This window comes from Muscardinus avellanarius, assembly GCF_963383645.1.
Source record: "Muscardinus avellanarius genome assembly, chromosome: 3".
Classification (NCBI taxonomy): domain Eukaryota; kingdom Metazoa; phylum Chordata; class Mammalia; order Rodentia; family Gliridae; genus Muscardinus; species Muscardinus avellanarius.
Genome location: NC_137788.1, coordinates 110,245,632 through 110,313,224, shown reverse-complemented (window position 1 = coordinate 110,313,224; position 67,593 = coordinate 110,245,632). Strand labels below are relative to the sequence as shown.

The 67,593-nt window shown below is 56.5% G+C and overlaps 8 protein-coding genes across 14 annotated transcripts; 5 read left to right on the top strand and 3 right to left on the bottom strand.

The window, feature by feature from the left end:
• Positions 1-15,921: 15,921 nt before the first annotated feature.
• Positions 15,922-17,677, top strand: KLHDC9 (kelch domain containing 9; the record flags this gene model as incomplete). The annotated part of the gene is made up of 4 exons (XM_080691531.1): positions 15,922-16,421; positions 16,716-16,875; positions 16,959-17,157; positions 17,511-17,677. 4 exons carry the CDS (start codon positions 15,922-15,924, stop codon positions 17,675-17,677), a joined length of 1,026 nt encoding a protein of 341 aa, XP_080547657.1.
• Positions 17,678-18,079: 402 nt separating this feature from the next.
• PFDN2 (prefoldin subunit 2) lies at positions 18,080-24,602 on the bottom strand (the record flags this gene model as incomplete). The annotated part of the gene is made up of 4 exons (XM_080693345.1): positions 18,080-18,253; positions 19,088-19,211; positions 19,301-19,389; positions 24,528-24,602. 4 exons carry the CDS (start codon positions 24,600-24,602, stop codon positions 18,080-18,082), a joined length of 462 nt encoding a protein of 153 aa, XP_080549471.1.
• A 742-nt stretch (positions 24,603-25,344) lies between these two features.
• Positions 25,345-27,329, top strand: NIT1 (nitrilase 1; the record flags this gene model as incomplete). Its single annotated transcript, XM_080691530.1, has 6 exons — positions 25,345-25,406; positions 25,620-25,871; positions 25,972-26,075; positions 26,260-26,393; positions 26,504-26,629; positions 27,054-27,329. The coding sequence occupies exons 2-6, from the start codon at positions 25,630-25,632 to the stop codon at positions 27,327-27,329; spliced, it is 882 nt and encodes a 293-aa protein (XP_080547656.1). The 5' UTR covers positions 25,345-25,406; positions 25,620-25,629.
• A 1,227-nt stretch (positions 27,330-28,556) lies between these two features.
• On the bottom strand, positions 28,557-30,787 carry DEDD (death effector domain containing; the record flags this gene model as incomplete). 3 transcript variants are annotated; one of them, XM_080692142.1, is made up of 4 exons in its annotated part: positions 28,557-28,933; positions 29,576-29,794; positions 30,273-30,380; positions 30,463-30,787. In XM_080692142.1, 4 exons carry the CDS (start codon positions 30,785-30,787, stop codon positions 28,557-28,559), a joined length of 1,029 nt encoding a protein of 342 aa, XP_080548268.1. The 3 variants fall into 3 exon arrangements, with proteins under 3 accessions (XP_080548268.1, XP_080548269.1, XP_080548270.1); XM_080692143.1 differs by having other exon boundaries at positions 29,648-29,794; XM_080692144.1 differs by lacking the exon at positions 30,273-30,380 and having other exon boundaries at positions 29,648-29,794.
• A 15,208-nt stretch (positions 30,788-45,995) lies between these two features.
• Positions 45,996-49,690, top strand: UFC1 (ubiquitin-fold modifier conjugating enzyme 1; the record flags this gene model as incomplete). Its single annotated transcript, XM_080690531.1, has 6 exons — positions 45,996-46,118; positions 48,323-48,390; positions 48,618-48,681; positions 49,033-49,109; positions 49,318-49,408; positions 49,610-49,690. 6 exons carry the CDS (start codon positions 45,996-45,998, stop codon positions 49,688-49,690), a joined length of 504 nt encoding a protein of 167 aa, XP_080546657.1.
• A 2,085-nt stretch (positions 49,691-51,775) lies between these two features.
• USP21 (ubiquitin specific peptidase 21) lies at positions 51,776-56,420 on the top strand (the record flags this gene model as incomplete). Its single annotated transcript, XM_080691014.1, has 12 exons — positions 51,776-52,375; positions 53,097-53,156; positions 53,259-53,379; positions 53,569-53,680; positions 53,866-54,021; positions 54,379-54,443; positions 54,650-54,753; positions 55,098-55,184; positions 55,642-55,720; positions 55,905-56,018; positions 56,096-56,210; positions 56,330-56,420. The coding sequence occupies 12 exons, from the start codon at positions 51,776-51,778 to the stop codon at positions 56,418-56,420; spliced, it is 1,704 nt and encodes a 567-aa protein (XP_080547140.1).
• Positions 56,421-58,124: 1,704 nt separating this feature from the next.
• PPOX (protoporphyrinogen oxidase) lies at positions 58,125-61,781 on the top strand (the record flags this gene model as incomplete). 5 transcript variants are annotated; one of them, XM_080692482.1, is made up of 12 exons in its annotated part: positions 58,125-58,211; positions 58,329-58,463; positions 58,824-58,939; positions 59,087-59,219; positions 59,377-59,521; positions 59,613-59,803; positions 60,439-60,499; positions 60,625-60,743; positions 60,823-60,933; positions 61,037-61,183; positions 61,519-61,561; positions 61,639-61,781. In XM_080692482.1, the coding sequence occupies 12 exons, from the start codon at positions 58,125-58,127 to the stop codon at positions 61,779-61,781; spliced, it is 1,431 nt and encodes a 476-aa protein (XP_080548608.1). The 5 variants fall into 5 exon arrangements, with proteins under 5 accessions (XP_080548608.1, XP_080548607.1, XP_080548610.1 ...); XM_080692481.1 differs by having other exon boundaries at positions 58,788-58,939; XM_080692484.1 differs by lacking the exon at positions 60,823-60,933.
• A 624-nt stretch (positions 61,782-62,405) lies between these two features.
• On the bottom strand, positions 62,406-66,920 carry B4GALT3 (beta-1,4-galactosyltransferase 3; the record flags this gene model as incomplete). Its single annotated transcript, XM_080693131.1, has 6 exons — positions 62,406-62,679; positions 62,778-62,882; positions 64,156-64,278; positions 64,374-64,564; positions 65,480-65,715; positions 66,659-66,920. 6 exons carry the CDS (start codon positions 66,918-66,920, stop codon positions 62,406-62,408), a joined length of 1,191 nt encoding a protein of 396 aa, XP_080549257.1.
• Positions 66,921-67,593: the final 673 nt, after the last annotated feature.

Below are 67,593 nucleotides of genomic sequence, written 5' to 3'. Positions count from 1 at the left end.
GGATGGAACCCAGGGGCATTTGACCTCTGAGCTAAACCCCCAGCCCTACTTTTTATTCTTTATTTGGAAACAGGGTCTCACTGAGTTGCAGAGGGCCCCACTAAGTAGCTGAGGCTGTCCTCGAACCTCGATCCTCCTGTCTCAGCCTCCCGAAGGCTGGGATTGCAAGCGTGCACCACCACGCCCGGCTTCACTCTTATGTTCTGAGGGGGAGGATGGAGCCTTGCACATGCAAGCGCTTACCACTGAGCTGCACCCCCAAGTCTTACTCATCTCCCAAAACTGACCTCAAGTGCCACATCCCCGGGATGCCCCTCGGCTCCTCACGCCCTAAATTAATCTCTCGCTCCCCTATCCCTCCTCATCCCTGCTGGTCCCTTTATTATAGCCTGTGCGCTCATAATTTGTGCCCGTCTTATCTCCCCGACTAAATTGTAAGCTTTGGTTAGGGAAACACCGGCCGAGGCCGGCTGTGTGCCAGCAGTTCAGGAACTGTGTCCAGTGGAGGGGCAGGGTGGGCGCTGCAGTCTGTGGCCACCTTGAAAGCCAGGCTGGTTCTATAACCTTGTCTGGGTCATCCACGCTTGGGCAGTTCCCAGTGCCTGATGGGAAAGAGTGTATTTGTTTTGTTTTTTGTTTTTGTTTGTGTGTTTTTGCAGTACCGGCTTTCTACCTCCAAGCTACATCTTCAGCCCTATTTTATTTTTTATTCGGAAACAGGGTCTCGCTAAGTTGCTGAGAGCCTCACTCAGTAGCTGAGGCTGGCTTCGAACCTCCGCGATCCTCCTGTCTCAGCCTCCCAAGCATGGGGGTGACAGGCGTGCGCCACCACGCCCGGCTCCGAGAGCGTTTTTAAGGGACGCCTTTCTGAATATACACGGTCATGTATACTCACAGGGAAGCTGGAGGGCTCCTGGGTGCAGAGGCAGGCCGGCCCCCAGCTTCCAGCCCACTTCAACCCGCCTCTGCTCTACGACCCCATTTGACCCCATTTCTGGCTCTAGGTCCCAGCTGTGAGCAATGCCCTCCGTAGTTGAGTCCGACGGACGCAAGGGCCCGGCTGGATGCCAGCACTCCCCAGTTTCTCTCCACCTCTGCCTTGGCAAACCCCTTCCCCTCTTCAGGGCTCAGGTGCCCGGGGAAGAGCCCCACCCCGATGCTGCTTTGAGATCCAGGAGGCAGGGGCGGGGTAGGGCCAGGGGGAGTGGGAGGGGAGCACCCTGTGTTATAATTATAATTATCGCACCTTGGATCCTATCACATGCTTGCAGAGAGCTCCTCTCCTTCCCACGGATTCGCCCCTCCAGGTACAGGACACCACGGCAGAGACTGAGGCCTGATGGGAAGCAGCCCACCACCATCTGGGCATCCAGGCTCCTACAGCCTCTGCATTTGCCACAAAACCTCAGTGCTATGAGATGGGCGTCTCAGTGTCTGACCGGGATCAGCCACTCACCCCTAACTCTGGCTGCAGGAAACATGGGTGATTGAGGTTTCCAGGGGTGGCGCCCAGGTCCTGGGCATCCCTGGGCCTTCCAGGGCATAGCCAGCGGCTGGTCCCCTTGGAGCAGGGCTATGGCTGCCTTGGCCTGCCAGGAAGCAGCCGATGGTTCTAACACACATCCAAGTCCCTGTGTCCTCAAAGTCTCACAGGGCCCTGAGGGCTCTCCTGACTTTTTTTTTTTTTTTTTTTTTTGTAGTACCAAGGATGGAATCCAGGGGAGTTGTACCTCCAACCTACACCCCTAGCCCTATTTTTTAGTCATTTTATTTTATTTTATTTTATTTTGGTGGTACTGGGGTTCCTGGAAGCCCTTCTACCTCCGGGCTACACTCCCAGACCTATTTTATATATTTTTTTATTTGGAAACAGGGTCTCTTAGCCAGCGAGGCTGGCTCCGAACCTGCGTGATCTTCCTGTCTCCACCTCCCAAGCGCGGGGATTACAAGCGTGGGCCACCATGCCTGGTCTAATTAATTAATTTATGTTTGCTGTTCTTTTTTTTAAGGGTTTTTTTTTTTTTTTTTTTTTTTTAAACCGGGGGTCGAGCCCAGAGCACCACACCTGCAAAGCAGGCGCTTTGCCACTGAACTACATCCTGGCCCCATTTTTGTGGTTCTGAGGATTGAACCCAGGGGCCTTCTATCTCTGGGCTACACCCCCAGAACTTTTTTTTTTAAGTACTGGGGGTGGAACCCAGGGGCATTCTACCTCCAAGCGACATCCCCGGCCCTATCTTTTATTCTTTATTTTTGCAACAGGGTCTCACTGAGTTGCAAAGGGCCTCACTCAGTAGCTGAGGCTGGCTGAGGACCTGAGATTGTCCTGTCTCAGCCTCTCAAGTGCTGGATTACAAGCATGCACCACCACGCCCGGCTTCTCCTGATTTTTTAGAGCCCAAGGAGCATGGCTCCAGGGCAGGGGCTGGAAGAAAAGACTGCCTGTGGAGGGTTTTGGAGGTTAGCCCTGGTGCCCAGCTCAGTCCTTTCTTATCCATGGACTTCCCATTCCCCTCCGCCTCCGGCCTGCCTTCCTCCCACCCACATTCCAGCCCTGAGAATGGGAAGAATTCTAGCGCGGTGACATCTGCAGCGCATGTATTTTCTGTATGCCTCCACGCGCACTCACACAACATTCAGCGTGCACCACTCGGTGTCCGGCTCAGGAAAGGTGACGGAAGCCAGGCGTGGTGGCTCCTGCCTGGAATCCCAGGGCCTGAGAGGCTGAGACAGGAGGATCGCAGGTTCAAAGCCAGCCTCAGCCATTTTAACAAGACTCTGTTTCAGAATGAAAAGAAAGGCCCGGGCGTGGTGGCGCATCTTGTAATCCCAGCCAGCATTTGGGAAGCTGAGGCAGGAAGATCTGGGTTTGCGAACAGCCTCAGCTACTTAGTGAGGCCCTCTGCAACTCAGTGAGACCCTGTTTCAAAATAAAGAATAAAAAATAGGGCTGGGGGTGTAGCTTGGAGGTAGAATGCCCCTGATTTCCATCCCCAGTACTGGAAAATAAATAAATAAGTAAATAAATAAATAGGACTGGGATGGAGGTGGGGAGTAGCTTAAAGATAGAATGTCCCTGAGTTCCATCTCCAATTAAAAGAAAAAAACATTGATGGAGACACATAATACACACACCTCTCTTCAGAAGACCAGGACATGAGCTAGGCATGGTGGCCCACACCTGTGATCCCAGTGCTTGGGAGGCTGAGGCAGGAAGATGGCAGGTTCAAGGCCAGCCTCAGCTTTCTTTCTTTTTCATTTTTTTCTTTTTTCTTTTCCTTTTTTTTTTTTTTTTTTTTTGCGGTACTGAGGATTGAACCCAGGAGCATTCTACTCTGAGCTACACCAGACCCATCTTTTTTTTTTTTTTTTTTTTTTTTTTTAAACAGGGTCTCACTAAGTTGCAGAGAGCCTCACTAAGTAGCTGAGGCTGGCCTTGAACCTGCCATCCTCCTGCCTCAGCCTCCCAAGTACTGGGATTACAAGCATGCACCACCATGCCTGGCTGAGACTCTTTTTCAAAATAAAAATAACATAGGACTGGGGATGTAGCTCAGAGGTAGAATGCCCTGAGTTCAATCCCCAGCAACACACACACACACACACACACACACACACACACACACACACACACGACCCAGACATGAACAACCGCACCGGGCCGCCGCGCCCGCTCCCCACGTGTCCGTGTGCAGGGCGAGCACACACGGGGTTGTCTCGAGCGCACAACCAAGGCTCGTCCGCCTGTGTCCGGCGTCCGTTCGGCCCGCCTCTGTCCCCAAGGCAGGCTGCACACCTCAGCCAAACCGGTTGGAGAGGGTTGTGCGGAAATTTCTGTTTGTGTCAGTGGGACCTGAGCTGAGTCAGGGAGGAGCCGCGGGGTGGGGAGAGCTCAGTGAGAGTGAGGGGTGGGAGTGGGTGGGAGGGCGCGGCGGGCATGTGGGCCGGAGCTGCGGTGGATGGAGTCAGTGGAGCCAGGAGCGCCCTCGACGGTCATTTCCTGTTTGTCTGCACTGAGATCCAGGTCAGAGAAGAGTTGGGAGCCGGGGCCGCTGGAGTTTTGGGAAGAAGAGGGGGACTAAGCCAGAATGCATCTGGGTAGCCAGGCACGGGGGTACTCACCTGTTGTCTCGGTGCAGAGGGGGCCGAGGCAGGAGAACTGCAGGTTTGAGGCCAGCGTGCAGAAACTTAGTGCGGCCCTGTTTCAAAATAAAATATAAAAAATAGGGCTGGGGTGCAGCAGCTCAGAGGTAAGACACCCCTAGGCTCAATCCTTAGTATAAACAAACAAACAAACAAACCAAAAAGCAGGACGTGGTGGCGCACGCTTGTAATCCCCAGGCTTGGGAGGCGGAGACAGGAGGATCACACAGGTTCGAAGCCAGCCTCAGCTACTCAGTGAGGCTCTCGGCAACCTAGTGAGACCCTGTTTCCAAATAAAATAGAAAATAGGTCTGGGAGTGCAGCCCAGAGGCAGAAAAGTCCCTGAATTTTATCCCCAGCACCACACAATAAATAAATAAATAAATAAATAAATAAATAAATAAATAAGCTGGGCATGGTGGCGCACACTTATAATCCCAGCATTTAGGAGGCTAAGATAGGACGATAGCGGTTTGCAGACAGCCTCAGCTACTTAGTGAGGCCCTCTGCAACTCAGTGAGACCCTGTTTCAAAATAAAGAATAAAAAATAGGGCTGGGGGTGTAGTTTGGAGGTAGAATGACCCGGGTTCCATCCCCAGTACCACAAAATAAATGAATAAATAAATAAATAGACTAAAAGTGCCTGGTCTCAGGATCACGGTTTGAGGATAGCCTCAGCTACTTAGACCCAAACTAGATCCAAAACTTAGACCCTGTTTCAAAATAAAGAATAATAATTTTAAAAAAATTAGCTGCTGTGTAGCTCGGAGGTAGAATAACCCTGAGTTCAATCCCTAGCATCACCACCAAAGAAAAAAGAGAGAGATAAAAAAGAAAAGAAAAAGAAGGCAAAGACATAGGACTGTGGCTGTGATAAAATGTTTGCGATCATTCCTGCTCAGCTCCGTCTTTGTCTCCGTGCAGCAAGCAGGGAGGCCGTCCCTCTGCCCTGTTCTTGGCTTCTGCAGTTTGTATAGAAAGGCGGTGGGCACTCTTTGATGTGGTAAAAGATCACTGATGCAGTGGAGAGAGATCCCATCCCATCCCTGGGGCTGAGCTATGCAGAGAGCAGCTACAGATTTCCTCCTGCTCCTCCTCCTCCTCCCTTCCCTTCTCTTCCTCCCCCTCCCTCCTCCTCCTCCTCCCCTCCCTCCTCCTCCTCCCCTCCCTCCTCCTCCTCCCCTCCTTCTTCCTCCTCCCCTCCCTCCTCCCCCCTCCCTCTTCCTCTCCCTCTTCCTCCTCTTCTCTGTCCTCTTCCTCTTCCTCCTTTTTCTCCTCCTCCTCTCCCTCCTCCTCTTCCTCCTCTTCTTCCTCCCCCTCCTCCTTCTCCTCTTCCTTCTCCTTCTCCTCTTCCTCCTCTTCCTTCTCCTCTTCCTCCTCCTCCTCTCCCTCCTCCTCCTTTCTCATCCTCCTCCCTGAGATCCCACCCATGGGAGGGTGTAGACAGACACATTCCACCTGCAGGGACTCTGGTAGCTTTTCCTCCCCTGAAAACCCCTTCCCTCCCTCTAACCAGAGCTTTGCCGTTTGCAATGTGTAGACGGTGTCATTGGGGCATTCTACCTAAAGGCTGCTGTGTGTACGCTGTGTCCGTCTTTATGTTGACATTTCTTTTTGTGGAACCAGGGATTGAACCCGGGGCGTTCTACCTTGGAGCTGCACCCCCAGCCCTTTTTATTTTGAAGCAGGGTCTCACCAAGTCGTCATGTCCTGGTCCTGAACCCGCAATCCTCCCATCTTGGCCTCCTAGGTACTGGGATGCAGGCGCGCCACCATTCCCGGCCATGCTTGGATCCTTATCTGTCTGCTGACCCAGCCCCATCCTCAAAGGAGCTCAGGGGGCTGTTCCCCAAGGGCTCTAAAGCCAGGTGAGCCAGCCCGGGGGGAGAGGGGCTAAAGACAAGGCCCATTTGAGTCCTGGCACTCAAAAGGCCAGTTGTGTGCAGAGGCCCTCCCCCTCATCTTCCTTAATTTCTATAAACACACACCCACAAAATCAGGGGCCAAGCCGGGCGAGGAGGCGCATGCTGGTCATCCCAGCATGCGGGAGGCTGAGGCAGGAGGATTGCAGGTTTGTGGACAGCCTCAGCTACTTAGTGAGGCCCTCCACAACTCAATGAGACCCTGTTTCAAAATAAAGAATAAAAAATAGGGCTGGGGGTGCAGCCTGAAGGTTGAATGCACCTGGGTTCCATCCCCAGACCTGCAAAAAAAGAAAAAAGAAAAAATCAGGGCCCAGAGCATGGGTTAAGACACAAACAGCTTTATTATCTGGCCATGTGTCTCTGAAGGGGTGGCTCATCCCAGAGGCTTTTGGGGTAGGAGCTGGCTGGGACAGGCCTCGTGTGGGACAGGCCTCGTGTGGTCAGTCGTCCTCAGGACAACAGCAGCCGAAGATGCAGAAGCCGAGTTTAGGAGGGCCTGGGAATTGGGGAAGAGCTGGATTCTATGAGGCCCTCGGGCAGTGCTTCCCCACGCTCTGTCTCCACATCTCATGGCAAAGAGAGCCGGGCTGCTCCTAGAAGTGTCCAGGCCGGGGCCGTGGAGGCAGCCCCCAGAGGCGGCCGGCCTGCAGCTGAGTCCGCACCGCCAGGGACATCTGCAGGCCACACCGGCTCTCGGGAGCCTCTCTCCTCCCTCTTGGATGCCGAGTGGGGTCCCTCTATGAGCCAGACAGAGATGGCCACTTCCTGGCCTAAGCACCCGCCACAGAGAAACTCTGCTTGCCCAGAATAGAGTTAGGAAAAAAAAAAAAAAAGAAAAAAATATATATATATTCTCTCAGTACTGGAGATGGGTGCTTAGGCAGAGTCCCAGAGTCCCGGGAGAAAGAAGGTAGGCGTCACAGGAGAGTGCTGCGTGGGGTGAGGGGGACGGAGCTGGGACTTGGGATTCTTGGCATTTGAGGGCTGATTTCCTTTTCGAGTTTGTTGGCATAAGCCCTCTCTGGGTCAGAGGAATGGCCATCTCTCCATCTCCTGAGCCCCACCACTTCGTCCTTCCCCCTCCCGGGACCCCAAAGTCAGACCTGCAGCGCCGCCCTGTTCTCCCAGCAGGCGCCCAGTGCTCAGCAGACAGGTGGAGCCGCGGAGGTGGGAGGCCGGCCATAGAGGGGCCCTGGTCCCAGGCAGCCTGGACTCCATCCCTGCTCCGACCTGCAAAACAGGAGCCTGCCTCCTGTTCCAGCCCCTCGCCAGGCCTGCTGCAGCAGGACCAGGCTTGGGGCCTTGCTTCCCTGCACCTGGAGGCTCTGCCCGACCTGCACCTTTTGAGGGTTGCGGGGCTGGGCGCTAAGGGGAAAGGCAGTGATCGCCATCTATGGGACTGGCCGGCTGGAGGCCATCAGAGCAAACTCCTCAGCCCTTCTGACCATCTTCCACCTCACCCTCAGATATGCCTCTGCTTTTCTTGCAAAAGCCCCAGTAACTGCCCTCCAGGCTCACCCCAAAGTCCCCCTGGACCCCTGCTTTCTCCTTCATATTCAGAATCAGCATGAAAGAAAATGGGCTAAGGAAGCCGGACGTGGTGGCGCACACTTGTAATCCCCGCGCTTGGGAGGCTGAGACAGGAGAATCACGAAGCCAGCCTCAGCTACTTAGTGAGGCTCTCAGCAACTTAGTGAGACCCTGTTTCCAAATATAAAATACGTCTGGGAGTGTAGCCCAGAGGTAGAAAAGCCCCTGGATTCCACCCCCAGTACCACCAAATAAATAACTAATAACAAAAATAGGGCTGGTGGAGGGTAAAGGGTCAAAGAAAGACATCTAATCCTCTTACCAGTGGGTTTCCCTCCCTGGGTCTGGGTCCACCCACCGAGGTCTCCTAGGGGAAATCTGTGGACAGATCCCACGTCCCAGAGCTCACTCCAGTTCTCACCACCCTCGAGGCCTGTGACTGTGTCCAGAACCCCAGCTGGGCTGCAGTTCTAGAATGTACAACAAAGGGAAGAGGTCTGGCCCTTCTGGAAAGTTCCATAGCTCCCTTCCGGAAAGCCGATGGCTGGCTCCGTTCAGCAGAAAGATAAAAGAGACCAGCCGCCCGGAGAGAGAAACAGGAAGTAGGAACCGTGAGCCAGATGGAGATGCAGAGATGGGAAGGCTATCCTTCTCAATAGAAAAATAAGTAAAAAAATAAGTAAAAAAAAGTCTTTCCTGTGGTACTCGGGGTGGAACTCAGGGGCTTTCTACCTTCAGGCTACACTCCCAGACCTATTTTATACTTTATTTGGAAACAGGGTCTCACTGAGTTGCTGAGAGCCTCACTAAGTAGCTGAGGCTGGCTTTGAACCTGTGCGATCCTCCTGTCTTAGCCTCCCAAGCACGGGGATTACAAGTGTGCGCCATCATGCCCGGCAACCTCTGCCCTTTTTTGAGCTCATGGATTTTCTAGGAAACTTAGGGCTTTGTGCACATATATTTTTTGTTTTGTTCTAATTTATTTATTTAATTAATTTATTTTGTGGTACTAGGGATGGGACCCAGGGGCATTCTACCTTGGAGCTACACCCCCAGCCCTGTTTTCATTCTTTATTGTGAAACAGGGTCTCACTGAGTTGCAGAGGGCCTCACTAAGTAGCTGAGGCTGTCCAGGAACCGCGATCCTCTGGTCTCAGCCTCCCGAATGCTGGAATCACAAGCGTGCGCCACCAAGCCTGGCTCGATGTGGCATTTTCAAAGAATACATTTTTTTCTTTACCCCCGAATCTGGGGCCTGGATAGCCATGGGAAGGAAGCTGATCACTGTCAGCTAGATTAGAAGCCTCCCACACTCGCCATGGGAAGAGTAAGAGGCAGACGTGGCGTTTATCAGAATAGAATTTGGAGGCGGTCTTGGTGGGGTAGGTCGCTACTATTGTAGGTCACTGTTCACAGGCCTAGTGGAGACAGCTTCTTGGGACAGACCTACATTAATACAGTCATTGGAGGGTGAAATTTGGATAGCGGCGTTACAAAGCCGTGGGTCTAGGTGTCCCAATAATTTACCATTGATCTGGTTTTGACTGAGGCAGAGAGGGGCTTGATAGGCGAGTGCTGGTCTGTGGTGACATCCAGGCTGGGGACTCCTGTGAGCGGGAAGTGGTGATGCTGTCCACGTACAAGTAGACAGCTGTCTGCCATGTATAGTACGATAACTTCTGTGGGTTCTTGGCTTCCGAGACGAAAGGAATGTCAACACGGGCCGCTCAGAGACAAAGGCAGAAGTTTTAAGTAAAGTAAGGATGCACATTCAGGGTGAACCTCGGCCATCTCAAGAGCGCACGAGAACAGCCGTGGGGAGAGAGGCCAAGCACTCAAAACATTGCCCAGAGTGTCCATGAGCTGCCCAGCGTTGCCTAAATGGCCCAGAATCACCTAGAGTGGCCCCAAATGGCCCAGAATGGCCCCCAAATGCCCAGAGCTCCTCAGAGCTCTCCTTTCTTATAGGGCTTACTAGGATGGGGGCAGCTCACATGGGATAGCAGGTTCCTTCTTTGAAGCTTTTTGGTTCATAAAAGATGATATTTGGGGGGGGGGAGGAGTTGGAGACAGGAAGCTGGTTTTTGGGTTCCATCCCTAGTACCACCACAGAGAGAGAGAGAGAGAGAGAGAGAGAGAGAGAGAGAGAGAGAGAGAGAGAGAATGGAAGAGAAAGATGTAGAGAAACAATCCTCTTGGATGAAGGCAAGGCACAGCTATACCAGTGCAGACTGGATAAGGGCCCCAAAGAAGAGGCCTGCTGGGGCCTTGCAATTTATCATGGAGAGGGAGTCTGAGTCTCCAACCATGTGCAGATCTGATCCCAGGAGTATTTAATCAAATCACCCTCTAAAAATGTGTCCCCCAGAAATGGGAGCAGCCTTTCTTTTCCTTTTTCTTTTTTTTTGGTGGAGTGGGGCAGGGTAGTGGGGAGAAGGAATTGTCTCTACCAGCTGAGAACGAGAGTATAGAAGGGGTGGGTATCTGTTAGGAGTTAGTGTGCTAATAAGTAGGAAATTATCGCCGGGCGTGGAGGTGCACACTTGTAATTCCAGCATTCGGGAGGCTGAGACAGGAGGATCTACTTAGTGAGGTCCTCAGTGAGACCCTGTTGCAAAATTAAAAACTAGGGCTGGGGGCGTAGCTCAGAGGTAGAATGCCCCTGGGTTCCATCCCCAGTACCACAAAAGAAAGAAAGAAAGAACCACAGCAGGTGCTTCTCAAACTAACCCTATAGGTCTTTTTCAACCACTAATGAGGGCAACCCTCTGTGGGCCCCTCTCTGCCTGAGAAATGAACATAGGCACCTCAAAACCTTTTTCTCTATAGACATTTTTTTTTTGGTACTGGGAATTGAACTCAGTGGTATTCTGCCTCCAAGCTACACCCCAGCCTTTATTTTATTTTATTTTATTTTATTTGCAGTACTAGGGATGGAACCCAGGGGCATTCTACTCTGAGCTATGCCCCAAGCCCTATTATTATTATTATTATTATTATTATTATTATTATTATTTTATTATTATTATTATTTTGCAGTACTGGGGTTGGAACCCAGGGGCATTCTACCTCGGAGCTACACCCCCAGCCCTATTTTTTCTTTATTTTGAAACAGGGTCTCACTGGGTTGCAAAAGGGACTCATTAAATAGCTGAGGCTGTGGTCAAACCACAAGCCTTCTGTTTCTGTCTCCCAAATGCTGGGATTACAAGTCTGCACTACCATGCCCAGCTTTATTTTTATTTTAAAATAGGGTCCTGCTAGGTTGGTGAGAATCTGGCTATTTGCTGAGGAAGTCCTAGAACCTGCAATCCTCCTGTCTACATCTCCCAAAAGCTGGGATTACAGATGTGTGTCACCATGCCTGGCTGAGACATTGCATTTTGTCTAAGTCATCGTGAAATTTTCTTTCTCTATACGACTAACACTTTTCTCTGCCACACAAATTAGACAGGAACCCATACCCTAGTTTATCCTGTACCAGAAACTAAACTTACTGATCAGTCCTTGAAGGTGGCCCTTCAGCCCATACCAGCTGCAGATGGCTCCCTCTGCTCAGCCCAGGGGAGGCCACAGGGCGGGGTGCTGGAGTAGGCAACTCTAACTTCTCTCACTGCATTACCAGAGTTCATTCACAGAACACAGGGGCAGTCCACGACCAGACAGACTCCCAGGCAAACAGACAAGGTCTGGACCTCTTCAAGGAAGAAAAGGGAAGCTTGTGGCTGGTCTGGGAAGAACGCTGCTTCCATGCTCCCGAGTCTGCAGCAAAAAGCGTGTTGACGGGACCTCCAGGATTCGACAGGAGCTCTCAGAATCCTGGGGCCCGTGACTACAAAACAAAACTGGACTTCCTGATTTCTCCCATTATCTGGTCTCCTGTTAATGCTTTTGTAGCCTTATCGTGTGTGTGTGTGTGTGTGTGTGTGTGTGTGTGTGTGTGTGTGTGTTGCTGGAGACTGAACCCAGGAACCCAGGAGCATTCTTTCTACCTCTGAGCTAAACTTCAGCCTTTGTGTGTGTGTGTGTGTGTGTGTGTGTGTGTGTGTGTGTGTGTGGTACCAGGGATGCAAACCAGGGGCATTTGACCTCCAAGGTACACCCCCAGCCCTATTTTTAGTCTTTGTTTTGAAACAGGGTCTCACTCAGTTGCAGAGGGCCTCACTAAGTAGCTGAGGCTGGCCAAGAACCACGATCCTCCAGTCTCAGCCTCCCAAATGCTGGAATTACAAGTGTGCACCACCACGCCCGGGCCCCCCCCCCCTTTTTTTTAAAGCAGGGTCGCACTAAGTAGCTGAGGCTGGCCATGAACCTGTGAACCTCCTGTCTCAGCCTCCCAAGTCCTGGAAGCACCGGCATGTGTCATGTGCCTGACTTATAGCTCTCCTTTTTGGCCCTTGCATCTTTCTTTTCTTCTCTTCTTTCTTTCCTTCTTTCTTTCTTTCTTTCTTTCTTTCTTTCTTTCTTTCTCTTTCTTTCTTTCTTCTTTCTGTGGTGCTGGGGTGGAACCCAGGGGCTTTTACACCTCCCAGTTATACTCCCAGACCCTGGAAACAGGGCCTCACTAAGTAGCTGAGGCTGGCTTTGAACCTGTGCAATCCTCCTGTCTCAGCCTCCCAAGTGCAGGGATTATAAGCGTGCTCCACCACACCCGGCTGGCCCTTGCATATTTCTAACTCTTGTTTTTTTCTACAAAATCACATGTTTTGTGTGCAGGCAACTACAAATAGGCCTCCCACAGGTTCCGCCATGTAGGTAGAGCTCTAGGACCCTGAGCGGCAGGAAACAGATACAGAAAACGGAGAATGATGCCCCTCTGCAGTAAGGGTAGGGCTGGAATTTTGGGACAAAACCCTGCGCTATTTCATCTCTCCCAGGTAGTGGCCCTTGAAGATTTTTTCTTATTCTGTTACAGACACTGTGCTATGTTACAGATTACTCCCTTCTCTTCAGACCCTGAAAAGCCAGCTCCCTCTCACTCTGTGACACAGAAGAGTACTTTCTTCCGTTTAAACCCTGAGAAGTTAGCACCTTCTCGTTTCGGATCTACAGACGTGTAGATCTTTTGTGTGGCTTGCGTACCCCTCCCCTACAAATCATACTTCCGCCGTTTCTCTGCACTGACACCACTCTTGGTACGGGCCCACCTGAGTGCAGGGGTCAGAATAAAACTGCTCCGTCATCGCTGTCCAGCCCGGTCCTCTCGGTCTTCAACCCAACAGGAGGCCAGCCTCAGCAGTTCAGTGAGGCCCTTAGCAACTCGGTGAGACCTTGTCTCAGAATAAAAAATTAAAAAGAGCCGGGCGTGTGGCGCACGCTTGTAATCCCCACGCTTGGGAGGCAGAAACAGGAGGGTCACGCAGGTTCGAAGCCAGCCGTGCTGGCTTAGGAGACCCTGTTTCCAAATAAAAATGTAAAAAGAGGTCTGGGAGTGTAGCCCAGAGGTAGAAGGGCTTCCAGGAACCCCAGTACCACCAAAAAAAAAAAAAAAAAAAAAAAAAATTAAAAAGAGCTTAGATGTAGAATGCCCCAGGTTGAGTACCCAGCAGTACAAAAAAAAAAAAAAGATATATTGAGATACAACACACACACACACACACACACACACACACACACACACAGAGAGAGAGAGAGAGAGAGAGAGAGAGAGAGAGAGAGAGGGGAGAGAGAGAGAGAGAGAGAGAGAGAGAGAGTTATTAAATGGGGGAAATTCAAAGAGACAAAGAGTCTGGTAGCTCAGTGGGGTAGAGTGCTTGCGTAGATGCACAAAGTCTTGAGTTTGACTGAAAGTCTTTGTCTCTGAAAAAAAGAACTAGGGGTATAGTTTGGAGGTAGACCATACCAGGAGTTCAATCCCTCGTACAAAAAAAAAAAAAAAAAGATACAGGCGGAGAAGGCAGGAGAATCACAATACTTTATCTCAAGAATTAAAAAGAGATTCAGGCATGGTGGTGCACACTTATGATCCCAGTACTTGGGAGGCTGAGACAGGAGGAATACAGTTTTGAGGACAGCCTCAGAAAGTAGTGAGATTATTATCAACCTAGTAAGACCCTGCTTCAAAGTGAAAATAAAATAGGGCTGGAGGTATAGCTTGGAGGTAGAATGCCTCTGGGTTCAATCCCCAATCCCCCTCTCCCCATGCACCATTTTTTAAAGGGTTGGGGTTCTAGTTTCATAAGCCTATAATCCCAGAGTGAAGCAGGAGGATGGCTAGTTTGAGACCAGCCTGGGCAATTTAGCAACATCCTGTTTCAGCATAAAAAAAAAATAGGCGCTAATCACACTGGCACACGCTGGTGATCCCAGTACACGTGAGAGGCTGAGACAGGAGGATAACAGATTTGAGGCCAGCCTTAGCAACTTAGTGAGACCCTGCTTCTAAGTGAAAAATAAAAAGGGCTGGAGGTATAGCCTGGAGGTAGAATGCTCCTGAGTTCAATCCCCAATACCAATAAATAAGGAAAAAGAACTGGGGCTGTAGCTCAGTGACAGAGCACCCCTGTATAACCTCTGACTCTTGTGCCTTCCGGCCCGTGCCCCCTGCGTGCCGTTTTCTCTGAAGACCAAGCATTGGGATCCAGAGAGAAAGTCCGGCTATGGTGCCCATCCTGTGCCAATCACTACTGCAGCCTGGACCGATACCCCCCCCCAGTACTGGGGATGGAACCCAGGGGCATCTACCTCCGAGCTACACTCCCAGCCTGATTTTTGATTCTTTACTTTGAAAACAGGGTCTCACTGAATTGCAGAGGGCCTAAGTAGCTGAGGTTGGCCATGAGCCATGATCCTCGGGTCTCAGCCTCTCGGATGCTGGGATTACAAGCGTGCGCTACCACGCCCAGCTTGTCCGTGACTTCTCTTCTCAGACATAACAGGGAATTGGCTGATGGCAGAGAGCAAAGGGAAAAGCAGCTGCCATGACTCCCACCTATGGCCCCGCCCCACACACCACACAGATCCCGGCTGTGTCCCCCCCGCAGCTGGGCTGGGAGCTGGAATCTGTCTGCGTTTCCTCCTGCCCCTAAAACCACTCGGCTTGCACCTGGGCCTCTCCATTCTTCACAGTGTCCTGGAGGGAGAGCTAGACTGCCAGGAAGTTGGCTTGAATGAAAGGGGGGGGGTGTCGAGGAGGGGCAGAGACTGCTTCTCACTCCACCTCCACCCAGCTTCTGAGGCTGGGCAGCTCTTGCTCTGGATCTTATCAGAAGAAAGGCACTCCCTGTCCTTACTGTGTGCTTGTGAAAAGGTGTGCTCAAGCACACCTAAGGTGTGTGTGTGTGTGTGTGGCACTGGGGGTGGAACCCAGGGGCTTTTCTACCTCTGGGCGACACTCCCAGCCCTATTTCATACTTTATTTGGAAACAGGGTCTCACTAAGTTGCTGAGAGCCTCACAGTAGCTGAGGCTGGCTTTGAACCTGTGCGATCCTCCTGTCTTAGCCTCCCAAGCGCGGGATTATAAATGTGCGCCACCACGCCCGGTTTATATATGTAATTTTTTTTTTTTTTTTTTTTTTTTTTTGGCAGTACTGGGGATGGAACCAGGGGCATTCTACCTCTGAGCTACAACTCCGGCCCGCGTTTTTATTCCTTATTTTGAAACAGGGCCTCACTGAGTTGTGGAGGCCTCACTAGCTCCTGAAGCTGGCTGCGAGCCTCCCCTCAGCCTCCAGGTTCTGGGGTTACCCGGCCTCACATTCCTATTCCCATTTGTTCATTCTTGCTTGCTCTCGGCGCCCTGACAGCCTGGGTTCTGCTGCCCTCTAGTGTCCACATCTGAAAGGACCTTCGATGCCTTTTCCTAGGGACACCTGAGCCAGTGGGAAAGATGCTGAGGCCTAGAAGGGCGCGGCCATCGCTAGGACCACAGCCCAGTCTCCGACTCCCAGGCCAGTGCTCAGCTTCTTCCACTTCCTGGCCTTCCAGCCTCTTAGGGCTCCCTACCTCATCCCCAGGAGTCAGTCCAAGTCAGAAACCCTTAAGCCTCAAGGCCCGGGTACCATGGCACCACACCTGGCCTGGTGCACCTGCCCCTCACACACCTGGCCCTGGAGCACTGGTCTCTGGAGTACCTGCCCCTGGCACACCTGGCCCTCCACACCTGGCCCTCGCACACCGGGCCTGGCACACCTGGCTGGCCCTCCACAGCTGGCCCTCACGGCAGGGGTTCTGAGCACCTGGCCGTCCCCCCCTTTCCGAGGTCTGCCATCCGTCAGGATGCCCATTGGCCGGCGCCCGCCCCCGCAGCGGCCCGGTCTCCATGGGAACCGGCGCTCGGCGGCCCGCCCCGCGGTCGGGTCGCGCGCACGTCGCCGGCGGCCATGGCGGCGGGGCGCTCGGGCTGGGCCTGGCGGCCGGTGGCGGCGGACGCGCTGCTGGCGCGGGCCTTCCACTCGTGCACCGAGCTGCGCGGCCGCCTCTACGTGGTGGGCGGGCTGGCGGGCGGCGGGCGGCAGCCGCGCGGGGACGCGGCGCTGCTGGAGCCCGAGGCGGGGCGCGCCGCGGCGCTGGACGCCCCCGACGGCCCGGCGCGCAGCCACCACGCGGCGGCCCCGCTGCGCGGCCGCTGGCTGTGCGTGGTGGGCGGCTGGGACGGCGCGCGGCGCGGCGCGGGCGTGAGCGCGCTGGACACGGAGCGCGGCGCCTGGGAGGCCTGGGCGCCCGCCCCCGGCCGCGCCCCCGCCGGGCTCAGCGGCCACACCTGCACGCGCCTGGCGGACGGCGAGCTGCGCGTGGCGGGCCGCGAGGGCGGCGTGCGCACCCAGCGCCGCCACGGCAGCGTGTGGACGCTGCGGCTGGACCCCGGCGCGCGCACCTACTGGTACGCGGGCCCCGGGACGCGCGGGCGCGCGCAGCCCCCAGATGGAGGCCAGCTGGGCCCCCTCCCCGCCCCGAGCCAGGCCTGCACCCCAGAGGGCCCGGGCGGGGGGCAGCCCCTGGGCCCCTCCCCAGGACGCGCGGGCGCGCACAGCCCCCAGACCCGGGCAGCTGACGGCGCCCCCGCGGCCCGCCCAGGGCCGGCTCCTCTGGACCCCTGGCGAGGCCAGGGGCCGAGGCCAGCACCTAACCCGTTTTCTAGAAGGCCGCACTCAGCCGGGATCTCTGCCTCCCGCAGCTACCAGGAGGAGCCCTGCCGCACGGCCTCGCGCTCCGGCCACTGCGCCGCGCTGCTGCAGACGCCTGGGCCCCGACCCGGCCATCAGCTCCTGCTCTTTGGGGGCTGCAACTCGGCCGAACCCGAAGTGATCGGGCGGTGGAGTCCCGGGAAAATTAAGGTACCCGCGGCGTCCTCTTCTTGGTGGCGCGGGCAGGCTCGGGTGCGACGCCCCAACCCTTCACAGGCGCTTTCTCCTCCCAGGACGAGCCGCCGAGGGCCCCTCGCCTGACGGAACAGCTTGAGCGGCTGGTGGGCCGTGGGCGGGGGTCCCTGCAGGGCCCGCGGGGGCTGCGCTATCACTCTTGCACCGTGGTGGGGCCCTTCGCCGTGCTGTTTGGTGGAGAAACGCTGACCAGAGCGAGAGACACCGTCTGCAATGACCTCTACATCTATGACGCCCGTGAGAGCCAGTGTTGAAGGGAGGGGGGCCTAACATTACAGAGCCCGGGAAGGGGGACAGAGGGATACACCGTACAGCAGTAAACCCCGGAGCCCCGAGACAGCGGACAAGCATTGGGTCCTGTTCAGTCCTGCTGGGCACAGGGGACATGCTTAAATTCCAGCCGCTCGGGAGGCTGAGGAAGGAGGCTCAAGTTCAAAACCAGCCTCTGCGAGACCCTGTCAGGCAAAAAGTAAAAGGGGCTGGGGGCATGGCCCTGTGGCAGATCGCTGGGTTCAGTCCAGGCCTGCCAGGGAGTAAAATGCAAGGCTGCGCGCGAGCGGGTGAGCCTCGGTAAGTGCCCCCGCCCGCAGGCCAGCCGCAGCCCCTGTGGTTCCATTTCCCCTGCGAGGACCGCTCGCTGAAGCGCGTGGGCCACCAGACCTGCCTCTGGAACGACCGGCTCTACCTGGTGGGGGGCTTCGGCGAGGACGGCAGCACGGCCAGCCCGCAGGTCTTCGTCCTGGACCTCCTCGTCTGAGGGTCAGTGCTAAGGGCGCCGAACCTCGGGTGCGGCCCACGGGGGGCTGTTCACCAGACTCCTGCCTGCTCCAAACGCTTATTAAATTTCAATCAGAGAGTCAACATTGTCGTCCATCTTTTGTTTTTGTGTGGAAGGCAGTAAATGAGCAGACACATCTTTATTTGCAGGGGAGGACTTGGCATGGGTCTGTTCTGATACTGGAGCTCCCAACGTGTTGGAAACAAGACCTGCAAACCATGCGCTGTTCCCTGCTCTTAAACAAACCCACCCCACTAGAGAGAAAGTTTCGGCCACAGCTAAGCATTCTGACCAAAACATTTAATTAACAAAAACATCTTACAATAGCAGGAAATAATAACAGTGAACAGAGCTGAGGAGTGGGCGTGGGCGGCAGAGGCGCTAGGACACCAGCACGCCCGCGGAGCCGGCCTTGGCGGCCCCCTCGGCACTCTCCTTGGCGGCAGGCTTCTCTTCTTCCCCCATGAGGCGGATGTTGTGCTTTTCCCGGAACTCGTTCAGCTCCTTCCCCTTCGCCTGGAGCTGCTGTGTCAGGGTCTCGATGATCTTCTGTATCTAGAGGGCAAGCAACAGGGACCCCAGGGGCTGGGCCTCCCTCTCCCTACCCGGGGCTGTGGGCAGGGCAGTGAGAGGACGGGCGGGTCTAACCGCTAACCTCGCCCTCACTGGCACCAGGACAGCCCGACAGGAGGGGATCCCTCTCAAACACAGTGGTTTATCAACTGAGCTGCTTGTTTTTCTAGTACCGGGGTTTAAATCCAGGGTTCCCACACCCACCTGAGCGGGGTTTTTGTGTGTGTGGTACTGGGGATGGAACCCAGGGGCCTTTTACCTCTGGGCTACACCACCAGACCTATTTTATCTATTCTGAAACAGGGTGTCGCTAAGTTGCTGAGAAGCTAAGTAGCTGAGGATGGCTTTGAACCTGCAATCCTCCTGTCTCCGCTTCCCAAGCGCTGGGAAGACAGGCGTGCTCACTGCGCCCAGCTTGAGCTTTCCTTTAAAATGTGGCTGGGAAGACAGGCGTGCTCACTGCGCCCAGCTTGAGCTTTCCTTTAAAATGTGGCGGTGGCACTCCTGAGGCTGAGATTCAGAGGTCCAGGAATGTGCAGTTTTCCTTTGATACTGGATATTGAACTCAGGCAGAAACAGGGGCGTTCTAACTGAGCTACACTCATGGCCCCTTTTGTTTTTAGACAGGGTCTTACTGGGTTGCAGAGGCTGGCCTTAAAGCCGTCCTCTCGTCTCAGCCTCCCCAGTCTGGGATGGCAGGATGCCCACGCCTGGCTAGGAAGTCCCACGGAGTCGCATTTCAGCCAGCTCTCAGGTGCTTCTGCCCCAAGGCTCGATGACCGGCGCGGAGCCCGCCCGCCCGCCCCGTCGGCTCACCTGCTCCCTGTTGCTCTCCAGGGCGGGCAGCACCTCCTTGACCGTCCGCTCCACCAGCACGCCCCCCACCATGCGGAAGCACTTCCGCGTCTCGTCCACCTCCCTGAGCGTGTCGATCACCAGGCTGAGCGGAGGACAGGGCGGCTCAGACCGGCCCGCGCAGCCCCCAGGCCCGCAGCCCGCCCGCCCGCCCGCCCGCCCGCGCCTGCCTACCTGTGCTCGTTCAGCTCCATCTCCAGCTCGGCGGCTTTGGATGCCAGGCCCCGCTGCTCCTGGCGGAGGCGGTTGAAGCCCGCTATGACCTGGGGAGGAGGCGGGCACAGTGAGGGTGGGGCTGGCGGGTAAGGCCGGCAGAGGGCGCTGGCTCCACTGCGGATCATCATTCTACCTCTGAGCTACACACGGTCCCCTCCCTCCCTCCCTCCCTCCGTGTGTGTGTGTGTATGTGTGTGTGTGTGTGTGTGTCTGTCTGTCTGTCTGTCTGTCTGTCTCTCTTTTTTGGTGGTCCTGGGGTTCCTGGAAACCCTTCTACCTCTGGGCTACATTCCCAGACCTATTTTATATTTTTTTAAATTTGGAAACAGTCTCATAAACCAGAGAGGCCGGCTTCGAACCTGCGAGATCCTCCTGTGTCTGCCTCCCAAGTGTGGGGATTACAAGAGTGCTCCACCATGCCCGGCCACTTAGCCCTTTTTATTTTGAAATGAGATCTTGCTAAGTTGCTGAGGCTGGCCTCAAACCTGTGATCCTCTTGTCTCAGCTTCCCAAGTACTAGGATTACAGGCATGCTCCACCATGCCCAGCCCCAGCTTTTTTATTGTTTAATTTTAATTGCTATTAGTTTTGTTGTGGTGCTAGTGCTGGACCCAGAAGCATTCTACCTCTGAGCTAACCCCCTAGCCCTACTTTATTTTTTATTTGGAAACAGGATCTGACAAAATAGCTAAGAGAGCCTCGGTAAATTGCCACAATTGGCTTCCAACCTGTGATATGCCAGCTCTGGGATGTGTGCCCCAGCTTGTTTATTTTTTATTTTGATACAATGTCGAAGTTGCCCAGACTGGCCTCAGACTTGCAATCACCCTGACTCAGCCTCCCGGCTGCTGGGGCAGTGGATGAGCAGGTGGAGGCCGTGTCTGCACACACCTGCGTAGGCCTTCCAGGGACACCGCTTCACTGGCGGCCTGCCTCCATTCCTGCATTCATCCTTGGTGCCGGGGACTGAACCCAGGGCACGCTACCTCTCAGCCACACCCCAGCCCTTTTTATTATTTTGAAACAGGGTCTCACTAAGTTGCAGAGGGCCTCATTAGGTTGCCGAGGCCCGCTGCAAACCTGCAGTCCTGTCACAGGCTCCCGAGCACTGGGATAATGGCGTGCATCACCTCACATGGCTAGAGCCCCCCTTTCGTGACAAATGTCGTCAACTCTATCAAAGAAAACCTTCTCTATTACTCCACCCAATAATGGTACTCATCCCTTCTCATCATCAGAATTTTCTGACTAATCTCTAGCCACTGCCTCTGCTTCACTCACGACTCACTTTAAATTGCCTTCTGAGCTGACATGGCAGTGCCTGTCTCTAAGCTTAGTATTTGGGAGGCTGAGACAGGAGGAGTGAAGGTTGGAGGCCAGCCTCAGCAAGTAGCAAGACTCTTGTCAACCTAGCAAAACCCTGTTTGAAAAATAAAAACCAGGGCTGGAGGTCTAGCTCAGAGGCAGAATGCCTCTGAATTCAGCCCCCAATACCATCAAGTAAATAATAAATAAATCTCCTTCTGTCTCTGTTGGTATCACAGGATCCTGCCAAGGATCTCGAAGGCCTCCCACCTAGCTGCATAATCACCCGGCTTTTCTCAGTCTTCAACTGCTTCTTGAAACTCTTCCTTAAGTGACAACGAGGTCTAGGGAAGAACCCGATCTCAGCCTCTGGCCGCACACATCCCTGCCTGTTTACGTGCTGTGTAACTGAGCTACTCAGCTTCTCTTTCCCCCTCATGTATAAGGAGCTAGTCCTCTGAGCTACACCTCTGCTGTGTGTTGTAAATTCTGACCCGGTCTCACCGAGGCTGGTCTGAACCTGTGATCTTTCTGTATCAACCTCCCAGGCCCTGGGATCACAGGTGCAGGCCGGCATGTCTGGCAGGACACTGCACGTCGACTGGAAAGCCCTGTCTGTCCACACGTGTATCGCAGCGCAGGGGCCTTTCGAGGGAGGGCTCCAGACGCCAGGACAGCCACCTGTCTGGCAGGAGTGGGCCACCTGCTCCTAGTTTGTGCTTTTTCCCATGTTTCTTCCACTTCCTACAACATATTCCTTTATATAATAATAGGGAAATACTAAATAGTACAACACGTCCTGTGACTGCCTCAAGGCTTATGTTAGGACGTCTCAGATTCTTTGCCACACAAAGACTTCTGTGACCTTGCTTCACGTAAGGACAACTTTTTTTTTCTTTTTTCTTTTAAAGGAGAATGCAAATGCAGTCTCCCACTACCACAAATTATGCAGTCTTGTTTCCCACTTTGGGGAAATTGCAGGGGTCAGCACATCTGGAGTGCAATGGATAAGCCTCGCCCTGGGAAGCCGCCTTCGTGATCATGGCGTCTGCCCAGCCAGGGAAGTACCCATCCGACTTTCTAACTTAGACTATGACGTAACTGAACAAGCTGGTCCCTAAACTCCGCGTCAGTCGGCTTCCCAACTCTCCTCTCCTCTCCTGCCCTTATTCTCTATTCCAGTGGCCCCTATTCAAGTGGAGGCCCAGCTCGAGTAGCTCGAGTATGACCGTGGGGTGGGTGGGATGGAGGGGTCTGCCTGATTTCCGGTCTCTCAACTGAGAGCCCTCGTCTTCCAGTTACAAAGCCTCTGCGATCCACAAGCCTTAGTTGAAGTGGCAGTGATTAAAAGTAACAGAAGATAAGTAAGTGCCAGCACAGTGTGCTGCTAGCATCCATCTTGTCCATAGGAGCATGCGTGGCTTGAATTTGCAGCACAGACCAAACAAATGTACGTTCATTTTACAGTGTTTTCTGTGGAACACAACCAAGGCCAGAGCACGTTAAGGGACACCCTCAACACTGAGCCAGCACAGTCTGCAAGTGTATTTGAGGGCTTTTCTCACCCCTCAAGTGGCGGTTCTGCCTTTTTTCTATTTCTCTTCACTCTCAGCACAAACTACAGAAAATGATCATTGTCACCTACAGCCATGGCCTTCTCTGCCACTCATAAACATGCCGCAGTCGTGACTCCACTGGAGCCCTTAATGTCAAGCGTGTTTCATTTATCTATTTATTTAGTGCTGGTCATTCACCTCTGAGCTACACCCCAGCTCTTTTACATTTGGTTTGGAAACAAGGTATCACTAGGTTGCCAAGTCTTGCCAAATTGCTGAGGCTGGTGTCAAACCTGTGATCCTCTTGTCTCGGCCTCCTGAGTACTAGGATTACAGGTACAGGCACGTGCTGCCACGCACAGCTCCTTAGGATTTATAGACTGCCTACTGAATGCCAGACCCGTATGTCCCATGACAAAACCAAATTAAAGACCCCCAAATAAATCTCTCGCCAAACCTGCTCATTTCCTACCTTCCTATGGCACCATCATCCACCAAAGAGAGGTAACTGAGCCACACCCTAGAATTCCTCTTTTATGCCTATTTTCTTCAGATTTGACTGCTGTAATTCACCTCAGAATTTAGGTCCCCGTGGATTCCAAACACGCCTTAGTGCCTTGGGACATAATACTGCCTCTATCTAGAACATCGGCCGCTTCTTTCTTTGCTTGACTAACTTTTTCATCCATTCAGCTGATCTCAGCAATATTCTCAGCAACCTAGCAAGACTCGGTTTCAAAACAAAAACAGCCAGGTGTGGTGGCGCTTGCTTGTCATCCCAGTACCTGGGAGGCCGAGACGGGAGGGTCGCAGGTTCAAGGACAGCTTCAGCAAGGAGTGAGACTCTCATCAACCTAGCAAGACTGTTTCAAAATAAAAATAAAAAACAGGAAGGGTGGTGGAGCTTGGAGGCTGAATGGCCCTGGGTTCAATCCTCAGCACCACACACACACACACACACACACACACACACACACGGGGGGGGGGATGTCGCTTGGGGTAGGCTGCCTGAGTTCATTGAGCTGAAGAACTGTCTCCTCTAGAGAACAAAAGCTAACTAGCATTTATTAAACACATGCTGTACTTTAAACACTGTACAGAGAGTTCTGCATGAATTGTCTTGCCTGATAACCATATACAATGATAAGTCAGGTGCTTTATGTTTTTACAGCTAGGGAAAGCTTTGCAGTAACTCCGGGGTGATCATGTATAAACAGTAAATAATAGAAATGGAGCTCACACCCAGTCTGTCTGACCCCAGTGCTAAGGATGTCCTCAGACATCCCACTCTACCATGGCTTCTCTTTCCACCACCTGCCAGATCCCTCGGCTCTTTGATCATTAGGAGTTTCTCTTCCAGCTGTCATAAAGAAGGGTTTTTTTTTCGGAGCAGCACATAAATCTTCGTTGTTGGCTTTTCCCCCTCAAATGAGTCTGTGACCAGCTTGAAGATGTTTCCTGTATGCTTTCCTATGACCAGCAGACTGCCCAGCATGAGGTAGACCCTCAAAACGGTTCCTTCTTCCCACTGTGAGAAACTGTCCCCCATCCTTGGCACTTTGTACGTCTAGTGAAACACTCATACTCTGCCTCATACTAACCCTCTGCACGTCTTACTTTATCCCACAGACTGGTCTTTCGCGGTCGAGGGCAATTTCTACAATCTTTATACAGGGTGGCGCTGGCCTGTAACCCCAGTACTTGGGAGGCTGAGAGAGGAGCAATTTAGTGACGCTGTTTCAGAATTAAAAAAATAAAATGGGATTGGGGGGTGTAGCTTGGAGGTAGAATGCCCTGGGTTCAATCCCCAGTACCAATAAACAACAAAACTTTAGACAGAAACCTTTGCCTGTGTTAACTGTTCCACAGGTAACTGACAAATAAACCTATAATTAAAATAAATGCTGCCCGATTTCATTTCTACTGTGTAGATTTCTTCTCGCTCCGATTAAACACTAGCCCCACTATTAGCAAACGACGATTCCCAGGGCACAAAAGGGCGCTCAGATTCATGGATCAGACACTGCGCCCCCGGATCGGAAAGGGCTTTCGGTGTCTGTAGAGTCGATTTAACACTGACCCCAGGCGGAACCAAACAGCGCGGAGCCGAGGCGGAGCGCGGGGGGCCGCGGCTCTGAAGAGCGCCCGGTACCGGGCAGCCGGCGCCGAGGGCTCCCGCGCCGGGTCGCGGCCCAGTGCAGGGAAATGAGCGACTCTGCCCGCCCGCCCGCCGACCATCTTCGCTAAGCGAGACGGGGCGCGGCGGCCCCGGCCCCGCACCCTCCGCACGTCGCCCGCCGCCCGCCCGGCCCTCAGCGCCGCACCTGCTCGGCTGACACCGCCCCTTTGCCCGCGCCGCTGCCGCCGCTCCTGCCGGCGCGCCCGTTGGCCTCCGCCATGTTCGCCGCCCGCCCCACTTCCGGCGGCAGGCCCGCCCACGTCACTTCCGGCAACAGGCCGTACTCCGCTTCCTGCTAGGGCAACGTCACTTCCGGTGACAGGTCCCCGCCCCCGACACGCCGGCTGCTGGCCGCTACTTCGAGTCCCCCCGGCGGATCGTCTTGCCCGTGTCTCCATCCATGTAGGACTCGCTCCCGTCCCGCCCGCTACAAGCGGGCGCCATCCGAGGGGCCCCGACGTGTGCGGCCGCGGCCCCGGGCCGGCGAGGTCCGGGCGGGCGCGGGTGGGGTCTGGTCCTGCGCCTTTGCCCACCCGGGGGGTGGGACGGACGGGAGCCAGGACTTGCCCCCGAGGTCCTGGGGGTGGAAGAGGCCCTGCCGTGAGTCTGTAGCGCTGCGCAGGCGCGCGGCGTAGCGCCGGGCTTGGGGAGATGAGAGAAGTTCCCCAAGGTGACTTTTGGACTGTGGAGACGTTTGGCACAGTTGGAAAGGGCTTCCGTGGAATGGATCTCTGAGGTTGAGCCGTTCAGGCGCCAGTCGTGGTCTGCTTCTCCATCCTCCCACTCTTTGGCTTCCTTCCATGGCCCATAGTTTGGGGTGAGGGTGACTGGCTGGGCCCCCACTCAGCCTCGCAGTGTGAAGGGCGACCTCGGATAATCCTGGAAAGCTGTTGCTTGAAAAGGGGCTTGCCCTTCTCACCCTCCTCAGGCAAGGTTTCACCACCAGGCCTGGTCTCCAGCTCCTGGCCCTTGTGTGTCCTGGACTCCGGATACCTCGACTCTCAGTACGGTGTGCTCCACCCAGGTAACATGTTTTGCTGTTCCTCAGTGCCTGGCACATGGCAGATGCTGAGACCCAGAGGTGTCAGCCATCCCTAGAACATGATTGGGGAGCCCCTGCCCTGTGAGAGCAGAATCAAAGGGAAACCCAGCCTTGCTGCCTCTAGCTTGGGTCTGTCGTTGGCCTGGAGTTTCCTCATGCTAGGGAATCTGAGGATCCCGCCTGTTCTGTCTGCAGGCCCAGATCCATGGCTATCTCCTCTTCCTTGCACTTGCCCCTGGTGGCTGTGTGCCAGATGACTTCCACACCAGACAAGCAACAGAACTTTAAAGCGGGTTCTGAGCTTATTCGAGAGGCTGCCCGACTAGGTGCTTGCCTGGTGTTCCTGCCCGAGGCATTTGACTTCATTGCTCGGGACCCTGCTGAGACACTCAGCTTGTCTGAGCCACTGGATGGGAACCTTTTGGGGCAGTATGCCCAGCTTGCCAGGTATCAGGGAAGCAGGGTTGGGGGCTTTGGTGGGCAGTATCCTGGCTTGCCAGATGAACGTGTAGCCTTGGGAAGACTTGTCAGCATCCCCTCCCCCCAGGGAATGTGGACTTTGGCTGTCCTTGGGTGGTTTCCATGAGCGTGGCCAGGATTGGGAGCAGACTCAGAAAATCTACAACTGTCACGTGCTTCTGAACAGCAAAGGTGAGGCTTTACAACTCTAACTCAACTGCCTCTCCCACCTAAACTCTCAGCTGTTTCCTTGATCCAGGGTTTTAGGGGTCCCTGTCCTCCTGTTCCTCACCTATAAATTCTCTCCTCAAGAGGAGACAAGCTGAGGGGGTGTCCAGGGCACGGCACCAAGTGTACCTCCTCCCTCACCCTCCAGGGTCAATAGTGGCCACTTACAGGAAGACGCATCTGTGTGACGTGGAGATTCCAGGCCAGGGCCCCATGCGCGAGAGCAACTCCACCATGCCTGGGCCCAGCCTCAAGCCGCCTGTCAGCACGCCAGCAGGCAAGGTGGGAGGAGGACGAGGGAGGGCGTGGGAATAAGGGCAAGCAGCCGAAGAGGAGGTCCTGGGCGTGGGGACAAAGGGACGGAGATGAAGCGGGACTCCTTTCCATTCCAGATTGGCCTGGCCGTCTGCTATGACATGCGCTTCCCTGAACTCTCTCTGGCCTTGGCTCAAGCGGGAGCAGAGGTGCTCACCTACCCTTCAGCTTTCGGATCTGTTACAGGTCCTGCCCACTGGGAGGTAAAAGGACACACAGCTTTAAAACATAGGGGCCAGCTGGGCGTGGTGGTGCGCGCCTATAATCACAGTACTGGGAGGAGGATCAGAGGTTCGAAGCCAGCTCCGGCAACTTAGGGAGGCCCTGTTTCCAAGAAATAAATAAAATGGGGTTGGAGGGAGAATGCACCTGGGCCAGTCCTCAGCATGCAAACAGAACAGCAGCAACGCAAACAGCCTTCTCCAGCCTCTCGCTTCGCCTGACCACTCGCAAGACTCTTCCCCCTCCTACTTAGTGGGAGAACTCCTTCCTCAGAGTGTCTTGCCCGCCACAGCCAGCTTCTGTAGAGATCCTAGGCACTCATCAGAATGGGTGGATGGCCGAAGCGGCCCCGCCCGCCCTTCCTGCCAGCTGCCAGCATTCAGCGAGCCTGCGTCTCGTCCTCAGGTACTGCTGCGGGCCCGGGCCATCGAGACCCAGTGCTACGTGGTGGCGGCAGCCCAGTGTGGGCGCCACCACGAGAAGAGAGCAAGCTACGGTCACAGCATGGTGGTAGACCCCTGGGGCACGGTGGTGGCCTGCTGCTCGGAGGGCCCAGGCCTCTGCCTCGCCCGGATCGACCTCAGCTTCCTGCAGCAGCTGCGCCAACACCTGCCTGTGTTCCAGCACCGCAGGCCTGACCTCTATGGCAGCCCGGCTCACCTGCTGTCCTCGGGGTGTTGACTTGTGAGTTGGGTGCCGCTCCAAACCGAGCCGGGCTGCCGGAGGTTTAGGCAGCCCAGGCACTGCTGCCCTCACCAGGAGGGCCTGGCTCCAGAGAACACAGGCTCCACTTCTTTGGAAAGAAGAAACTCTCAACCTGAGCTCAGATTTCAGTTTGAGAAAAGTGGAAACTTATGTCGTCACTGTTTATTTCATGAAAACTGAAGTTAGGCTGAGGGCTGAGCAGCACTGGTATTGAAAAAAAATATATCATCATAAAGTCTGTGCCTGGACGTCTGTGGGAGCTGGGGAGGTGGGAGCGTGCCTGCTGGCCGGCTTGGCCCTGGACCCCGGGCTCGTTCAGCGTGCCTCCCTGCCTAGACAGCGCAGCCCTTGCACACGCCAGCTTGTTTTGTCCCGTCCAGTCCTGTCCTGGGAGGAAGGAGCAGCAGCGGGAGTGTGGTACTTCTCTCTCTCTCTCCAGTGGCACCCTGTGCCCAAGCCATAAGAAAGCAAAGGGGTAGGGCTGCAGGGCATGCTATTTATTTTCACTGAAACACGGAAGGAGAGCGATGCGCTCCCCTTCCCCACCTCGGGGGAGCCTGCTTGGGCAGTAGCTGCTTTCCCATCGCCCATGTGTGCACCGTCATGGTGGGGCAGCTGAGCAGGCAGGCCCTGGCCCCTCTGTTCCTCCCTTGAGGGTCTGATGGGCGAAGGGAAGGCGCCTGCGGGCAGCAGTCTGGCCCAGAGGCCAGGAGACTGAGGGGCAGCACCAGAGGTCAGGAGACAGTGCACAGGGCTGCGGCGTCTGTATTTTTTAAAAATTCTGTAATTTGTAAGAGGGTGGTGATTATTTCCACAACATACTCCAGAGCCCCGCTTCCGCACAGCTCCCTCCTCACAGCCCTTTGGTTTTGCAGAACTTAGGAGCCCTGGTAAGTCCAAGTGCTGCTGGCCCCTCTGCGCCCAGAGCAGTGCTCACGAGCCCCTCACACCGAGCCCCTCACACCGAGCCCGGCCCGAGGCCTCGCCTCTCCCTGCCCGCGTGCTCACGGCTCAGCTAAGGCGGCTGGAGAGACGCGCTGGGTAATGGAAACAGAAACAATGGTTGCGGTGCGGTGGGGTGGGGTGGGGGCACCACTTCCATTTTCCTTTGTCTTTTCCTTAAAAAAAAAAAGGCAAGGGCGTGACGGGCTGGAAGGGCAGAGACAAACCCAGACAGTATGTGCGCTCCAGGGTGGGCGGCCGTCAGGGCAGAGCCTGCAGCACCAAGTTCCTCAGGAGCTTCTGCCGGCCCAGCTCGTAGTCCTCCTCGTCCACGTTCACCAGCAGCTTGATGGCCTCGTGGCCCACGGCCTGCTTGAGGGAGTCCGTGATGAAGACGCCCTTGAGCGCCTCCAGCAGCGAGCCATTGATGTAGTCGCGCCAGAAGGCGTCGAGGTAGGTGAGCTCGGAGAACTTGATGTCACAGATGATGGAGCCCAGGTCCCGGGACTTGAGGATGGTGTTGGCCTGGTTGAAGCGCTCAAACTGGCGCTCCAGCGGGTCCTGCTTGTTGGAGAAGACGTTGCCCTGCAGAGCCGTCTCGTGCTGGCAGTACTCGGCCCGGACCCGCAGCCTAATGTCTGTGGGAGGAGACAGGGCTGGAGGGGTCACGAGAAGGGTTCCCCACCCAGTGGGGAAGCTGGAAGGGGAGGAGGGCAGCCAAGCAGGTGCCACCGACGGCTGCTCTACCTCCTTTGGGACGAATTCCTTCCTGTGACCAAAATCTGCCTGGATGCGGCTTCCCAATGGCTGTGCATGTGTGAGGTATTTCCTAGCTAACAGCACCTAAGTTCACCTTGCTACTCCAGCTGGACTTGCTTCATCCCAGGACACCCTTCTGATGTGGTACTGCTAAGAGTCGAGATGCACCTGCCACAAGGACAAAGTGCTCTGCCAGGCACTGGCTCTCTGACCTCATCATGCACAGCAATCCAGGGTGCCTGGCGCCCGCAGCTCCCTAAACCTCCCCTCTGGAGCTCCTGGACTTGTTATACAGGGTGCCTGGCGCCCACAGCTCTCTGGAGCCCCCGGTCTCACTATCTGGGCTGCCTGGCGCCCGCAGCTCTCAAAAGCCCCCGGGCTCACTACCTGGGCTGCCTGGGGCCCACGGCTCTCGGAAGCCCCCGGTCTCACTACCTGGGCTGCCTGGGGCCCGCAGCTCTCTGGAGCCCCCAGTCTCACTATCTGGGCTGCCTGGCGCCCGCAGCTCTCAGGAGTCCCCAGGCTCACTACCTGGGCTGCCTGGTGCCCGCAGCTCTCTGGACCTCCCCTCCAGAGCCCCTGGGCTGGCTCACCACATGTCTGCTTTTCCTTGGGGTCCGACGTCACCGACTTCCGGCGTTTCCGCTGGCTCCCGAGCGAGGCTTTCCCTCGGGCTGGCCGCTTGCTACACATCTGAGGACCCGGAGCAGGGCAGCACACCACAGGGTAGTGGGGAGGCACTGGCCGGGGGAGAGGGGAGCAGTGAGGGCGGCAGAAGCAGACATTCCCCACGGCACAGAGCAGGTGGGTGCCCGCAGGAAGGCGGCTCAGGTGACCAGTGAGAGCACCACCCTGGGATGTATGGGGACGAGTGTGGGTGCGGCGCTCTCTCACTGATGCTGGACCAGGGAGCTCATGGGCTTGCCAGGCCGCACAGCCAGGTCAGAGGTGGCCTGTGGCTGGAGGAGGGGAGGACGCGGGCGTGGCCTTGGGGACAGGCCTGTCCCTGGTCCCTTCCCTTGTTCCCTGGCAGCCATGAGGTGAGAGCAGCGTTCCCAGCTCCCTGAGCTTTAAATCCTGCCGCCTTTCTGCGGGCTGAACCCAGAAGGAGCCAAAGCACCCTTTCTTCCTCAGGGTTTGGTCACAGTGAAGAGAAAGCTGGCTAGAGCGGGCCTTAAGGGCGCCCGCTGGCTCAGAGCCGGGGAGGGGCAGTCTCACCTGTTTTGGGGGGCTGGGGGGGCCTCGGCTCCGGATCACTGACGGCTCTGGGGGTCACATAGCGGATGGAGGTATCCTCCAGGTACTTGTCTACGAGATCTGGGCACACTGGGGAGAAGGGCGGCTCAGCCGGCGCCCTCCACTTGTCCATCCCGCCCCTCCCCCTCCCTCCTCTGTCCCCCGGCCCCACCTGCCCGCCGCTTGCGCAGGGTGACATAGGGCAGCAGGTCGTGCCTGGTGATGATCCGTAGCAGCTGCAGCACCTGGCGGAAGTTGCTCTCGTCGCAGCGGCCCTGGCGCTCCAGGGCCAGCAGGAAATCGCGGCCGTCGCGGATGAGGCCACGCTCGCGGTCGTCGATCACGTCCACGAAGAGGAAGGACAGCACGCGTACGTCGCGGTGCGTCAGGTGGGTGCCCACGATGTCGAACATGCGGTGCAGGCTGTAGAGCCCGTGCTCGCGCTCGCCGCGCTCCTCGGGCCAGGCCTGGCTCGCGCGCCGCCGCACGCCCGCCATGCCGGGCCCCCGGACCTCCGCTCAGCGGCCGAGCCCCGGGGCGCTGCGGAACACACCGGGGCTGAGCGCTGCGCTGGCTCCAGACGGGATCCCACCGCACCCCCGCCCCACTTTACTAGGTTGCCGAGGCTGGCCTTGAACCCCCGAGTTCCTCCTGCCTCAGTCTTGTAAGCCCTGGGATTATAGGCAGGCACCACCACGCCCGGTTTATTAAATGGTACTCAATGATTTAAAAGCCCTCGCTCTCTCCAAACCAATAGATGATGCCCTGAGTTCAGATCCTACTGGGGAAAGAGCCCCGCTCATGAGAAGGCGGTGTGCAATTTCAGTACCACATCTGCAGCAAAAGCTGCGGTTACCCTCACTGTGACTGCTCCTCCTGCCCCAGAAACACTTGCTTTCCCCCTTTCCCAGTTCATTCTTAAATACAGGCAAAATTTAGTAGAGAATTCACCCTAAACTCTAATATGGAAGCTGTATCAGATGAAGTCAGAGACTGACAATAGGTAAAACCGAAAATGTTTAGTTAGAACTATTTAACCCTGGCGTGCTGGCAGACACCTGGAATCCCAGGACTTGGGAGGCTATGACAGGAGGATCCAGGTTTGAGGACGGCTTCAGCAAGTGGTAAGACTCTTAGCAACCTAGTGAGACCTTGTTTCAAAATAGAAATAAAATAGGGCAGGGGAAGCTGGGTGTGGTGGTGCGCGCTTGTAATCCCCGCGCTTGGGAGGCTGAGACAGGAGGATCGCACGGGTTCGAAGCCAGCCTCAGCTACTTAGTGAGGCTCTCAGCAATGTAGTGAGACCCTGTTTCCAAATAAAAATATAAAATAGGTCTGGGAGTATAGCCTAGAGGTAGAAAGCCCCTGGGTGCCGCCCCCAACACCACCAAAAAATAAAATAGGGCAGGGGCAGGATGCCCTGGGTTCAAGTCTCAGTCACACACACACACACACTCACTCTCTCTCTCTCTCTACCTTAAATTATGACCCCACTGTTTCATTAAAAAGCCGAGTATCTGTGGGACCTTAAATCATTTAACTTCTGTCTCAGTGCTCTCATCTTTTTAACCAAGAGCTGCTAGGAATCCAGTAGAAATAGCTGCAAATACTCTTAACCGTCCCATGAGCAGTCTTGAGAGCACGCTTCAAGCCGTGGCCGCGCTGGCCCCTGTGGCCCGGGCGTCCTCTGGCCTAGTCCAGAGGCGAGGCTGCCAGGGCCCCTGGGCAGCGCAGCGGCCTGATGCGGGCTCGCGCCAGCATGTCCCTCCCTGCACTCTGCACTCCTGTCTGACCCTTCCCTGGGGATGCCCTCTGCCCTCATGTAACTTGGCATCTGGGTCACAAAGCCCCCCATCCTCCTGGGGAATGCCAGAGACCCCACCAGTAAGCAGCCTCCAAGCCCAACACCACTCACCAGCGCTCTGGGCGCTCAGACCGCCCTGCAAGGGCCGGCCCCGACTCCGACTCCAGGCGACTAATTCCTACAGAGGCTGCTGCTGAGTTCTTACATCTGCCTTGCCTTTTCTACTGTCATGCTCCACACTCCAATAAGCTCTCACCTGGATCATTAGAACTGCCTTTTTGTTTTTTCCGGTACTGGGATGGAAACCAGGGGCACTGGACCTCGGAGCTTCATCCCCTTTGTATTCCTTACTTTGAAACAGGGGCTCTGGAGCTGCAGAGGCTGGCCTGAACTGTGATCCTCCCGTGTCAGCCTCCCAAGTACTGGATTGATTACAAGTGTGCACCACTCACCACGCCCGCTACGACCGCCTCTTTAAGAGTTCTCTGGGGCTGGGGATGTCGCTCAGGGGCAGAGCACTCACTGCACATGCACAAAGCCCTGGGTTCAATTCCCAGCACTGCCAAAGCTGTTCTACCTTCTGCAGTGCTGGGACAACTAGGGCCGTGTCAGGCAAGCGACTTGCTGGGGCCACACTCCACCTCCTACTACCAACCCAACCCACTGAGGCCAACCCCTGTCTAGTGGTCAAACGCACAACTGACTACACCGTTTCCCCCCCGGGGCCGTCTATCGGCCTGCTCCCCAGCAGAACGCCCAGGCTCCAGCTCCCTCCGCGGCACAGGGCTCCCAGACCAGGCCTGCTCTCCAACCTCACCTCCCACATCCACTTTATTTTGGTACTGAGATCAAACCCAGGGTCTCCGGCATGCATGTCAGACACGTGCCCTGCCACTGAAATGCGTCCCTAGCGCTATCTGCATCTTATTTAGAGACAGAATCGCCTAAGTTACGCAGGCCGGCCTCACATGTGCGCTCCTCCGGCCCCAGCCTCCTGAGCAGCTGGGTGCCCACTCTATTCTCGCAGGCCCAGTTTTATTTTCCAGCACCGTCCGCTGGCTTGCAGCACCCACATCATGCAGTTCGCCTCTCCTCTCCATCTTCCTGCAGGTGATTCCCTTGCTCCGTGGCCCCCCCTCCATTTCGTACCCATAGCGCCCCTTTCAGGTGGAGCCTCTTGCTCATCCTGTAGGTCAACTCAGACGCCACCTTCGCGACGCATCCTGCAGCCAGGCTGGGTGCGCAGAGCTTCTATGCGCTGTGGAACGCTAGACTTTGTATCCGTGGACTCACGCTCTGTGCATTTATTATCCCATTCGACCCTGAGCGATCCATGGGGAGGGACCAAGTCAAACTCATCTTCAAATCGCTGGCGCACACCAGGGGACAGAAACCTGGCACTTTTTAAGAGCAACCAGCTGTTGAACTGAATTTAATCCTTAAGAGATTACCTCAGGCCAGGTGTGGTGGTGCACACTTGTAATCCCAGCATTCAGGAGGCAGAGACCAGAGGACTGCGGTTCAAGGACAGCCTCAGCTACTTAGGCTCTTTGCAACTCAGTGAGACCCTGCTTCAAAATAAAGAATAAAAAGCAGTGCTTGGAGTATAGCTTTCAGGTCGAATGCTCCTGAGTTCCATCCCCAGTACCACCAAAAAAATATGCATCATGGCTGGGCGTGGTGGCGCACGTTTGTAATCCTCGCGCTTGGGAGGCTGAGACAGGAGGATCGCACAGGTTCGAAGCCAGCCTCAGCTTAGTGAGGTTCTCAGCAACTTAGCAAGACCCTGTTTCCAAATAAATATATATATATATATATATATATATATATATATATATATATATATAGGTCTGGGAGTATAGCCCGGAGGTAGAAAGCCTCTGGGTTCCACCTCTAGTACCACAAAAAAAAAAAAAAAAAAAAAAAAAATACACACACACACACACCATGAGCCAGATGCACTGGCATATGCCTGTAATTCCAATGCTTGGGAGGCTGAGATAGGAGGATTATAGGTTTGAGGCCAGCCTCAGCAACTCAGTGAAACCCTGTTTAAAAAAAAAAAAAAAAAAAAAAAAAAAACAGGGCTGCAGGTGTCGCTCGGAGGTGGAATGCCCCTGGGTTCCATCCTCAGTACCACAAAACAACAACAACAACAACAAACCAGACACACAGAGCTCGGTGACCATGCACACATGCTACAGCAGGGCTGCCCCCACGCCAGAGCACTCTCGACGCCAGGCCCGAGCAAGGGCTCTCTGTGCAGCTTGTCCACAGGAACCGAGGCAGGCAGCCGAGGGCAGTGAGGCAGTCACTGAAGGCCGGCTCATCGCTTAGGTCTTGGGTTTGACAGTAGGAAGGAACGAGGATGAAAGACCACAAGAGCACACGCTGCTCCAGGCCGGGCCCCGCTCCCTCAGCAGGCCAGGGTGGGCGCACAGACATCCGCTGCAGGGCAGGGGAGCCCCAGACCGACCCCACACACGGGCCTCACATGTTGAGGAGGAAGTGCAGCCAGTACTGTCGAAGCCTGGGACAGCTGGGCGCTGAGCGGCCGCTCAATGCCACTGGCCCGCTGGCTGCTTTCTGTCCACTGCTGCTGCACTGAGGGACAGCGCCCCTGCCCACGCCGCCACGGCCCTCGCCTGCCCCAGCCCACCTGCTCCCTTGGCCAGCTGCTGGTTATGGGAGCCAGGAGAACAGGTGGGGCAGCGTTCACATTCAACCAATCAGAGGAGCAGCTTGCAACAGAGTTCCCCAATTCAAGTGTCTACACCCTGGGAGATGAAGACACGGCGTCGGTATCCCACACACTTCGCGACTGGTAAATGAGGCAGAATAGGGAAAACACCACGGCCCTAATTACGCGTCGATGGACGCAATTCTATAATAAGCCTCAGTCCCGAGGTGAGCTAACTCCACATTAACAGGGGAGAGCCACTGGAACCTATGCTGAATCACCCAGGAACCGGGAACCATCAGAACCTGGAGCCAGTGGTTCCCACCAGGGCAAGTTGGACACCTGATGGCTGTGCCTGCAGGGAGGGGATGCTTATAGCGCGTAATAAGGCCAGGGATGCCATGAAGCACCCGAGGGTGCACAGGACAGTCCCCACCACAAAGAACTACCTGGCCCCAAACGTCAGCAGTGCATGGACGAGACGGAGATGCAGAGTCCAAAGGAGGGAGGGAGGGCACTTCTCAGCCCAGAACAGGAGAAGGAGCCTGGCGGTCTCTCCTACCCAAACCCGCAGTCTTCCGGCAGAGAGCCCGGTGAAGTGCGGGTGCATTCGCTCAAGTCCAGCTAACAGGCACTCTGAACCAGTCCAACCAGGAGCCTCCAGGAGTCAGAAACACCGCCCCAGTCATGCACGCAGGCTTCTGCTCCCAGATGCCGGGCCACTCTAGTCCTGAAGCCAGACCAGGAGCAGGCTCACTGTTCCCTCAGTGAAGAAGGTGCAGGGCGATCCCCATGTGCGCCCTTGCACAAACAGCAGGAGCTGGCGTGCAGGCTGGCAGGCAGCCCCATTAGGACCACCTCGGTCTCTCAGCCACCCAAGGGGGGGCTCTAGGACTCTAACTTCAGGATTGAAAGAATGTGAACAACTGCCTTAACCCAAAATATACTCAGCTCTCTGCGACAGGGGACTCGGCTTAAAATACAGACACCTTAAATGAAAGGTATCAGAGCGCTGAGACTCTTCCTTCCCCTCTTAACAGAAGAATCAGAATTCTGCTTAGATTAGAAAAGAACCAATGCCGGGCGGGGTGGTGCAGACTTGTCATCCCAGCATTCAGGAGGCTGAGACAGGAGGACAGCCTCAGCCACTTAGTGAGGCCCTTTGCAACTCAGTGAGACCCTGTTTCAAATAAAGTATAAAAAATAGGGCAGGGGGTATAACTTGAAGGTAGAATGCCCCTGGGTTCCACCCCCAGTACCGAAACAAACAAACAAAAAGAACCTGAGCTGGGCGTAGTGGCGCAGCCTGTAATCCCCGAGCTTGGGAGGCTGAGACAGGAGGACTGTGCAGGTTCAAAGCCAGCCTCAGCTATTTAGCCTCTCAGCAACTAAGTGAGACCCTGTTTCCAAATAAAGTATAAAATAGGGCTGGGAGTATAGCCCAGTGGTAGAAAAGCCTCTGGGTTCCACCCCCAGGACCACACACACACACAAAAGAACCTGAGTGTTGGCACCTGAGACAGTGCCAGACACCAGGAGACAAACACTCCAACGACAGGGTCCTGCCTGACCCCGCTGGCTGGCCCGGCTCTGACACACGAGTCCCCCACTACGGTTTCCGAGGAGAATTACTGATTCTCATGAATCGGTGTATCTCCTGGAGATCTAGTTTGTTTGTTTGCTTGCTTGTTTTTCCCAGCTAGCCAAGGGCCAGCTGGGAGTCTGTCTCGACTCCAGGACTTCCTCTCGATGGCCATTCCCTCACGGATCCCACCTCCAGCAGTCTAGTCTCCTCCCATCTAGCGGTAACATCTGGACTTTTTGAGCCACTCTGACTTTCTCAGAAGCCCCGATGGAGGACGCGTAGAATAAAGAAGTAATGTCTTGAAAAGTTTCTTCTTTTCTAGTTTCTAGTTTCTTCCCAACAGGGATGGTAGCTGTAATTTCACAGAACTAGAGATATTCAATTCTCTGAGGCCTTAGAGAAAAGTCACGTAGAAGAAGTAAAAGAGTGTCATCTTAAAACTTGAAGGGAGCCAGGTGTGGTGACACACGCTTGTAATCCCAGCATTCGGGAGGCTGAGACAGGAGGATCATGGTTCGCGGACAGCCTCAGCTACTTAGTGAGGCCCTTTGCAACCCAGTGAGACCCTGTTTCACAATAAAGAATAAAAAAATAGGGCTAGGGGTGTAGCTCGGAGGTAGAATGCCCCTGGGTTCCATCCCCAGTACCACAAAAAGAAAAAACAAACAAAACTTGAAATGAAAACTATATGGGAAAATCTGTGTGTGTGTATGTCTGGGGGGTACGGAATCCAGGGGCCTCCTACCTCCGAGCTATACCTCCAGCCCTATTTTTTATTCTTTATTTTGAAACAGGGTCTCAAGAAGTTGCAGAGGCCTAAGTAGCTGCTCCTGAGATTCTTCTGTCTCAGCCTCCCAAGTACTGGCATTACAAGCATGCCCCACCACACCTGGAGAGAAAATCTTTTTTTTTGGGGGGTGGTGGTACTGGGGTTCCTGGAAACCCTTCTACCTCCGGGTGACACTCCCCGACCTATTTTATATTTTTATTTGGAAACAAGGTCTCTTAAGCCAGCGCGGCTGGCTTTGAACCTGTGCGATCCTCCTGTCTCCGCCTCCCAGGTGCGGGGATTACAAGTGTGCGCCACCACACCCGGCATGGAGGGAAAATCTTAAAAGATGGTTAAGAGTACACAAAGCAGCCTCGCAACCTGTGAGGCCCTCCGCAACTTAGTGAGACCCTATTCCAAAATAAAGAATAAAGCAGGGCTGGGGGTGGGGGACAGCTTGGAGGTAGAAGGCCCCTGGGTTCCAGCCCCAGTACCCAAGAGAGTACACAAAGCTTTCCTGCTGGCAGCAGTAGGAAAATGTAACCAAATATCTGGAAGTCAGAGTTACATGGTATGTTTTCAAAATACTATGTAACTCAAAATGCTCCAAGCACTCTGAAGGGCGGGAAGAGAGAAAGCTAAAAAGAAACATCTTTGCAGGCAAAGGAAGGTGCCCCCAAGGGCTGCATCAATAGACCAGTGAGTAGACAGAAGGCTTCCCACCTATATAAAAGGTTCTCAGCGCTGACCAAGAAGACATTAACAAACTCAAGCTGGGGGCTTGTCCCAAAGCCCAATTTCCCGCTCTCCAGTTCCCTGGAGAGAAAGTGGCCTCGGCAGATCTTAACGCACTCCTGAGGTGCATGAAACTCCTTTTCCTTGGCTTACTGACGGCCCCCACCCTGACACACTTCGGGGGCATTCCCACCCCCTTCCATTGTTGGAGGGCAATCAGAAGTTCCCGACTGACTTACCTCTGCAAGCCACTGAGCGTCCCGGGTCTTGTCCTAGCACAAGTTCCAAAGCCAGCAGAAAAGCAAAAACAAAAACAAAAGCAAATGAGGGGGGGCCGGAGGGGAAAGAGTCAAATTTCAGCTTTATTTTGAAACTTCAAAGGCTCATAGAGTTGGTCAATCTCAGTCACACAAATCCCAGGGAAGCCTAAAGCCATGTCAACCGAATTGATGGAGTCCAAGCGAAGGGAGAGAGCTCACCCAGCACAAAACTCCCAAGCCTCCACAATCATCTACATGTCAACCCACAAAATAATACCAGCTCCAAGAATTTCCAGTCCCGATGGGTCGTGGCAAGACAGGTCCCAAAAGCAACAACTTCTGGGAGAACCCACCACCCTCTGCTACCTCCCCCCCCACACCTCCTTAGTCCATCCACTCTCTCACAACAGTAAAGCTGACCATCTTTAGGTCTGCGAGGAAGCGGTGACAGCCAAGGAAAGCACTTCGTTACCATCACCGAACAGACCAGAATTAAATTCTAAATTCTGCCTTCCCCCTTTAACCAGCCCACAGCGAGGACGCATCACCCACTGGGGCAGTCAGTACCCACGTTTCAGCCGGGAACCTTTTTCCAATATGTGCGTACTGACCCCTCCCTCCCAGCAGCAGGACAGCCCGGAGGCCCGGGAGCGAAAGGACTCCTTTAATTAGCCTGCCCGCGGCCGGGGTGCCAGCCTGCCTCTCCGCCTTCCTCCTCGGACTTCAGAGCCTCCGCTCAGCACGGGGGCAGGGGCAGAGCCGCGTCTGGGGCTACGAACGAGCACAGCTTTCCTCCCCCGGACCCGGGACGGCTCCTTCCTGCCCAGCCAGGCCGAGGGGCCGGCCAGGTGCAGCCTCCGGAGACCCTGCCCCTCGGCCCTGCCCGCGCCGGGGCCTGGGGCCGATCGGCCGCAGCTGGGCCGCCCGACGCCGCTCCTCCAGCGAGCGGGCGGCCGTGCCGGCCGGCCTCCGTCCCAGGCCGCCTCCGCCTCCCAAACTTTCCTGCCGCCGCTCACTTCCCCTTCCCCGGGCACCCCGACTCGGCACCCCCAGCCGGCCCGCGCCCCTTCCCGCCCGCCCCACCTGCGCCGGCCTCCCAGGCCCGGGCCGCCGCCGCCGCCGCCTCCCGAGCCGGGCGCCGCCCGCCGCCGCCGCCGCCGCGCCCCGCCCGCCGCGCCTCACTCCGGGCCCAGGCTCGGCGCCGCCATGTTGGATCCCTCCGCGCCGCGCCGGGCCACCGCCGCATCCGGGCTCCGCCGCCGCCCGCCGCCGCCGCGGGCTGGGGCGCGCCTCCTGCACGGCGCCCCCGGAACCGGCCGGGCGCGGCGGCTTCGCGGCCATAGCGGGGCATGAGCGCGGCCGCCATGCTGGGTGAGGGCAGCCTGGCAGAGGCCGGCGGCGGGCCCTGCGCGGCTTCACGCCGCGCCCGACAATGGGGCCGCCGCCATCTTGCTTGAGGGCAAGCTGGCAAGACCGGCCGGCGGGGCGGCGGGCCCTGCGTGGCTTCACGCCGCGCCTGACAATGGGGCCGCCGCCATCTTGCTTGAGGGCAAGCTGGCAAGACCGGCCCTCGGGCCGCCGGGTCGCCTTCCCGAGCCCACGGGAGGCCGCGGCCGGCAGCCATGTCGCTTAAGGGCGGAATCGCCCGGGGACGGGCGGCTCGCGAGCGGGGTGAAGGGTCACGAGCAGCAGCTGACCTTTGCCCCGCGCTGGGGCCGTCCGCACGCTCCGCCGCCCCGAGCGCGGCCCCGTCGCCCCGCCGCCCTGTCGGCCTGATCCTGCCGTCCGCGGCGGCGGAGGGGTCGCCGGGCGGGCGCTGCGGGGCGGTGGGGAAGGGGATCGGGTCGCATCGGCCGGGTGCGGCCCGCAGCCAGCCGGGGACCTGGGGAGGGACAGGCTTATGGCGGCCCAAGTAAGTCGGTTTATCCTACGGGCAATGGAGAGGCTTTGAAGGGTTGAGCGAACGTGTGCACAATAGTATTTTACTTATTTATTTTCGTGTCTGGGCATGGAACCCAGGGGCATTCGACCCCAGAGCCCTATTTTTTATTCTGTAATTTGAAATAAAGTCTCACTAAGTTGCGGAGTGCCTCACTAAGTAGCTGAGGCTGTCCGCGAACCGCGGTCCCCCTGTCTCAGCCTCCTCCCAAATGCTGGGATTAGGAGGATTGCAGGCTTGAGGACAGCCTCAGCAAGTAGTGAGACTCTTCAGCAACCTAGCAAGACCCTGCTTCTAAAAATAAAACAGGGCTACGGGTTTAGTGGGATTCAATCCCACTGCCACAATAAATAATAAATACAAATTTAAGCCGGCTTGGTGGCACATGCTTGTAATCCCAGCACTCCGGAGGGTGAGACAAGAGGATCGCGATTCACCGACAACCTCAGCTACTTAGCAAGGCCCTTCGCAACTCAGTGAGACCCTGTTTCAAAAATAAAAAGAGTAAAAGATAGGGCTGGGGATGGAGCTCGGAGGTAGAATGCCTCTGGGTTCTATCCCTGGTACTGCAAAAAGAAAAAAAGAAAAAGAAAAAAATGAGTGTGGTGAGGCCCTCTGCAATTTAAGTGAGACCCTGTTTCAAATAAAAGAATAAAAAAATGGGGCTGGGGTGTAGCTTGGAGGTAGAATGCCCCGAGTTCAAGCCCCAGTACTGAAATAGTGTGAAGCCGGGCAGGGTGGTGCTTACCTGAAACCCCCACCTACCTGGAGCCTGGGGCAGGAGGACCTCAAGTTGAGGCCAGCCTAGGCAACCTAGTGTGCGACCCTGTCTCAGAATTTAAAAATAAAATGGCCTAGCCGGGCGTGGTGGCGCACGCTTGTAATCCCAGCATTTGGGAGGCTGAGACCGGGGAATGGCGTTTCGCAGACAGCCTCAGCTACTAATTAAGGGTCTCTGCAACTCAGTGAGACCCGGTTTCAAAATAAAGAATAATAAAAAAAAAATAGGGCAGGGGGTGTAGTTCGAAGGTCGAATGCCCCTGGGTTCTATCCCCAGACCCGTAAAAAAAAAAAAAAAAAAAAAATGGCCTGGGGGTGTTGCTCAGTGGTGAAACACCTTTGGATTGACTTAGTACTATAAAAGCTGGGGGTGGGGGTAAGGAGCCTTTGATTGTATCAGGGTATATGAAATAATTTTGTTTTCTTTTTGGTTCGAGGGGAGAGCATGAGTTTCGGGCATCTGTGGGATATCCGGTAGACAGCGAATACTAGACAGTATAGGTTAGAAGCACAAAAGTTTGCCAGGCGTGGTGGCGCACGCTTGTAATCCCCGCGCTTGGGAGGCAGAGACAGGAGGATTGCACAGGGTGGAAGCCAGCCGTGCTGGCTTAGGAGACCCTGTTTCCAAATACAAAGTATAAAATAGGTCTGGGAGTGTAGGTAGAAGGGCTTCCAGGAACCCCAGTACCACCAAACACACACACACACACATTTTTTTTTTTTTTTCAGTATTGGGACTGGAACCCAGGTGCAATCTACCTCCGAGCTACACCCCCAGTCCTATTTTATATTCTTTATTTTTGAAACAGGGTCTCAGTGAGTTGCAAAGGGCCTCACTAAGTAGCTGCGGCTGTCCGCACACTCCGATCCTCCTGTCTCAACCTCCCGAATGCTGGGATGACAAGCGTGCGCCACCACCCCGGCTCCAAAAGGTTTGAAGTGTGTGTGTATGTGTGCAGATAGCTACTGAATCCATGGAAGTAGAGCTGGGGGCTATAGGGAAGGGTTTGAGCATATCGGGCTGGTGGAAGCTGGAGAGGAATAAACAAAGGAACAAGGAAGTCAGGAAGAAGAAAGCAAGGAGGCATGTTTACTTGTATCAGATCAGGCAAGATGTGAACCAAAACATGTCATCTGGATTTTGCAACAAGGTCTCTGTAAATTTGGAGAAAACTGTCTTCATAGATAAGTGGTGAGGCCAGGATTGAATTGTCTGTAAAGTTGAATATATTGCTGTGTTGGTTTTTTTTTTTTTCTTCACATCATTGTCAAAAAGGACACTGGCTAGCCGGGCGTGGTGGCTTATGTTTGTACTGTAATCCCCATGTTTGGGAGGCGGAGACAGGAGGATGGCACAAGTTCGAAGCCAGCGGTGCTGGCTTAAGAGACCCTGTTTCCAAAAAAAAAAAAAAAAAAAGTATAAAATAAGTCTGGGAGTATAGCCCGGAGGTAGGGTTTCCAGGAACCCCAGTACCACCACCAAAAAAAAGCTGCCACCAGTCCATCTCCTCTCCACATTTAACCCGCCCCATTTAAAGGACTAGACGGAGCCGGGCGTGGTGGCGCACGCTTGTAATCCCCGCGCTTGGGAGGCTGAGACAGGAGGATCGCGCAGGTTTGAAGCCAGCCTCAGCTACTTAGTGAGACCCTGTTTCCAAATAAAAAATATAAAATAGGTCTGGGAGTATAGCCCGGAGGTAGAAAGCCTCTGGGTCCCCCCCCCCACCCAGTACCACCAAAAAAAAAAAAATAAAAAAAAATAAAGGACTAGAGTCGGTGGCACAGGCCTGTCATCCCAGTGCTGGGGAGGCTGAGGCAGGCAGATCACAGGTTCAAGGACAGTCTTGGCAAGTAGCAAGATGCTCATCAACCTAGCAAGACAATAAGACCGGAGGATCGCGGTTCGCTTACAGCCTCAGCTACTTAGTGAGGCCCTCTGCAACTCAGTGAGACCCTATTTCAAAACAAAGAATATAAAATAGGGCTGGGGGTGTAGCTCGGAGGTTGAATGTCCCTGGGTTCCATCCCCAGTACCACAAAATAAATGAATAAAACACGACAGACTAACGCAGAGTCTCCTCCACGCAGAGGACTGCCTCCTCTAGTTTTATGGCCAGCCCCCTACCTGCAGCCTAAGGAAGACAGACATTGCCTTTGCCCCTTAGGTTGCAAGGTGAAGACGGGGCTGGCTGTCTGCTGAGGCCTTCTCCGCCGATCCCTCCTGCTCCGCAGGATTGCCAGGACTCTCACCTTTAGCCTGGGCCCGGCCTATCACACATTTCCAATTCTAAACCCTGTGACCCTTGCCTGGCTGCTGTCTCACTGGTCTGTCCTCAGAGGCTTGCTGTCTGTTGGGGGGCCGGGCAAGTCCACTCCTTGGACAGGAAGCTCTGAGGTCAGAGTGCCGGCAGAGCAGGTCTCCTGGGGTGAGTCAGGGTCGATCACTAACTGGGCCAACGGGGCACCCGGTGCTGATGGCCAAGCTGGCCTGTCGCCGAGAGAAGGAGCTTGAACAGACTGGGATTCACATTAGGCATAGCCAGCCGTTCCTCCTTGGCATGGACCCTGCATCGACTCTGTAGTTGAAACAAAAACTTTACCTCCTCCCCTATGTTTATTCTAGTCCTTTCTTGGCTTCAACAAGACACCTGTGGAGACTCCACAGTGGAGGCTGAGAACCCAGTGTCCCATCTCTGGTCCCGTCTGCACCGGTCTCTACCCAGCCGCCAGCCCTTCTCTGCGCCCAGAGCCGGCCCGGCAGCCTCCCGAGGCCCGCCCCATCCCTTCCTTCCCCAGCACACTTTCTCCCCTAGCCTGGCAAGTGATTCCTCCCCTCTGGCTGCGTGCTTCCTCACTTCTCTGCAATTGGGAAGGCCTTTCTGCTTATAACGTCCACCCATTGGTCCTGTCCCCCCCCTTCTGGATCAGCATATCACATCCGCTTGTCTTAGGCTATGCTGCTTCTCAGCTTAACCAGAATTAACTTTTTTTTTCACACCAAATAGTCCCTTCAAGTCTGTCCCGTGAGCACTCAGTAGTCATAGGTTTTTTTTTTTTTTTTTTTTTTTTTTTTTCTTTTGGTAGTTCTGGGGTTCCTTGAAACCCTTCTACCTCCGGGATACACTCCCAGACCTATTTTTTAAATATGTTTTTATTTGGAAACAGGGTGTCTTAAGCCAGCGAGGCTGGCTTCGAACCTGCGCAATCCTGTCTCTGCCTCCCAAGCACAGGCATTACAAGTGTGCCCCACCACGCCTGGCCTTTATTTATTTATTTAGCGGTACAGGGGATGGAACCCAGGGGCGTTCTACCTCCAAGCTACATCCCCAGCCCTATTTTTCTTTTCTTTTTTTTTTTTTTTTTTAAACAGGGTCTCCCTGAGTTGCAGAGAGGGCCTCACTAAGTAGTAGCTGAGGCTGTCCACAAACCGTGATCCTTGCCAGGCTTTGAGGCCAACTTTGAATGTTTCAAGGCCTTGTTTCAAAATAAAAAATAAAATGGGCTAGGGGTATAGCTCAGACTAGAACCCTCCTGGTTGCAATCCCCAGTACCAAAAATAATGTATATGAAGTATTGGCACAGAGCCTAGTGCTTGGCAAACAATGTTTGTTCTTTTTAAGCAATATACATAAAACAAGTTTCAGCAATTCAACAGGCTCTTTGTCGGTGGTGCAATGCTGCCCCCTGTGGGATAACTTTTTCAATTCATTGCTTATTTATTTGTCAGAGGTCATGACCAAAAAACAGCCCTGTCTCATCAACTCCTTCAGCTAATTTGTGTGTGTGTGTGTGTGTGTGTGTGTGTGTGTGTGTGTGTGTGTGTGTTGCTTTGCTGGGGACAGAGCCCAAGGGCATTTAACTGTTGGAAGCTTTCTTAGACGACATGCGGAGACTGCATGGACCATCTTAAGCCAGCCTCCTAGGTACATAGTGCCTAGCTAAATGGAAATGGTGCGCACACAGACACATTTCCAAGGACCGAATGGGACCAATAAGCTGTGAAGCCGGGCGTGGCGGTGCATGCTTGTCATCCCAGCATTCGGGAGGCTGAGACAGGAGGATCGCGATTCGCGGACAGCCTCGGCTACTACTTTGTGAGGCCCTTTGCAACTCTGTGAGACCCTGTTTCAAAATAAAGAATAAAAAAAATAGGGCTGGGGGTGTCTCTCAGAGGTAGAATGCCCCTTGGTTCCATCCCCAGTGCCGCAAAACACAAATAAATAAAAGGGAGGGACAGTGAAGTAGCCGTGGGCTAATGATAACCAGGTGGAGAAGCCTTCAAAGACCACACTGACCATTCCTTCAGGTCCCTTGGAATTTGCTTCAGGACAAACCCCACCCAGTCAGTAGTGCACTCCCTAGAGCTGGTCCAAGAGGTTAATCTCGTGAGTGGTTCTAAGTGGCTCCCAACCTTTCCCTCCCTTCTGTCCAGAAAACAAGGCTGGTAACATAACTGTTGGAACTTCTCCTTTGTGAAACTTCAGTCATTTCCATCCGATTCTGCAGACAGTACAAATAACAAGTATTTTACAACCAGAATACCCAAACCGAGCAGCCCCCAGCTTGAGTAGAAAGATACCCCAAAGGACAGCAAGTTTGTAGCCAGCCTCAGCTACCTGCTGAAGCCCTCTGCAACTTAGTGCGAACTTGTTTCAAAATAAAGAATAAAAAATAGGGCTGGAGGTAAAATGCGGCTGGGTTCCATCCCCTGCACTCAAACAAACAACAACAAAATAATCTTCAGTCAGGCTTTCCCAGATTTTAGGATCTATAAAGGTTGAGTTTTACTTTTAGCCATAGCTAGAATCTGAGACTGCAATTTTAGTACATCTAATGAAGCAGTAAGGACAGAAGCTAATCCAGCCAGGCGCGATGGCGCACGCTCGCCTCAGCTACTTAGCGAGGCTCTCAGCAGTTTAGTCACACACACACACACACACACACACACACACACACACACACACACACACACACATACACGCGCGCGCGCGCGGCTGGGGGCTAAGCTCAGAGGTAGAAGGACCCTGGGTTCCAGGCCCAGTACCACCCAAGTGCGTCCCTTACCCCACTCCCCTGTTCCCACAGTAAAGATGGCGCCCGCGGCGTAGGCTCGCGCCCGCCCCACTTCCGCGTTGCTCGTGCCCGGCTCCAAGATGGCGGACGAGGCCACCCGGCGGGCGGTGTCTGAGATCCCGGTGCTGAAGACCAACGCGGGTCCCCGAGATCGGGAGCTGTGGGTGCAGCGGCTGAAGGAGGAGTACCAGGCGCTCATTCGGGTCAGCGGCGGGCGGCGGGCAGGGAGGCTCCCGAGGGAGGCGCGGGTGCAGACGGGACCCTCGGGCTCGGCCCGGGGCAGGCCGCGGGTGCCCAGACGGGCGGCGGGGCGCGGAGCAGCCGGGATGCGCTGGGGACCTGGGCGCCGGCGTCGGCGAGGCGGCCAGTGGGCAGGCCGCGCAATTTATACTGGAGGCTCTGGTACCAAGGCTTGAACCCAGGGCATGCTACCTCCGAGCTACACCCCAGCCAGATTTTATTTTATTTTGAATCGGGGTCTCGCTAAGTTGCAGAGAGCCTAACAAGTTGCTGAGGCTGTCCTCAAAACTACAATCCTCCCGTCTCAACCTCCCAAATACCGCACTACCCTGCACAGCTGCTTTAGGTACCTTTAAAGAACTTTAAGCTGTGGAGTAAGTGCTCAGTAAGGCTGAAAGTAGACGTCAGCTTAGGAGGCCATTAGTAATACCACTGAAATACCAAGTCATGATCTTTTCTTTTGGTCGTGGGGATGGAACCCAGGGGCATTCTACTTCTGAGCTACACCTCCAGACCTATTTTTTATTTTGAAACAGGTTCTCACTGAGTTCCAAAGGGCCTCCTCACTAAGTGGCTGAAGTTGTCCATGAAGGCGATCCTCCAGTTTCAGCCTTTCAAACGCTGAGATTACAAGCGTGTGCCACCACACCTGGCTCCAAGTCACAATCTTAACTTGGCAGTTGTTAGAGAGGAGAGGTGGATCGGAAGAATATTCAGAAGGTAAAATCAGCAGGACACCATCAAAGATTCGTGGAGTAGGAGCCGAGTGTGGTCGTGCACACCTGTGATCCCAGGACTTGGGAGACTGACATAGGAGGATCATAGGCTCAAAGCTGATCTCAATTTAGTGAGGCTTCCAGCAACTTAGCAAGACCCTGTTTTGAAATAAAAATAAAGAGGACTGGGAGTATAGCTTGGAGGTAGAAGGCTCCTGGGTTCCATCCCTTGTACCATAAGGAAAGCAAGGAGGGAGGGAGGCCGGCTGGTCGGCTGATGGGGTGTGAGCACGCGGATGAGGGTCACCCTAAGTTTCTGCCTTGGGTGGCCATGTGAATGTCACCTGCGTGGAGAATGCAAGAGACCAAGGTCTAAAGGAAGAATAAGTCCAGGTGACGGAGCCGGGTTTCCCCCGTCTCTTAAATGAAGGAAAATGTGGGAGTCACCAGCCGCGGATGCTAAGGGAGCAGGGCCACGAGTCCTGGTGGGGGGGGCGTGCCATGAAGTGGGTTGGGGGCTGAGGGCAGAGACACTACTGGAAGTGAGAAAAGAACTCAGGCGAAGTGCCTGCCTAGCGTGCGCAAGGCCCTGGATTCGATCCCCAGCACCACCACCAAAAAAAATCTCAGGTGGCTGAGACAGGATCACAGCTGCTGAGGCTCAAGGCCAGCCTCAGAAACTCAGTGACACTCAGCAACCTGCTGAGATCCTGCTTCAGAAGAAAACAAACAAAAAAATGGGCTGTGCTGTAACTCAGAGGCATAACTCAGAGAGGAAGTGGCCCAATACAAATAAAAAAAAATCAGATGAACTCTCCAAACCTTTTGACCCTATTAAATCGAATTAATTTAAACCTATTAAAACTTTTTTTTTTTTTTTTTTTTTTTTTTTGTGATGGTACTGGGGTTCCTGGAAGCCCTTCTACCTCCGGACTACACTCCCAGACCTATTTTATATTTTTGAAACAGGGTATCTTATGCCAGCGCGGCTGGCTTCGAACCTGCGCGATCCTCCTATCTCTGCCTCCCAAGCGTGGGGATTACAAGCGTGCGCCACCACGCCCGGCAACCTATTAAAACATTTTATTCTCTGCTCTGGGCAAGCCTCCAGCTTACCAGGATAGTCTTGTCTTCAGTTTTGAGTATGTCAGAAAAATTGGGTAAATATACTGAGAGAGAATATAATCACTCTTTCTTTCTTTTATATGGCTCTGGGGATGGACCCAGGGGCATTTGACCTCCGAGCTACACCCCCTGCCCTATTTTTTATTCTTTATTTTGAAACGGTCTAAGTTGCGGAGGGCCTCACTAAGCAGCCGAGGCTCCTGTCTCGGCTCCCGCACGCTAGGATGACAAGTGAGCGTCACGCCGCACTGCTGTCTGGAGGGGAGGGAGCCTTCCCTTGGCCTCAGCTCCTCTCCTAGTCTCCTCCTCTCATTCTCTCCGTGTAGTATGTGGAGAACAACAAGAACTCAGACAACGACTGGTTCCGACTGGAGTCCAACAAGGAAGGGACCCGGTAGGTAGGAGGCGCTCCTGGGAGGCTGGGCTGGGAGGCTCGCGCGGCCTCTGCAGTGTGTGTCCCAGGGCCAGTTCCAGACACACAGCCGCTGTGTCATGGTGGCTGCCGTCCTGTGCCACAGTTACCAGTTCCTGGCCCGAGTCTCCGGGCTGGTGCCTAGGCCACAGTGTCATTTGCATGTGCGAGGACCGGGGAAGTGGCCTGAGGCTTGGTCTTTGTTCCAGATGGTTTGGAAAGTGCTGGTACATCCACGACCTCCTCAAATATGAGTTTGACATCGAGTTCGACGTGAGTGGGATGCAGTGGGAACCGCGGGTGGCAGGTGGGGGGAGAGCAGGTGGCTGTCGTCCCTGAGCTCAACCGGCTCACCTGCCTTGAAGGACCAAAGGAAACTTTGTACATGGGCCAGGAAGGCTGAGGGTCTGGAGTAAGAACAGGTCACAGAGGCTGAGGTCCGTGCCCAGAGTCTTAGCATGTGCCCGCTGCTGGGGCATTTGGCGGAATATTTCAGCTCAACCAAGAAAGATGGATGTTTGACTAGAGTAGTTCCTTTGTATCCTAATTCTTTGTATCTTTGTATCCTAATTCTGTTTTATCCTAATTATGTATTCCTAATTCTGTTTTATATAATTCCTCCAGATTCCGATCACATACCCCACTACTGCTCCAGAAATTGCAGTTCCTGAGCTGGATGGAAAGACAGCTAAGATGTACAGGTAGGAGTGACCAGGTGTGGAAAAGAGCCAGAGGAGGTCTTGGGGAGAACTCGAAAGGCAGAGGGCTTCCCAGAGCCCCGGGCTCCAGGCCTTCCTCTGCCACGCCTGGGCAAAGCGCTTCACTGAGGCTATTCTCTACTCTGAGCACTAGACGCGGTGCGTCCTGGTAAAACCTGCGTGTCAGCACCCTCCTTCTGTTCCTCTTTAGGGGTGGCAAAATATGCCTGACTGATCATTTCAAACCCTTGTGGGCCAGGAATGTGCCCAAGTTTGGACTGGCTCATCTCATGGCCCTGGGGGTGAGTGCGATACGCTGGGTGTAAGAGGGGTGAAGGAGGGGCAGAGGTTCAGCCCTGGGCAGTAGCGGGGAAGAAGGGGGACAAACGAGGAACAAGAGCATCGCCGGCTGCATGTCCTCCCAGAAGCACTCTCCAGGAAGGCGCCTCTGACGGAACCAGCGACTGGACGGCAGGCATCTCACAAGCTCTCTTGTCTTGCAGCTGGGTCCATGGCTGGCAGTGGAAATTCCTGATCTGATCCAGAAGGGTGTGATCCAGCACAAGGAGAAAAGCAGCCAGTGAAGGAGTGAGCGGAGACAGGAGAGGCCTTCGGGAGGCCTTTCTGTTCTCTTGCGTGGTCCTCTTCTTATTCAGCTGACTGTCCCTCACAACTTCCCACCGCTGGTGGTCACTGAGTAGCTCAGCTGGAGAATACAACACAGTATTGCCATGAGCTTCTAAGCCAGGCTGCACCAGGAGGGGAAGACGTAGGCCCTGGAGACCACGCAGCGACTCATACTCCCTTCTCACGCCGAGCGACAGAGGCCTCGGCCCTGGTGGCAGAAGGGCTCACGGAAGATGAGGACATAACCTTTCTGGTTTCTGGAGACGACCTGTCAATAAAAGCTGCTTCCCGTGGCCGCCTGTGGTTCTCATTGTTGGGCAAGCCACTGAAACCAGAGGCCCTGGAGTGGCCATGCTGGGCTGGGAGGCAGGGGAAGGGAAGACACCCTGGTCAGGAGCTGGCCTTGGTCCTTCCGCAGGGCTAAGCCTGTGAGGCGCCCAGCCTTCCCAGGCCTACAGACCTTCGTGTGCCTCTGTGCAGTGCTGGTGCGCCTCCACGGGCTGCAGCCCGCCACGCCGCTCCCAGCTGGGAAGAAGCTGGCAAACTTTGCCGCCCCTCTTGGATTGTTGGGCACACTCTTGCAGGCTAGGGGCCAGGCGCTTAGGCCACACACAGAGACCTGCTTCCCAGGGGCGGCTAAGACCATTATGGAGGCCAGGCGTGCTGCAGCGTGCCTGTATCCCCAGTACCTGGAAGGCTGAGAGGAGGATCTCGGGTTGGAGTCCAGCCTCAGCAAGCAGCTGGACAGCAACCTTGACTAGACCGTTTCAAAACAAAATCGCTGGGAGCGTAGCTCCGAGGTAGAATGTTTCTGGGTTCAATCCCCAGTCCCAAAACAAAATAACAAAATGAAATGATTAATTAAAAAAAAAAAAAAAAGGCCACACTGAGAAGCGCCTGGAACTAGCGGTTCTAAAGTTGGCTGCGTTTCCATGGCGCCGGGCACGGAGCGTGGGGGCGGGGCCTGGTGGGCGGGACCTGTGGTGGGGGCGGGGCCTGCGCGCGCAGGCGCCTTGAGCGGCGGTGAAGCCAGCGGCCGGAGGCCGGGCGGGACCAACAAAGATGGCGGCGGCCCTTGCGGCGGAAGCGATCGGGGCAACAGCCGCCGCTGGAGCTGCGGCTCGGCCCGCGGCGGGGCTGCTCGGGGCCCGGAGGGGGCGGCCCTGAGCCGGAGCCTGGCCCCGGCCAGCCTCCCCCGCCGCCTCGCGGGGGGGACAGGTACGGGCCGGGCGCTGTAGCGGGGGAGGGGGGACCCGAGGCGAGGCTGCTGCAGACCCCGAGGACGTTCTCCACCGAGGCGCGGAGGCTCGAGGGCCCGGCGGGGCCTGCGGGGACCGGGCTGGAGAGACGACCTGCCCGGACCGCCGGGAAGACGCCGCCGGACCCTTCAGCCAATCAGCGGCCTCGGCCTTTTTGCCCTGGAGGGGGGCGGACCCGGGTAAAGCCCTGCCGGTGGTGCAAGGGCTACGGAGACCTAGGGTCGGCGAGCTGGTCGTCCTCGCCCCCAGCCTCTGCTCCCTGAGCCCCTACACCATGTCGGAGCTCCGAGGTGGGGGAGGGACGGGGCGCAGATCACCCCTTTATTTAGTCCGCCTCATTTGCAACCCGGTGGGCAGGGACTGGAGGCTGGAGTGATGTCTCTGGGCCGGTACCCTTGCATCTAGACTCCTATTTGCCCGTGGGTTGCAGGACACAGCCACTGACAGCCAGGTGTGAGGGCTCCTGTTGGAGCTTACAGATCATAAAGACGGCCGGGCTTGGCGATGGCTGGCTTTGCAGCACGGCTGTGTTCTGTAGGGAGCGAGTGGGGGTCTTGAAGGGCCCCAGGCAGGAGCAGCGAATTCATTCGTGTGCTTCCTCGAGGGCTGCTAAGTATTTTCTTTGTGACAAACACTACTTAGGTTCTGGGGCTACAACGACTGATATGATAGCCACGATCCCCATGCTCAGTAGATGCTAACGTGGCAGCCTGTGGTCTCATCTCCCTCTAACTCAAGTGCTGCCCGGTCTTCTCCTCCCAGGTCCAGCCTGTGGTGTCCACAATGCCCCAGGCCTCTGAGCACCGCCTGGGCCGGAGCCGAGAGCCACCTGTGAATGTCCAACCTCGAGTGGGGGCCAAGCTACCATTTGCCCCTCGGGCCCGCAGCAAGGAGCGCCGCAACCCGGCCCCTGGGCCGAACCCCATGTTACGACCTCTGCCTCCCCGGCCAGGTCCCCCTGAGGAGCGGCTCAAGAAACTGGAGCTTGGACGGGGACGGACCTCGGGCCCTCGCCCCAGAGGCCCCCTGCGGGCCGATCACGGGGTTCCTCTGCCCGGCTCTCCACCCCCAACTGTGGCTCTGCCTCTCCCATCCCGGACCAACTTAGCCCGCTCCAAGTCTGTGAGCAGCGGGGACTTGCGCCCAATGGGGATAGCCTTGGGAGGGCACCGTGGCCCCGCAGAGCTGGGGGCTGCGCTGAGCCGCCTGGCGCTCCGGCCCGAGCCCCCCACCCTGCGACGGAGCACGTCGCTGCGCCGCCTTGGGGGCTTTCCTGGACCCCCGACCCTGCTCAGCATTCGGACGGAGCCCCCCTCTTCCCACGGCGCCTTCCACATGATAGCTGCGCGGCCCTCTGAGCCTTTCTACGCCGACGAGAAGATGGTGAGGACCCGCCACGCCCGTGGCTCTGCGCTCCCGCACCTCGCAGCCATTTCTGCGCTCTGTGGCTCTCTCCTGCCCCACCCCACATTCCTTCCTCAGCCCCATCACGGCAGCACGCTCTTTGTCCTTGCCGTGGGGCCTTCCAGACCCTTCGCTGGTTTACCTGCGTCTCCACCAGCGTGGTCTGCCATTTGAGCCCCGGGGAATTAGCCCAACTCCTTAGATGCTCCCGGGGTCCCCAGGCCCTGCTTTCCCTTACTGCACCTTCTCTCCTAGGACCCAGCCTAGGCCTAATTAATCTCTGGAGCTGAAGAGGGGCGGGCTCAGAACAGCTGAGCTATGTGGTTGCCCATTCCCAAGCTAAGTGAGCTGAGCTGCTTGCAGCTGGAGGCCGCAGGAGAGGGTGCAGGAAGGGGCCACGGGGGCAGGAGGGGGCTTTGGGGGGCGCAGGGTGGGGGTGGGGAGCGGCTGGGCAGCCATGCCAGTGCTCGGGGAGCTGCCCCAGGAGCTGCAGCGCCGGCTGGCTGGGCAGAGGATGAAGTGGGGCCTAGGCAGGACGGCCATGGCGGAGTCCGTGGTGCAGTCGGCTGTGCTGGGCTTGCTGCTCCTGGCCGGTGAGGTAGGGAGGGGCCGGTCTGGGCAGGCAGGGTGGGGGCCGCATGCTACCAGAAGAGAGCGGGTGGGACGCGGGGAACCTGCTGACTGTTCTCCGCCGTCGCAGGCTCATCACACGCTGCTGCTGGGCTCTGGTCACGTTGGCTTGAGGAACCTGGGCAATACGGTGAGGACCGGCTCCTGTCCCTCCCCATGGGAAGGGGTGCAGGTGGAGGGCCTGCGGCCCCGGGCACGGAGGCCCTGGAGGTAACACACCTCTGCTCCTCAGTGCTTCCTGAACGCCGTCCTGCAGTGCCTCAGCAGCACGCGGCCTCTCCGAGACTTCTGCTTGCGAAGGGACTTCCGGCAAGAGGTGCCTGGCGGGGCCCGAGCCCAAGAGCTCACAGAAGGTGTGACCGCAACTCCACTTCCTCTCCCTGCCCCAAGCCCGCCAGCTGCCTGCCAGTGCTCACGCCAGCCCTTCCTCCTGGCAGCGAGTCCATTTCCCCAGTGCCCGTGCTTCTAGAGGCTGTTTCCTGCCTTCCCAACTTTCTCTCGCAGCCGATAACCTGCCTCCTCCCCTGCGTCCACCCCAACAGCCTTTGCAGATGTGATTGGCGCCCTCTGGCACCCCGACTCCTGCGAGGCTGTGAATCCTACTCGGTTTCGGGCGGTCTTCCAGAAATACGTTCCCTCCTTCTCTGGATACAGGTGGGGAGCTGGAGGGTAAAGGCGCCCTTTCCCTCTAGTATCTGGGGTAGGGCCAAGCTGGGGCCGGCAGTGCTGTTCTGAGACTGGAGATGCACTCCATCCAGGAAGGAGGGACCCTGTCCGGGCGGGGGCAATGTCCATGGCCAGGAAGGCCCGCTGCCTACGTGTTATCTGTCTGGCTGTAGCCAGCAGGATGCCCAAGAGTTCCTGAAGCTCCTGATGGAGCGGCTACACCTGGAAATCAACCGCCGAGGCCGCCGGCCTCCGCCAATCCTGACCAACGGGCCGGCTCCCACCCCGCCCCGCCGAGGAGGGGCTCTGCTAGAAGAACCCGAGTTAAGGTAAGGGCGGCCTGCCTTCCCTCGGGATCCGAGACTTCGGCTCGAAAACCCTTTAGCATAGAAGGTGGCTTGAGATGTGGTGGGGAAGGAGGGAGGCCAGAGGTGCAGGCGGAGGCAGGACAATGCCAGGAAAAGGGAATAATTGGCGCACAGCAAGTACATCAGAAGGACCTGAAGCTCCTTCCCGCTCACCTCGGAAAGTCCCGGAAGTGCTGCACCTCTGACCAGTTAACCAGACCTTGTGGAAGGCGCAGGGATGCGGGTGGGTGCAGGGCCTGAGGGTCCTTGCGGCAATGTTGGGGACACCCAGTGCTCCTCCCTTCTCATGGTGCTCCCACTCCCCACGATTTGTGACAGTGACGACGACCGGGCCAACCTAATGTGGAAACGTTACCTGGAGCGGGAGGACAGCAAGATCGTGGGTATGGATGGGACGGAGCACGGGGGAAGGCTGGTGTTGGGCTGCGGACGCTATCACAGGGCGTGGGGACAAACTGGACGTGGAGTGGTGCTGTGGTGTGCTGAGGTGCCAGCGAGGGGCGGGGAGAGGGAGGGAGATGGAGGGGCAGACACGGCGGGGGGAGGCAGGGCTCCAGCCAGCAGCGCCTTTCTCTCTGCTCCTCTCCAGACCTGTTTGTGGGCCAGCTGAAAAGCTGTCTCCAGTGCCAGGCCTGTGGGTATCGTTCCACGACCTTCGAGGTTTTTTGTGACCTGTCCCTGCCCATCCCCAAGGTGGGGTTCCAGAGGGTTCCAGGGGTGGATGGCACACGGGTTCTGTGACCCAACCCTCCCCACCCCCGAGCGCGAGCAGGACCCCGCTGGTGTCTAGGGCAGCACTGAAGCCTGGATTGAGAATGGTGGGGCAGCGCCGTGGCGCACGCTTGTCACCCCAGTGCTTGGGAGGCTGCAAGGAAGATGGCAGGTTAAAGGCCCACTGCAGCTATTTAGGTCCTGTTCCAAAATCAAGAATAAAAAGTAGGGCCAGGGGTGGGGCTTGAAGGTCGAAGGCCCTGGGTTCCATCCCGAGGATGATGGGAAAGATGGTTGGCGCCCGCTGACCTTCCTTCCCTCCCCAGAAAGGACTTGCCGGGGGCAAGGTGTCTCTGCGCGACTGCTTTACCCTGTTCACCAAGGAAGAGGAGCTAGAGTCGGAGAATGCCCCAGTACGTGGGGGTTCACGGGGACGTGGGTGGGAGCCTGGGGAGTCCTTGCACGAGGGTACGCATGTCTCCTGAGTGGAGCCGGGGCCACACGCCTGGGTTTGTGTGTTCTAGCATGCCTAGGGCTAAAGGGTGCAGCCCAGAGGCCACAGAAGTCCTGGGGAGCATGTTACATTTGCACATGGATTGGGGTGTCAGAAAGGCCAGCTGAGAGCCGGGCATAGTGGCGCATGCTTATAATCCCAGAATTTGGGAGACTGAGACAGGAGGATTGCAGCTTCACGGACAGCCTTGGCCGCTTGGCGAGACCTTTCCAACATAAAAGATAAAATCAGGCTAGGGTTTGCTTAGGTAGAATGCCCTTGGGTTCAATCCCTAGTACCCCCCCCCCAAAAAAAAAGAGAGGAGGAGGCAGTGAGGTGAGGGCAGTTGAACCTAACGCTGTTTGGCATTTATTTAGGTGTGTGACCGATGTCGGCAAAAAACACGAAGTACCAAAAAGCTAACAGTGCAGCGGTTCCCCCGCATCCTCGTGCTCCGTATCCTGACCGCAGACTCGGGTCCTTAGGACAGCTCCCCTGGCCTCTCCCCTCTCCCTCATGTGTAAGGAGGCGGCCATTTGGGGAGTAAGTTTTCCCTAGGAAAAGCCTGCCACCCGGGCGGGGGGACAGTGTGGAGGACTGCGGCCATCCAGCCTCTCTGCCCAAGTGCTCCTTGACCGAGGCTTGGATCTCAATCGATTCTCCACCTCCCGAGGCTCCATCAAGAAAAGCTCAGTCGGCGTGGACTTCCCGCTGCAGCGACTGAGCCTAGGAGACTTCGCCAGCGACAAAACCGGTGAGCCTTGGGGCGCCCCCGGGAGCCGCGGGGGGGGGGGGCACGGCCCTGACAGCTGCCATCATCTCTGCCCGCAGGAAGCCCTGTGTACCAGCTGTACGCCCTCTGCAACCACTCGGGCAGCGTCCACTACGGCCACTACACAGCCCTGTGCCGCTGTCAGACTGGTTGGCACGTTTTCAACGACTCCCGGTGAGCCAGCCTGGGCCAACTCCCGCTCCTTCCCGCCACCCCCATCCCAGGTGTAGGGGCTGGAGGCTGGGGGAGAGGGAAGGCACGGTAACCTCTCTGACCTCTTGTCTCCCTCTTAGCGTCTCCCCGGTCAGCGAGAACCAAGTGGCGTCCAGCGAGGGCTACGTGCTGTTCTACCAGCTGATGCAGGAGCCACCCCGGCGCCTGTGACTCCCCCAGCGCCCCAACCCCAGGCTCCCCACTTACCTCAGAGACGTCTATTTTTGTGTCTTTTTAATGGGGAGGGGGGAGGGGGGGTAGCTCCCGTTATTTTTTTTATTAAAAAGGACCCTTCCACCTGGAGGCTCCCTTGTCTCCCAGCCCCGTGTACAGAACTCTCCTTGTCCCTGCCCATGTACAGCCCCCAGCCCCTCTGCAATCTCACTTTTTGTGAATAAATTTATTTAAAAAAAGTGACATTCTCATTTGTATCTGTGCTTAGGGGTTTGAGATACAGAACTGGGTCCAACTGGAGTCTTCCTGGCACCTGGTTCCCTCTCTGAACACATGGGGGTGCTCTCAGCCAAAGGAAGGGGGGGTGGAGGGCCTCCGCAATAAGGTTCAATACTGGGAGAAGGCCCACAAACCCGGATTCTCAGGGAGCTGCGGGCGGTATACAGCTAGAGTACGATACCGGGGCTGTGGGTTCTTCCAGGGATGGTGGGGTGCCCCTGGATACCGGGGCTGTGGTTTCTACCAGGGATGGTGGGGTGCCCCTGGGTACTGGGGCTGTGGGTTCTGCCAGGGATGGTGGGGTGCCCTTGGATACCGGGGCTGTGGGTTCTCCCAGGGATGATGGGTGCCCCTGGGTACCGGGGCTGTGGGTTCTCCCAGGGATGATGGGTGCCCCTGGGTACCGGGGCTGTGGGTTCTCCCAGGGATGGTGGGGTGCCCTTGGATACTGGGGCTGTGGGTTCTGCCAGGGATGGTGGGGTGCCTCTGGATACCGGGGCTGTGGTTTCTACCAGGGATGGTGGGTGCCCCTGGGTACCGGGGCTGTGGGTTCTCCCAGAGATGGTGGGGCGCCCCTGGACACCGGGGCTGTGGTTTCTACCAGGGATGGTGGGGTGCCCTTGGATACCGGGGCTGTGGGTTCTGCCAGGGATGGTGGGGTGCCCCTGGATACCGGAGCTGTGGGTTCTCCCAGGGATGGTGGGGCGCCCCTCGAGGGCGAAGCACCCTAGAACCGCTGTTGACAAACACTGGGCACGTTGCCGGGCGGCCCTAACTCCCTAGGCCCAGACTGTTGCTAACACCAAGGAGCTGTTTATAGAGCCGCCTCCCCGCGGGCTGGCCGGCCGTCTCCCCAACTTCTCTCTCTACATCCAAAGCCCTTGGGGCCCTCCCTCCAGGGTTCTCACCCGAGACGGCCCGGGGAGCTCGAGCTGGGGACGCCAGCTCCGGGGTGCAGCTCTCGCCGTTTATCCCCGGGGAGCACCGCGCGGGCCGCGACAGCTGGCTCCCACGCAGCACCGAAGCGGTTAACATCCAGCCGTGCAGAGCCGACCCCCCCACCTCGCAGCCGCCCATTACGTCACTGCCAGCCCGGCATTTTGATTGGCGAATGCGGTCCGGGGCTCACCAATCCAGAAGCAGAAGGGAGGAGCTTGGACGCGCGCCTCGAGAAGCGGGAGGACGGAGAGTCAGAAGGGCCGAAATGGCTCGGGGGGCGGCGCGCGCCCGGAAGCCCTTTTGGCCTCGGGAGGCGTGGGAAGGGGCGCGTCCCCGGAGTCGGCGGGGCAGCCCCGCCGGCCGGGGCTGATAACGTGGGCGGCGCCCTTATCTCCAGCGCCGGAGGGCCGCCGAGCGAGTCTCCTTGCATCGCTTCCCAGTCTCGTGGAGGAGTCCTGGCCCCCGGGCTCCCCAGGCTTCCCCATGAGCCGGACCGTGGTCGTGCTGGGCGGAGGCATCAGCGGCCTGGCGGCCAGTTACCACCTGAGCCGAGCCCGCTGTCCCCCGAAGGTGGGTGCCCGCTCGTGCCAGGCGTGGCCACTGCCTGGGGTGGTCCTAGTTCCCGCGAGAGCTGGGTGGGGCCCGGCCCGCGCGCGGCCCGGTGCCCAGTGACCCCCGTGTCGCCAGGTGGTGCTCGTGGAAGGCAGCGGGCGCCTGGGAGGCTGGATCCGCTCGGTCCGAGGGCCGGATGGGGCGATATTTGAACTTGGACCGCGGGGAATCCGGCCGGCCGGAGCCCTGGGAGCCCGGACCTTGCTCCTGGTGAGAAGCTTGTGCAGGGGAGCCTGGGAGGGGGCTTTCACTAGGGGGTGGAGAGGGGAGGTTTTGTTTTTTTTTTTTTTTTTTTTTTTGCAGAACTGGGGATAGAACCCAGGGGCATTGTACTTCCGAGCTACACCTCGGGCCCTATATTTTATTCTTTCTTTTGAAACAGGGTCTCACTGAGTTGCAAAGGGCCTCACTAAGTAGCCGAGGCTGGCTTTGAACCACGATCCTCCTGTCTCAGCCTCCCAGATGTTGGGATGAGGAGCATGCCCACCACGCTTGGCTGGGAGGAAGTGTCTTGGTGGCTCAGACCTTCCTTAGTGTCTTCTCTCTCTGGGGTGTGTGTGTGGAGAGCAGGTTTCTGAGCTTGGCTTGGACTCCCAAGTGTTACCGGTCCGTGGAGACCATCCCGCTGCCCAGAACAGGTTCCTGTACGTGGGGGGCGCCCTGCACCGTCTGCCCTCCGGACTCAGGTAACACCATCACCTCTCCCCCGCCTTCTGCGCCTCCTCCTCTCCTCTGTGACTCTCAGCCCTTCAGCAAAACGAGCGGACGTGACTCCCTGCAGCTGGGGACAGATCCGGAGCCAGGTGTTTTCTGTTCTTCTGTTCTACACGCAGGGGCCTGCTCTGCCCTTCACCCCCCTTCTCCAGACCTCTGTTGTGGGCTGGGCTTAGGGAGTTGACCATGCCTCGGGGCAGAGAGCCTGATGAGACAGTGCACAGTTTTGCCCAGCGCCGCCTTGGACCAGAGGTGACAAGCCCAGGCCTCACGCCCTCCCCTCCCAAACCAGCTGCAGGACCCCCCCCCCCCCCGCGGGCCTCACCCCAGGGCCCTTTTGCACTTCCTGGGGAGGCCCTCTTCAACGCGGCATTTTCCTTGGCCTCTCAGCCCCCGTCTCACCCCTAAGGTAGCGTCTCTGGCCATGGACAGTCTCTGCCGAGGGGTGTTTGCCGGAGACAGCCGCCAGCTGAGTATCAGGTCTTGCTTTCCCAGCCTGTACCAGGCTGAGCAGACCCATCGTTCAGTGTTCCTGGGGCTGCTGCTGGGGGCAGGTGAGGGGCTTGGTTGGAAGGTGAAGTTGGTAAGGACACCAAGGTGAGGGACTGGTGGTGAAGGTTCTCACTAGGTCCGTTTCCTCTACAGGGCAGAGCCCTCAGCTGGATTCCCCACTCATCCGCCAGGCCCGGGCAGAGCGCTGGAGCCAGTGGTCCCTCCGTGAGGGGCTGGAGACATTGCCCCAGGCCCTGAACACTCACCTGGCTAGTAGGGGGGTCAGTGTTCTCCGAGGCCAGCCGGTGTGTGGGCTCAGCATCCAGGCAGGAGGGCGCTGGAAGGTAGGTGAACCCTCTGGGGCGGGATGAACCTGTGGCGGTGGTCCTGAGTCTGCGGCTCAGCCAGGCCAGCCAGAGAGAACTAGGATTGCCTCCCTGCATTGGATGCTAGCTAGTTTTATTTATCTATAAATTTATTTATTTCTTGCGGTACTGGGGGTGGAACTCAGGGGAATTCTACCTTCGAGCTGCACCCCCCAGCCCTTTTTCTTATTCTTCATTTTGAAACAGGGTCTCACTGAGTTGCAGAGGGCCTCACTAAGTAGCTGAGGCTGGCCGCAAACCGCGATCCTCCTGTCTCAGCCTCCTGAGTGCTGGGATTCCCAGCGTGCCCCCACGCCCAGCCCCTTAGATGCTTCTCAGACGTGGACTCCCACTCCCCAGGTTTCTAGGCTTTACTTGTGAACCTCTGTCCTCAGAGACTGCTTTTGGTGCAAGTCTGTGGTTACAAGTGCTAATAGGTGGCTGGGACGTGGGGAGGAGCAATCTAGCTCCATTGAACGTTGCACAGAAGCCACGTGGACGTCTGACCCCACCCCGCCCCTGGAGACTCCACGGTCCCCCCCTGTCTTCGCTGTGGGTCAGCAGGAGAGAGGCAGCAGAAACTTCATGGCAGCCCAATGTTTCCATCCTGGCAGGTGTCTCTTGGGGACAGAAGTCTGGAGGCGGACCACATCATTAGTGCCATTCCGGCTTCAGGTAACGGGGCGGCCCTCCCCTTCCCCAGCCAACCCGAGGCAGTAGCTGGATGCTCCCGTCTGCCCCCAGAGTGCTGACACAGTTGTGGTCGCATGCTCCTGAGCCGGCCTCTGCCTGACCTCCAGCTCTCAGCAAGCTGCTCCCGGCCGAGGCCGCCCCTCTGGCGCACATCCTAAGCACCATCTCTGCCGTGTCTGTGGCTGTGGTGAATCTGCAGTACCGCGGGGCCCGCCTGCCCGTCCAGGTAGGGCGCGGAGGGGAAGGGGAGGCACGGGCTCACCGGGAGCGTCCCCAGCCCCGACCCAGGATTTCTTCATGTCCAGGGATTTGGACACTTGGTGCCATCCTCGGAAGACCCAGGCGTCCTGGGAATCGTGTACGACTCGGTAGCTTTCCCTGAGCAGGACGGCAGCACCCCCGGCCTCAGAGTGACCGTGAGTGGAGGAGGTCCCCGTGAATGGGAGCGGGCTCCCGAGGGCTCACTGCACACCGCACAGAGCCCGCGGGCCGGCCCAATCAGCGCTGGCTCCTTTGCAGGTGATGTTGGGAGGCTCCTGGTTACCCGGGGCGGCGGCCAGTGGTGTCCTCGCTCCAGAGCAGTTCCAGCAGCAAGCACAGCGGGCGGTTGCCACACAGTTAGGGCTGAAGGAGCCGCCGAGTCACTGCTTAGTCCATCTGCACAAGGTGAGCCGGGTTACGGCACAGCAGCTCCCACCGTTGGACCTAAGGCCGGGACTGCTCTCTTGCCACGGTCTGTCAACCATGCCCTTAGAATCGGCAAGAGAGCCGGGCTTGGGAATCCCCGCGCTTGGGAGACTGAGACAGGAGGATCACACAGGTTCGAAGCCAGCCTCAGCTACTTAGTGAGGCTCTCAGCAACTTAGTGAGACCATTTCCAAAATAAAGCATAAAATAGGTCTGGGAGTGTAGCCCAGAGGTAGAAAAAGTCCCTGGGTTCCATCCCAGTACTACATAAAAAACCCCAGAGACCTTCCCTGCATCCTCTTCTCTCTCCCCAGGACTGCATCCCCCAGTATACTCTGGGCCACTGGCAGAGACTGGGTAAGCTGGGAAGGCAGGGGCTGCGGCAGCCGGGGGGAAATCAGCCCCTGGCTGTAACAGTCATCCTTTCCTTCCAGAGTCAGCCCAGCAGTTTCTGGCCGCTCAGAGATTGCCCCTGACCCTGGCCGGAGCCTCCTACAACGGGGTCGCCGTCAATGATTGCATAGAGAGCGGGCGCCAGGCAGCCGTCAGCGTGCTGGGCTCGGAACCCAGCAGCTGACCCCTCCTCCCGTGGTGCCTGAGAATAAACATCACTGGGGCTGGCTGGGCTTGCCATTCTGTCACTTCCGAGCACGCGGGCAGAGGGAGCCCAGAGTCAGGGGAAGTGCCTGGGAGGCAGAAAGCCGCAAAGGCAAGACAAAGTCCTTTATTAGAAAATATATCAAAATCCCAGCCCCGAGCCAGGACCAGAAGAGGGAGCCTACTCTGGCATGGCAGAAAGTGCCCAGGGAGGGGCTTCCTTCACCAAACGGCTTCCTGGGAACCATAAATAGAATAAATATTCACAGAGGCCCCAGGAGAAGCCAGGCCACTCTGGGAGAGAGTGGTCACCGTGGAAGAGGAAGGGGTGTGGAGTCCAGCCCTGCTCCGACCCCGGGGCAGCGACTCCCAGGAGTCATCACGTAAGGTCATGATTCTGAGGATTCACAGTCGTCAGCCCTGGCAGGGGACCCTCAGAAGGACCCTCAGCCCAGGCTAGAGGAGCCCAGCTCCATTCCAGCCGCGAGGAGAGGCCACCAGTGCCACCCAGCGCTAGAGCTCAGTGCCCCACGCCCCAGTGGGCGCAGTGAGGAGCTGAGGGGTCCGGCCCTCTGGTTCAGTTCATGATTGAGGTGGGCCGGAGTCAATGTGGGCCACGGGGGGCCGTGTGGTTGGCAGTGGGCAGAGGGCCAGGCCTGGCTGGGGACCGGCGCTGCAGCATTTCTTGGCGGAAGGCCTGGGAGGAGCCAGGGGGGTATCGGGGACCGGAGGGGGCCCGAGGACCCCGCGGGTCTGTCCCGATGTCTGCAGTGATGTTGGTGTAGAGGGGGCCCAGCTCTCGAGCCAGCAGCCGGTACGTCAGTGAGTTCATCCCATCCTGAGTCCAGGAGTTCTGGGTGCGGACCAGCAGGTCGAACCTAAGGGTTGGGAGGCCACGGCTCAGAAGGAGCGCCGGGAGCCTCGGCCTTTAGGAGTATCCAGCTAGCGGTACATATGGGCCCCGCACCCCACCTACCTGTGGGGGTTCTCCTCGTTCCCCTTATCTCCTCGGTGCTTAACCATCTTATAGTGCCCCACAGATGTGGGGGGCCGAGAGATCTTCATCCCAGCCAGGCGTACCCTGTGGGCAAAGGAAGGGCTGTGGGATGGTCCAGAACGTAGAAAAGCCACTGAACCGGGAGGAGAGGGGGCCTGCACGTTTCGGCACAAAGAACAATTAAGGGTTAGGTCAGAAAAGTGCCGAGGACCGGCAGGTGGAGAAAGGCAAGGAAAGGAGGAGCCGGCGAAGGGATGGAAAGCCTGGTGTGTCCAGACCCTCAGGGCCTGGGCCTTCAAGCACATAGCCAGGCCGGGCCTGGGCCTCCTGCACCGGCTTCCTGAATGCCTCTCAGGAGCTTCCTCTGCAGTTGGGGAAGGACCAGGAGAGAGGCCATTTTGTCCAAAGAACAGGACACATCTGGGGAACGGCAGACCCAAAGTCAGCATTTGAATGTTGGGGAAACCCAGGGCCCTGCAGATGCTGAGAATATCCTCTACCAGCAAGCCACATCCCCAGCCAGCAGTTCTTGTTTAGAAGAGTATCTACGCCAGCCGGTGCCAAGAGCAGAACCAGGCAATCGGAGCCTTAAACTAATCCCAGCTGGGTGTGCTGGCGCATCCCTGGGAGGCTGAGACAGGAGGATCGTGCAGGTTCAAAGCCAGCCTCAGCTACTTAGTGAGGCTCTCAGCAATTTGTGAGACCCTGTTTCCAAATAAAATGTAAAATAGGTCTAGGAGTGTAGCCTGGAGGTAGAAAGCCCCTGGGTTCCACCCCCAGTATTACAGAAGGGTGGAGGCTGACAATACACACAGCTGGGATTTGCTGGGTGCTCTGCACACACATGGAATAAGGATCCTCAGAAAGATGCTGTCCAGAGGCCATGGGGAGGAGGCAATGGATCCCGCATACCAGGCCCAGACATTCACACCACACACAAAACTGGGTCAGCCGAGGCTGAAGGTCAGAGCATTTTGCATGTTGAAAAGTGGGCTGGCATTGTGCCAGGGGCACCGCCTCCCCCTTTTTTATTAATCCCCAAGCGCTTCTGGGCTACATGGGGCAGAACCCTCTCACCCTTCCCAGAGGAAGTGTTCTGGATACAAGGGTAGCAGGAGGCATGGGCCCTTTCCAGCTCTGGGATCCCATGACAGCATGCCTGCTGGTCTAGTCTCCTCGCCCAGGTGGAGACCTAAGCAGGCTTGGGGAGCTGAAACCCTAGGGTGGGCCACAGTGTGCAGGTCCCGGCGTGGGCCGGGTGGGGGAGGAGAACAGCCCGTGCTCCAAGAGGGCCGGGAGCTGGGGTTCACGCTGGGGCCCCGGGGTGGGCGGTGGGTGGACTGGCCCCGAGTCTGACCTGGTGGCTATGTCGTCGTCTTCGCCGCCCCAGCCCCAGTACTCATTGGGGAAGCCGTTCATCTTCAGGTACTGGTCAGGAGTGAGCGCGGAGACCCCTCCGAAGTACTGCGGGTACGGGAGGCTAGGGCAGAAGGGGCCGTGGCATGGGTCCTGCAGCTTCTGGAGACGCCCCTCCCGGCTGTCCCCAGGCGGTCCACGCTCCCTCCCTGCCTCTACCTGTATCCGAACTTGTTCATGGCGACGGCGACATGGCGGGGCCCCCGGGGGTCACACACGTACAGGTTGTGGTCGTTCTCCGGGAGGAGGTCCACATCGTGCAGGAACAGGCAGTCCCACTCTTCGTCACGCAGGGCCTCGCGCACCCCAACATTCAGCAGCTTCGCTCTGTTAAACGTTCCGTTGCCAGCCTGGAAGAGAGCGGGTTGGAAGAGAAGGGGGGACGTGAAAGAGTCTATGTGAGGTGTCTGGCAAGGCAGATGGAGACAGGCTACCTTTTTCTTTTTTCTTTTTATTTTAAAACAGGGCCAGACCCGCAAAATATAAATTACAAGCATGCACCACCACTCCTGGCATCAAACTATCATTCGACCTCTGAGCTACACCCCTGCCCAATTTTTTATTCTTTATTTTGAAACAGGGTCTCACTGAGTTGCAGAGGGCCTCGCTAAGTAGCTGGGATTACAAGCATGCACCCCCACGCCTGGCTTTCAAACTATCTTTTCAACAGATTTTTCTCAAATATCAGCATGTGCTTGATGGTTGGGGACAGCTGTTTAGTATCTCACCCAGCGACCAACCTGTCTGTGGCACAGGTGGCATATTAGCTATCTACTGCTCTGTGCCTGCCTCGTTTTGGAGATTTAAGTATCTTGCTCAAGGTTACCCATGTCACAAACAGCAGAACTAGAATTTTAGCCAGGCATGGTGGCGCACACTTGTAAACCCAGCATTCGGGAGACTGAGACAGAAGGATCGCGGTTCACGGACAACCTCAGCTACTTAGTGAGGCCCTTTGCAGCTCAGTGAGACCCTGTTTCCAAATAAAGAATAAAAGATAGGGCTGGGCTTGTAGCTTGGAAGTTGAATGCCCCTGGGTTCCATCTCCAGACCCGCAAAAAAAAAAAAAAAAAAAAAAAAAAAAAAAAAAATCACATCCGTCTGATTCCAAATTTGCTGCTCTGTGAAGAGTACAGGGCAGCACAGAAGGACCCTAAACAGAGTCCCAAGCACGGGCTGCCAGCGTGGAAGCACAGGCAGGCTGCCTGCCCCTCCCTCCTGCAGAGCCTGAGTTGAGGCACCTGCAGGGCAGAGGAAGCAGGTACCTGGTGGATGACGTAGATTCCGTAGGCCAGCTGCTGGCGCTGCAGGAAGGGGTGCAGGTGGTACAGCAGCAGGCGCAGGTGGTGCTCCCGGGCGCGGTGGGGCACAATGATGGCTGTCCGGGATCGGGGCTCACACTCCGCGGGGCGATACCGGCCCCCGAGCTCCACCCGGGGATTGCGCTCCATGATCTCGGCAAGCGACGGTACGGGGCTAAAGGACACCGACACGGGACCCACTGTTGGGAGGGAACAGCACGTTTGAGCTCAGGGCCCGGGCAGTTTGGTTTCACTCAGAAACCCCACAAGGCTGGGCTGGTGGCGCACACTTGGAATCCCAGCACTTGGGAGGCGGAGACCGGGGATCGCAGTTCGTGGACAGTCTCAGCTACTTAGCGAGGCCCTTCCAACTCAGTGAGACCCTGTTTCAAAATAAAGAATAATAAAAAAAAAAATAGGGCAGGGGGTGTAGCTTGGAGGTCAAATACCCCAGGTTCCATCCCAGACTCGCAAAAATAAATAAGTAGATAAATAAATACAAATAAAAAGACTAAAAAATAAGGCTAGGGGTGTAGCTCAGAGGTATAATGACCTGGGTTCCATTCTCCGTACTAAAAAATAAGTAAATAAAATAAAAAGACTAAAAAATAGGGCTGGGGATGTAGCTTGGAGGTATAATTCCCTGGGTTCCATTCCCCGTACTGAAGAAAAAAAAAAAGAAAGACTAAAAAATAGGGCTGGGGGTGTAGCTCGGAGGTGCAATGCCCCTGGGTTCCATCCCCAGTACTGAAAAAAAAAAAAAGAAAAAAGAAAAAAAAGAAAAAGAAACCTCACAAGGCCGGGGTGTCCCCTTGCTGGGGAGTCCCACAAGGCCCAGGAGGTACAGAAATTTACCTACCCTGCCTTCCTATTTCAGGGTTCTATAACTTTCCTCTTGCCCCACGGGGTTTGAAGCCACAGTTGGGGGAGGAAGGAGACAGGACTTCCAACTACCTAATTACACTGTCTACAAAGGAAGTAACTTCTAGCCTGGGGCAGAAAGGGCTCATAAACGGACAGAGAGACTTGTGGCCCAACCCAAGAGAGTCTGTCTATTCTAAGCTTCCTCCAGCTGCTCAGTAACTGCCCCCCCTCAGCCCCCGCCCCACACCTGCTCATTCACCTCCTTCCCTGTGGGCTCACCTAGGAGAGGAGATCGCTCTGGACAGTAGGGTAAGCCTTGAGGAGCCAGAGGGCCCCCTGGAGCTACAGGAGCCCCCGGCAGGTGACTGAGGTTACTGTAGACATCGCGGGGGTGAGAATAGTCGAACGTCGGCCCCTGGTCCCGGCCAAAGAGGGCACTAAGGCTCCGGAAGCCCCCAAGCGACAAGTACATCATGACGGCCAGCTGGGAGCCCACGAGCAGGGCCAGCGTGCAGGGCCGCTCCAGCAGCCGCCGCAGCATCCTGAGGCAGGGCTGGGAGCCCTGAGGAAGAGTTGGGCAGAGGAGGTCAGGGGCGGAGCGGGACAAGGAGGCAAAACGGGCAGAGACCACGTCACAGGAAGGAGCGCACAGGTGCAGCCTCCCAAGAACCAGCCACCCAACGCCAGGTACCCGGGTCCGCCCCCCCCCCAGGTGACCCACTGGCTACCCCCGCTCCTACCCCAGGACTGCCATTCCAGTGCCCCACGTCCACTTCGGAAGAGTCTCTGGGGGACATTTCCAATCCCAGAGGAGAAGAGACAGGCTTACCTAGGTTCAGGCGGTCTTCTTCCAGAACATGGGGACTCCAGGGGGTCCCGGGGGCGCCGAGGGGTGAGACATCATCTAAGGTGGGCACCGTCCCAGAGGACAGAGAGAGGCTCCATCCAGCACCCAGACGGCCGATCTGGGGCCAGCTGTCCAGATGACCAGCCACCTGCACGGGCAGAGAGGCGGAGGGGTGAGGCTCCCCCGCAGGAAGCCAGGGCCAGCTGCTGGGGAGCCCAGGAGAGGTCAGGGCGCTGGCCTTGCTCCGGGCTCCGCGGGGGTGCTCGCGCCACCCTGGTCCCCAAGCCCCTGGCCCACCTCGACAGGGCGGACCTGCTCGGAGGGCAGGGAGGGGCAGCTAGTGGCGACATGAATTCCCCTCCCGCGC